Below are 64,945 nucleotides of genomic sequence, written 5' to 3' on the forward strand. Positions count from 1 at the left end.
TTAATTTATAAGTTACTACTATACTGTCTATTCGACTTCACCTGAAGGTTTGGGAGATAAGGACATAAAAGGGAAACAACGACCAGTTCACGTATTGGCGTGTAATCGACTAAAAAAGACAGCGGCGGGCGCAGCCGCCGCAACGCACACATACAACTAAGTTCGGGCACGGTGTAGGCATACATACACGCCGGTATTCCTCTAATTACACTAGCTAGGCAAACGATGTACCGAGGTGTAATGTGTCCCTACACCATTCCCCTCCTTAAAATAAACATAAACCAAAATTCGCACTGTAACACACATAATACGTACAACTCAACACACATTAGAATTACATTATACGCAACACACAAATAAGCGCACTAAATCACGCAGTGTATACAGTGGGGGCGGGCGCGGCTTGCTGGTGAGGTACTGCCTACACCCTCACTACGGCTGCGTTGGCGCTCGCCGCCTTCTGCACCCGTGACTTGGCACCTCGCTTAATTTGGCGCCATACGAAGTGAACTAGCGCCAAGGCTAACGCTACCACCAAGGCGGGAAGCAGAAAGCCGATCCACTCCAGCCTGTGGCTGAAGTTATTGGTCACAGACTGAGCGATGATGTTGTTCCTCTTGTCTTCCTGTGTGCTCTGATTCGATCCCATGATAGATAAGCGGCGGAGCGCGGCGCAGTGTGTTAACCGCCTTATTCATGTAAGCTACAATATCAATACAAACTACTAATCCTAATGAACCGTGAGTCTCTAATGCCTCTGCAACACTTTCTGCATAATATGTCTTAAGAAGAGACAATGATCCTTCAAATACATATTTAAATCTGACCATTATGGGTTGATTTGTTGATTCGACATTTATTAGACAAATATCTGATTCTTCATCCAGTGTCATTATACATATAAGGCTCTGGATTACAACTCAGAACCTTTTGTGTCCAACTACAGTTTGTCTCAAATTCAAGTAAGCCTTCTTGTTTAATGTCATATGCTTTAAATACAACTTGTGGTCTCTGATTACATCCAATGCATGCCATGGTATGCTCAACTGATATTTTACAATAGCTTGGTATCAGTAAAAGGGAATCAAGTTCCACAGATCCAATTATCAAGTTTGCTGATGCCATTACTGGAATTTGCCTTTTCAATATGTTGTCACCATTTCTCAAAATCTGTCCTACAGGTACTTTATTATAAGAGTTTGTCTGTAGTCGATTTATTACTGGTTCATCATAAGAGCAATTCCCAGTGCATGATGTCATTTCACAATCCAATCTGCTAGTATATGCTGAGAATGTTTTCTTATCTAGTGACATCTGAAATTCTCCTATTGTGTTCTTAACTGGGTAATTAGGCATGCTAGCATCAACCTCATATGGTATCTTCCCAGCGAGCACAATAGCATTCCTTAGATGTACCTGTTCATGTGTGAATGATGTAAGTACAATTGGCATGTTCTTGAGTCCTTGCAGGTCATATCCATCAAGATTGTATTGTGGGTTGTTTGAGTTCAACTTAATATGTTTAGTTATCCCTTTATACTTAATAAAGATGCTTGTTTGCCATATTTCACTTACTTTGTTGTATACCTTGTAACATTGCTCATACATTGGTGTCATAACCCATTTAAACCAAACACATGATGTCTGATGCCAGCACCAAGTATCACACCCTACTGAGTCTGATTTACATCCAAAACCATGTGGTAACATCTTCTCTTCTGTGAATGATGCATGTTTATATCCTTCATGCCAGGTGCCACGATTCCAGCAATTCCCACTAACACTCTTGCACTCTGAAGTTGTTTGTGTTGTTACTTTGTAGTTGCATGCATAATATGCTGCATGGTACCTAGTCACAGTCTTAGAATCTTTAATCCTAAGTTCTAACTTCTCACCATCGACTGTGTTAAAACATATGTTTGAACCTGTCTGGATTGGTATGGAATACATGTTAACTTTTGTACAGTCAGTTGAATCACATATCTTTCCACTGGATGACAAAAAGACCACATAAGGTAAGATGTTAACCATCGCAAGAGGTCACCATGAACACCAATGGCGTTAAGCTTTAAAATTAACAACGAATGGGAAATTTTGTCAAACGCCTTGGAAAAATCGGTGTAAACAGCGTCCACCTGCGACCCGTTTTCCATCGATTCAAGAACAGTATCCAGGAATTCACATAAATTCGTCTCAGTCGAGCGCTTAGAAATAAAGCCATGCTGGTGCACTGTTAACAAAGGACTAATAGCAGGGTAAAGAGTGTCATAAACAATTTTTTCAAAGGTTTTTGGGAGAACAGAGAGTTTCGAGATACCACGATAGTTACGGATATTATGTTTGTCGCCGCTTTTGTGAATAGGGACTACAAAAGAACGCTTCCAAATAAGAGGCATAATACCACATGATAATGATAACTTAAATAAATGTGCGACAGGGTATGACAGGTTATGGGTCTCATCATTGACCTTGAACTCTGAGATTGTTGGTACCGATGATTGCGGTCTGTTGAATTGATTTTGTTACCTCGATTATATTGTTTTTGTGGAGCCCTATGAAATTGCTTTTGTAGAGACCTATTAAATTATTGTTTTGAGCCCTGTTCTGTCCGTATTTTTTTACGGGCTACTAAATCTTAAAATTCTAAGTTTGGCCCTGTGACAGCCTGGACATCAATAAAAAATACCCTTTTCTCTTTCTGTATACTTCTGAAGTCATACCTCCGGGGCTTATTATTTTAATATGGGTACAGTCTATACATGCAATCACTCCAGGAAAATTTGCTATTTCGTAGAAAGATTTTCTGCAACAAAAACAGTTATTATAAGTCTTATGTAATTCAGTAATAGGTAGTATAGTCTTACTTCACCGAGTTCATTCTTCAACAGTCTATGGTCATTTAACAAAATCTTTCATTTTGCTAGCTATCATGTAGACTTGAGCAATAATTCGTGAAACTGACTGTTGGCAAATATTCATAACATCTCCATCTAATTTCTGTAAAAAATAAACATCCATATAAAAATAACACATCACAAACATAGAACAATTTGTACCTACATTATACTTCAATGCTCACAAACTCCAATAATTATATTCAATTCGATACGAGTAGTTCATACGAGAATCAAAATAACTGAAGCTACTGAAGACTTTAAAAATGATTTAACAATAATAATCATAACTATTACAGATCTTAACTTAACCAAGGATAGTGAAGAAATGAACACTGTTTCTGAGTTGATCTGGTTTTTACAGTCTTCGTGAGCACTATATCTGGGAAACAGGCTATCAGCCTTGATAAGGTAACTGCATCATAGTCTCCAGCGACAGCCTTCCTTACCTTCAAGATATTACAAGCCGCATTAAATTTCTTAATCATTTCCTTACTTTTCATTGTGGTCTTGATTCTATCAATATTATTTCCTCTTACAAGGCCAATTAAGCACAGGAGAGGGATATTATCCACTGAAATCTTTTTCAAGACTGTGGCTCTCATTACTTCAGCATTAAAGCCTGCAAAGGCTATCGTATGATTTATCCAATCATTTAGAGACTCTTTGTGGGTGGACAAGAATTCTACTATCCTTTCGTGGATATTGGCAGAAGACGCCTTTTCCAAATCCTCTAGACCCCTTTCTAAATTAATTAACCTCTCCTTTGAATCAGCTATTTTTGAATCAACGGGTGATTGAATTGAAGAGAAGAAGTCGCTAGCCTTAGTTTCACTGGCTAGGGAAGTTGTGAGGAAGAATCTGATATTGCTAGATCTTCTAATTGCCTTCGCTGCTCTTGCCTTCTGCTTTTCCTACTGCTGACTGCACTCTGAGAAGTATTCAATAGAGAAGTATTCAATTTATGAAATAGTAAGCCGTCTTTGTGTGTGAAGAAATGTATGTTAAGCTTGTCTCATCTGAGTGCCCACTGCCCAGTGTTCAAATCATCAACATAGAAGTCATGCAATTGATTCAATATTACTTGCTTTATAGCTGGGTCTTGACATTCGTATGCTAACTGAACTAGACATCTAGTATTAAGAATGGAACCGCTGACGTACTATAGGTCACGGTATTCAACTGCAAGTACCTCAGAGGCTCATACATGTTTTCTCGCCACAAAATTACTTGCAAATGTCTTTGACATGGATGTATGAGAATTTGACGATACATCCATTCGTATGCTAACTGAACTAGACATCTAGTATTAAGAATGGAACCGCTGACGTACCATAGGTCACGGTATTCAACTGCAAGTACCTCAGAGGCTCATACATGTTTTCTCGCCACAAAATTACTTGCAAATGTCTTTGACATGGATGTATGAGAATTTGACGATACATCTTTTCTATATCTCCAGTAAATTTGTAATTATGTTCTCTGAATCTGGCGAGTATAGAAAAAATGTCGCCCTGTACCCTGGGACCCACCATCATACCAGCCAGAAGTTGTCTTAGCAGATGCATCAAACACTACTCTACACTTAGTCGACTCATTCTGTTCCTTAAGAACAGGATGAGGCAATATCACAGCTCTGTCTGGTCTCTCAATCTCTGACGCATGACCCAGGTCCTGATATTCCTGTATAAAACTTAACATATTGCTCTTTTACTTCAGGTTGCCTTTGAAAACGCCTATCTAAAGACTCAAATCTCTTGCGAGCTAATGATCTCAGCCACCCGATTCCAACCACTTATTCATCAAATTTTTAATGGTTCTTGTGTAAACACTTCGATTCCTCAATGACCCATTGTTGACGGAGATACAATGGGCAATTCTAGTAAAGGGTAATTGCTCTTATTCGGTGCTTTATATTCAAAGGACTGCCTTTCATCTTTGTGGTCCAAGGGGTTATCAGGGTCGGTGTCCAAGGGTGCATACCAATAGGCGTCTCTATAGGGGCTTATTATTATATTTTTAGAATTCTCTTCTGTATGGGTTGGTTGACTCATGTTTCGAATGATCTCACGTAGTTGACGTCTTGTGACCTTATTGCGTGGTTTTTCTTGAGGCAATGGGTTAGTGGTTTTTGCATCAATCCTAAAAATGAGTAATAATACTTTTGAGTATTGGATAATTTAAAATGGCTTTTATTTTATCTTCGTTTGGTTTAAGACCTTCTTTTGTTATTGTATGACCTAAATATAATACTTTTTTCTTTAAAAACTCTGATTTATCCAATTGAACTTCTAGATTACCATTTTTTTGTTTCGAAAATAATTCTTTGTTTTTTAATGTGGTCGTTAAAGTTTTCCAAAAATATAATTATGTCATCTAAACAAAGATTGGATTATCATGTTTAGTACGAATTCAGTGTTTAATTTCGTGTGTAAATGACAATGGTAATAGTGCCATGGTAGGGCGTATTAATGAGACAAGAGTTGGTATTATACTGTGTTATTAGTCTGTTTAGTCTCACATCACGTTATTTCGTACCTACGTGTTTAACTTCGTCGTCGTTCGTCTTTTGAGGTGCCATCTTCGTCGGGGTCACCAATTTGTGCCATGATAGGGGACCGTATGAATGAGACAAGAGTTGGTATTAGTCTATGTTATTAGTATGTTTATTAACGTGAATTTATACGATATAGATTAAAGGTAAGTGACGTCACAGCATCAACACTATACGTGATAAATGTGCTGACACTGTGAACGTGATCAAGATAAGATATTCAGAGATTAAGTATTGTGCATACCGGCACAGTAATCCTTGGCAGTAAAATGTCTCGAAATTCATGGCACAAATTATTTAATACATTCTTTTCGTTTATATGATTAAAAGTTGATCTTCAGCTTGATAATAATTATCGTTATATAAAAAGAATTTATTATTGTTTCGTCCGTGATTTCAAATGGATAAAATATGCTCAAAATTAATTTTCTCTAAATCATTATTAATGTACGTTTTCGCGAAACCCTCTTCACAGGTTACTAAGGCACGGGGCATTGTAACATTTTCTCTGAACTCTACGGAAGGTAGAAATCCTTTTACGTTATACAAATCGGTGGGAATTTTTACAAGTTGCAAACAATGCAGTTGTAAAACTCAACGCATGGGTTTGAACTGAGGATTAAATCTTATGGATAAGACTAAGTTTCCGATTCTAAATTTATAAGTTTTAAAATCTAATTCGACTCCAAATCGTGACATAAAATCAATTCCTATTAATCCATCATATTCTGGTGAAAAATCAAATGTATAAAATGTATGTATTTCATGAATGTCAAATATGTTTTTAAATGATATTGGTACACACCCGTTATGCTTACTATGAGCATGTGTGCTAACGATTTCATTTTTTATTTAATTGGGAAAATATTTTTCAACTAATTTTGAACTGATGAATGACCTAGCTTTTCCTGTATCAATCATGGAATTTGCATTAAATTGTTCAAGTCTAATATAGGGTAATATAGATTTTATTACTCCTATTTCTGGACTGAAGTTGAGGCTTTTAAGTGAAAATTCACTTTCGGCTTTGTATAAATAAGAACTGGACGGCATGTCCAAATTATCAACTTTATCTACACATTGCGTATTTAAGATATTCAAAGGTTGCTGGTTTAGTGAGATGTTACCGTTGGTTTCCGGTATGGGCGTCATCATTGACCTTGTACTGAGAGCGGTTTTCAAAGTTTCTTGAACTCTGAGATTGTTGGTACCGATGATTGCGGTCTGTTGAATTGATTTTGTTGACCTTGATTATATTGGTTTTGTGGAGCCCTATGAAATTGATTTTGTAGAGCCCTATTAAATTATTGATTTGAGCCCTGTTCTGCCCCATTATTTGGATGACGGGGGTGCCATGAGCTTTAAGGTATTTTTTTTAATGAAAATCACTACTACAGACTCTTGGTCCGTACTTTTTTGAGATTGATATTTATTTGTTTGATTATTATTATACATTTGCTTGCTCCGCGTTTAAAAACATATGATATTAAAGATTAAAAATAGGCTTAAGCTAAGGGAGGGGTACAATGGAGGGAGGGGGGAGGTTTGGGACATCATTGCTTTGAGGTAGTTGTGTTATATTAGGTTTATTATAGTTTGGTTTGCCAATGCTTTTGTCTTTTTGCCGTAAGTTATATTACACTCGGCGCTGGCTAGCCTGTTCTTTTGCTTGAACACGCTGCCGCGTGTCTAGCTAGTTGATAAAAGTTTTCCTCTTCTAACACGATCTCTAATGCTACCTCCAGTGTGGATGGAGCCTTCAACCTCACGATGCGCACTAAATCTTCCGTCAAATCATAAAAAAATACGTTAAATGCCGTATCATGATAAATACGCGTTTTACTTTCACTTGAAGCCTTATCAGGAATCAAGTTACCTTAGAAATTAAATTGGTACGTACACTTTGGATACGATGACATAAATCTAAATATCTCTCTTTGGGTCTGATTTGCATGGATTCTAATTTTATAGCAATGCAACACTCAGGTCTAGGATCTCCGAAGCGCTGAGTTAATAACGCCTTTAATTCTTCATAAGTTGTTATATTCTGCCTCTCACTTATTAAAGTGGCTGCCCTGCCTGCCAGGCGACTTGTGAAAACTGGAGATTAAAAAGTTCCTGTTCACCGCCTTAATTAAAATGAGACAGAATAAATTCGCATTTTTGCAAATATAAGATCAATTGCTTATAATATCCGTCAAAATTGGAATTAATTTAACCATTTCCTGTGGTATAGCAGATATAGAAGCCATTTTTAAAAATTAATGCACTTCTCTTCAATCTTGTGGAATTCAATTAGGTAGTTAGTTAACCGTCGAGCCTCATCGTTCGGTTTATCGAAGAGGCGGAGTAGGCTTTTGCGAATCGAAACAGCGTATACGGTGAAAAGTTAATTTTAATTACTTGGTTAAAAAATACAAGATGAAAACTTAGGGCTAGAGTACTGTACTAGTCCGAGACCATTGGTAGAATGTCTCGCTTGATTCTGATCAGTGCTTATTATACTAAATCGATAAGGTTGCTCTACGTGATTTTCTAAGTTTCCAGATTTGGGTTTTTAAACTTTTCACCACAAAGCCTGCAATGTAAATAATCGCAGTACGTGAAAATTCTGTAAGACGTGTTGGGTCTGCAATATAATCGTGGTCTTTGTCCACCACTACTTCTTTATCTAAATCTTGAAATAGATTGAATTGGGTGATAAAAATGGAGTTAGCAGCAGATTACTAACTGCATACCCACTGCCCCTAAAATTATCCCTTGTAATTGCCCAGTAACAATTTTGCTTAACAGCACTGCCATTGTAAATAAAACTTTCATGAGTACTGCCAGGCCAACGGGCTACTAAATCTTAAAATTCTAAGTTTGGTCCTGTGACAGCCTGGACATTAATAGAAAAATACCCTTTTCTCTTTCTGTATACTTCTGAAGTCATACCTCTGGGGCAATTATTATAAATCTTATGGAATTCAGCAATAGGTCGTCAACCGTCGAGTCTGATCGTTCGGTTTATCGAAGAGGCGGAGTAGGCTTTTGCGAATCGAAACAGCGTATACGGTGAAAAGTTAATTTTCATTACTTGGTTAAAAAAATACAAGATGAAAACTTAGGGCTAGAATACTGTACTAGTCCGAGACCGGTGGCAGAATGTCTTGCTTGATTCTGATCAGTGCTTAATACTAAATCGATAAGTTGGCTCTACGTGATTTTCTAAGAGTTTCCAGATTTTCTACGGTCGTAAAATCTTGGTACCTTATAAAGGACTCATAAATCATAGAAACGAGATAAGGCACGGCATTCGCATATCGCGACTAGGTAATAAAAAGTTTACGACCGGTGACATTTGAAAGTTAAACTGGTATTAAAATAATATTAATTATGATTTATGGAGGCCACATTATGGTGTCACCATAACTCCTTCCTCCTTAAGACCAAAATTATCTAAATGAATAATTGAAATTTGGTGTAATTTTGTCCAGATTACATTATACCGGTAGAGAACTTTATCGGTGCTTATGCATAATTTTAACATAATACTATTCATAATATTACTGAATACATGTTTCGTTATTAAATGTGTTAATTCCAATAAAAATGTATGAACAATAAAGTGGTTTTTACTCATCATAATGGGGCGCTCAATTATAAGCTTACCCTACACCATATTAAAATATTAAAAGTATTGAACAATACAATTCATATACTGTAAAATAATAATAGTGTTACAATTCATATGTTGTTTTACACCATATTTTAAGTATTGAAGAATACAATTCAAATCCCTACACCATAATTAATCGATTACATTTCATATAACATCTATAAAATTATACATTTTAATACATTTTAGCTTAAGAGCTAGTATAATGTAGTATAATATAATATCCTTCTGAACTTTAAAGTTCTTCTTATCGTTTGTCACAACGATAGGGACGACTAGTTACTCTCGATAAAACTTTTACAATAATTGATAATAATTCACAATATTTCATTTTGTACCTTAGTTCTTCCGTCATTTAGACGATTAGTCAAATACAGACACTTACATTTNCAGCATTTGAATTTTGCTTTCCACTTCTGTATATTATTTCAAAATCGTATTCTTGTAATCTCCATCTCGTTAGTTTACTGTTAGGTTTTTGAAGATAATACAACTATACTAATGGCCTATGGTCAGTGTGAATTAAAAATTTTCTTCCATATAAATATGGTCTTAAATATTTCGTTGCCCATAATCCAGCTAAAAGCTCTTTTTCAATTGCGCTATATTTAGTTTTAGCGTCGCTAAGTGTTCGACTCGCGTAAGCAATTGGCTTATCTTGACCTATATTTCCTTGCGATAAAACCGCGCCTAATGCAATGTTCGAAGCGTCAGTTGTTAAAACGAACGATTTTGCAAAGTCCGGGAACTGTAACAATGGGGCATTAACTAACAGTTCTTTAAAGGTTTCGTAGTCAACTTCCTGTGACCTTACTGCGTGGTTTTTCTTCAGGCAATGGGTTAACGGTTTAGTGATTTTTCCAAAATCTTTGATGAATCTTCTGTAGTATCCTATCAATCCTAAAAATGATTTTATTTCCCTAGTACTTTTGGGGATTGCATAATTTAAAATTGCTTTTATTTTATCTTCGTTTGGTTTAAGACCTTTTGTAATTGGCTTGCTTTTGTACAGCCAAAAGGAGCTTTTAAGTATGCATCTGCAATTTTATTATTGCATGTGCGGCGGCACATCAATTTTGGTGGACGTGTAAGTTGTTGAGCTCCTTCAATTAAAGCTCTAAATGATTCATTTTCTACTATAGACATAGGGGACGTTGTGCGTCTCCAATGAAGGTTTGTGCAATGATGACGTCTCTTTAAGTTTGAGCGCTGCTCATATTTCAATATTCTTAAGTTCTTTAAAATTGTGACGTATAATAGTATAGATGCGGAGATAACAATTACTGCAAATAGGGCCAATAAGGTTGCTTGATATGTTTTCATGCGTCTGTCTGTAGAATCTTCTTTATTTTCGTATTTTCTTTCTTCACAATTTCACTGGCTCGAGTGGCAGGGTCGCCATGAAGTATGTCTGCTAAAGGAATTTACGACATAATTAGGTATTAATCAAAAAGTATAAAGGTTTTTCAACAAAGCTGGATAGATAGGAAGAACTAAATGAGTAGGTACACTAGGCACTAACTATTCGCAACTTGTAGTTACAATATCTTAAAACTAAAGCGAAAGAAGAGATATTTGTTCATCACTTACCCTATCGGGGATGTATTCACAACATAGTTTTATTAGGTATTCGTACTTATTTATGAAACGAAGGCGTAACAACTAATTGTACTTTACAGTCTGTAGTAGATTTTTTAGTGCATTTGCACTACATGAATGATTTAAAATTTAATCGATGGCGATAAGCAAGTACGCGACCGTATTTATCGAGTTGGTTTGTCGAATGAGCCAGGAAGATGAGCCCAGGCCGACGATTTTTAAAGGTATTTACTATACTTACCTAAAAACCTTAAATATCAACATATTTTACACGTATTGCAGTATTTTTTCAAAATGTCCTCCTCTCTCCGAGATACAAACACGTGCTCTATTCCGCAAGTTATACTTCAAAGAAATAAGCACGTTTCTTCTAGCTTGAACCTATTGAAAAGCCGCAATGATTCAGTTTCGCAAATCACCAACACTAGTAGGTTCACTCACAACCACTCGGCGTTTGATCTCGCTCCACAAATAAAAGTCCACAGGCGTAAGGTCCGGGGACCGCGGAGGCTAGGGCACGGGCCCGCCGCGGCCGATCCACCGCGCTCCGAACTCGCCGTTTAGGTACGCGCGCACTGCATTGTGGTTTGTGGTAATGGGGCGGAGCACCGTCATGTTGGAAGTACAGCGACTGGAGATACGCGAGGGGCACGTCGTCCATTATGGTCGGCAACATCTCCTGGAAAATAGCTAAATAGCTTGCACTCGTTAACCGCCCTTCGATGAAAAGATACATTTAACTAAACCTATTTCTTTCTCATTATTTACAAAAATATGGTAAAACTTAAAAACCAATAAATAAATAGCATGTTCCCAGAATAGTAGTATAGGAAAAATAAAGAATATTTTACTTACTGCATAACATTTATTTTGTACACCTATGTTTTTTTATTTCTATAAGCTTGTGCTGCTACCTTAGTCTCACCATCATCGTGATATGTGGTTTTGCCTGACAAAATCCGGTTAATTGAACGGCATTAGCTATGTATAAGAACATTTATTACCGTATTCTCAAAATAAGTTTTTAATATATTTTTACGAGTTTCACAATATTGAAAGGGGAATAACATATTATGTCTGTGAACATTTTGATTTTTTCCTTTAGTATATTTTTTGGTATATCTTTTTTTAATATTTCTGATACGAAATGTTGTATTTGTACAAAAAAGATTTTTTTTATGGGTATGACAAAGAAGTTTTATGTTTTTTATATTCTTTGGCTTTAACATATTCATTTGTTTTGTCTTTATGTCACCATGCAAATCTTTTTTTAAATTTTTACATCCTTTTGAAATATGTTTAAGGCATTTCCCCAGGAACCCACCCACACGCATTTGTCATTTTCTGAGTTAGTTTTCGTAACAAAACTTCTGTAGACATTTTCTCAGCATCAACTAAAGCCTGGAATATTATAATGAGCTATTTACAAAGCAGTCTTAATTGGCTAGTTACAAAGTATGAATATTAATGAGCTATTTACAAAGCAGTCTTATAAATGCAACTTAATTGGCTAGTTACAAAATATTGTCTTTTTTTTTTTTTTTTTTTCAAAAAGCTATTTACAATGCACTAGACTATACTAACTAATAGGTGGGTAACTTATAATGACTAGTTAAATTATAATGACTAGTTAAAAATTATACATGGGATAGATCTTCGTCTTCACCTAGCGCGTTTTTCTTCCAATATTCGTCCCACGCTACTGCTGTTATGAAGCAATATTCTTCTGGGTACATTCTTTTATTGAACCTGAATGTATAAGTTCTGTGTTCTATTGCCTCTTTTGCTTCTGGTACATTGACATATATGTAGTTCAATGTTATAATTTCTAGCAGTGTAAAGTCGGCAATTAGTAACTGAATGTCTGTTTTTGAATTTAACGTCGGTAGCCATCGGTTGTCCTGCTGCTAATAGTTTCCATTGTTCGAATTGGTTCTCTGTTAATTTGCACTCGTCCATGAAACATGCGTTTGTATGGATTAATGAACTAAAATTGAATGATGATCCCGGACTTAGTCCCGTCAGTCGTTCATAATTGTAGTGCATTTGTACTAGAGACTCCATAATCATAGATTTTCCTGTGCTCGGTGGTCCCATGAAGAATAAATTGTTTCTCTTTTTTGTCTGTCCGAGAAAATGTCTTTTTGTATTTGCAAATCGTACATTTGATATGTTGTTGTTTGCCAATATATATTCCAGTGCTGTTACTTGCTTACCGCTTCAACTGTTGTAATGTCTGGCAATAGTTTTATTTGTAGTAGTTTGGCGCGTTCCATTCGCTGCTCTGGTTGTTCTTGAAATACCGAAATTCTGGATATTGATATTGCTGTTCTGAGTCTTTCTGGATTTTTTTTAATAAACTGGGCGGTAATCCCTTCAGGCGTTGAACACAATAGTCTAGTGGCTTCCCCTTCATCGAAGGCTCTGTGTTCACATAGGAATAGAACCAGTTGATTATTAGCGTCACTATATTCTTTAAATCGTCCAGATTTGGGAATTCCGAGGTTACAAGGTTTTCCTTGTTGTACATCAGATTGTGTTTGTACTTGTTCAAGCTCCATTCTTCGGTCTCGCTTAATTTCACCGTATATTTCATCGGCCTCAAAATAGCTTTCCACCAGTCTTTTGTTAGTTTCACGCAATGTTGGGCTTTGTACTGAAAGAAGACTATTTCTCCTTTCGGGACTTCCAATTGTAGTGTTTTTTTTTGTTTTCCCTTGTTTGATTACAAATTCCCAACGAATGTTTTGTGCACCGGTAAGCTCTTTTATCCTCCTCGGTGAGAATGTTTATAAGTGTTTCACGACCAGAGCCGGTAGTAAGATACTCAAGTAGACAAGTGATACATGTAATTTTGGTAATCTTATATTGGTGGCATCTAATTGTTTTACCAAATTCACTACTGTATCCCCATGCTTTGTTGGTTGATATATAGATAATATGGAAATGTGTCCTGAATGTTCCACTATGCTTACAGATGACTTTCCAAGGGCTTCTGCGAACATTGAATAATCTATGCCTTCCTTGTCCATATAGTACACACACTCACTGCGGCCGCCCGTCGCACAGTGGCGACAGCAATATAATTACGCGCGAGCGATAAGGATGGGTAGCTTGAGTTCATTGGACAAAATTCTACGTGCTCACGGACCAGGCTTTAGTCTAGCTTTGAAATCTTTGTTTCTCTTTTGAGACCGTAATAATGTAGACTGCAGGACCTTGATTTTTCTCCTTCTTGTTTTAAGTTGGTTCAACAGGAGCGACGGCGCCAACTGCTGCCGACGATTATCTGTAAAAAATACACATTTTTAGTCCCATATTTCCGAATTTACAAATGAGAAATAAATTCATACAACAAAAACATAAATAAATCTCAAAGCTTGGTGTAGCACTTGGCCTAATAAATATTATGATAATTGATATGTGTAAAACCAGGCCTGTTCATCTCCGCGAGTTTACATCGAAAATTTATCGAAAATGTGAAGTTTAATTGGTAACTCTATATGTGTTATAGAATGCTGTTTGTTTTCCTAACAATAAAAAATAAATAAAAAAAGACTGTGCAGTGTTTAACTGCCTAAATAATAATAAAAACACAGAATGTACTTTTTTAAGTTGCCTGAAGACACTGAGAGGTAAATAAGTAGTTAATATTATTCATTATAATTCATGCTAAATCATGTATTTCCTCCGCCATTTTCTGCAGTTTGGCACCTCACGTCACATTATTTTATCGAAGTCAGATCACTGACGTTTGTCACATCCCGAAGATATTCCCTGACGATGCCGGCCGCATGGGCTCTTGCATTATCATGCATAAAAAGGAAATTTGGGCCCAATTGAGAAGTGGACCAATCGCGAATTGGACTAATCGCGAATTTGTGAATTTTTCACGATAGGCCCAATTGCGAATTGGACCAATCGCGCCTAAACGGGTCTTGTGTATTTAGCATATCCTGAAATCAATTGACAAACAATGATAATAACCATAGCAATACGTACAATCTAGTATCAAAGTAAGCGAGCGATCTGCTTGTCTCTAGTTTGGAATAGAGGAACTAAAAGAGCGAACAAGTTCGCTAAGGACCCGCGAACTAAATTGAGCGATCTCGGTCATGAAATGCGCAAGTCTAATCAGTAAATAACTTTTATCATAGTAAATTTCATTTTTATAATTGTCTTTTGTCATCTGTATTTCAGATGACAAAAGACAATTATAAAAATGATCAGGCATGATAAGTTTCCTTTCTCGTTAATCTATTTTCGCTCCTATCTGTTCTATCATGTCGGTTCTCATTAGAATGTTGTATTTATCACTAAAGTTAAAAATATAAACATTTCATTTTTGACGCACCATTACCGAAATATTTCTTCCAATATGGAGTCTCGATTACACCGTTGTGTGACGTAACACCGTGTAATGTTTTTACCGTAAACTGTTCGGGTTTAAAACGCTTTTTAAAATATTTTTGAAATGTATTATTAGTTACAAAAGATCTTTGACTACCGGTGTCTATTAAAATTTTCATTTTAGGATCATCTGTTTCGAAGTATATATTATGTTAAATAAGATTCCACGTAGTTAAAATCTATCTGTTCGGATTTAGGGCTTACATAAAAATTTTCAACTGTTTGGTCATTTTCAACACCTTCACTATAGTCATAATGATTATACGAGGGCGGCACTGAAAATTTCGGGAATCAAAAAAGTGAAACAACATTACTATTGAAAAATGTATTTATTGCTTTTTAAAGTATTCTCCGCGAAATTTGACACATTTTTCCATACACGAAACCAATTTTTGAAGCAACCATTGCATTCGGAAGTTTGGGTCTCCAAAATGGCCGTTTTGTAGGCTTCCACAGCTTCTTCAGGTGATGAAAATCTCTGACCACGCAATTTATTCTTTATTTTAGGGAAAGTATAGAAATCATTAGGGCTTAGGTCGGGGCTGTATGGCGGATGGACTAATAATTCTATGTTTTCTTGCTCTAAAAACTCTTTTGTTCAGTGCGCGGTGTGAGAACTCGCATTGTCGTGATGGAGGATGATGCGGCGGTTGCAGTTCTCTTTACGGAGTTCAGAAACGACCTGTGGCAAACAAATGCTTGCATACTAATCTGCATTAACCGTTCTTTGTCCCCCAAGAGAAATAGTCGCAACATGGCCGGTTTTGGAGACAAACGTGGCCACCATTTTTTTTGTAACACTCCGTGAACGAACAATTTTTGTTGGCTTTAATTCATTTTCGAACACCCAAACTCGTGACTGGTTTTTTGTTTCGGGTTCGTACGCGTATATCCATGATTCGTCACCTGATACGATGTTGTATACAGCATTTGAGGATCCTGCATGTAATCTCCCGAGAGTTCTGACGCACCAAGTAACGCGAGCCGCTTTTTGCTCTTCACAGAGCGAATGCGGTATCCATCGGGAAAACAACTTTTTTACACCTAATTGTTCATGCAAGATTATTTGTATTTGACTCATGCCAATGTCTAAAGTTGCCTGAATTTCGCGGTATATCACATGTCGATCTTCTTCAATCAGCTTACGCACAGCATCAACGTTTTCTTAGGTGACTGCAGTTTTTGGACGACCTTGACGGGGATCATCACTGAGCTTGACACGTCCACGTTGAAATTCAGGAAACCAGCGATAAATTGTGGTTTTGGATGGGGCTTCATTACCAAATGCAGAAATCATCCGGTCAACACACTGTTTTTGTGTTAAACCACTTCAAAAGTCATAATAAATCATCGCTCTTGAATTTTCTCGAGTCAATTCCATTTTCTCAACGACTAAACAAGTTTGACAAGACCTTGTGATACGACCGTGAATCTTTTTTTAAATAAATAAATGGTATACGATTTTTAAAACCCTGGAGTTTGCAATTAAATAGATTTTAATATGACTGGAACAGTGGAAATATTCCATTCCCGATACTTTTAGTGCAGCCCTCGTATTCACTACTATTAAAACAATTTGGATAGTTTTTATTATTTCAATTTGCCACACTAGGTTCTAATAATATGTTTTCAGGTTGCACTGAACTACGAGTATAATTATTTTCATTAAAATGGAACACTTCCTCGGCTTACCGGATTTGTCCCGGTTTCAGCTGAGGAGCGGTCCTCATGCTCACGTCTTGCTGTTGAGACTGAGGTACCTGTGCGCGTTGTTGGTAGTTATTTTTATTATTTTCGAAGAACTTGTGCTGGGCTGTGGTCGATTGAACAGATTGTTTGGGTTAGGTGTCCACTGGTGTCTTCGATGGAACAACCCATTGTTATACGGTACTGTGTTATTTACCTACCCTTTGTTGTGGATTACGCATTGTGAATGCACAATGGTTTTGTGGAAAAGATTGGTTAATGAATGTGGGTGCTGGTATTACGTTAGAAAATTTTTGTTTGATATTATCAAATCGCCCTTCCGCTTCTAACTGCAAAATTTTGGAAACAGTGTTGAATGTGCAATTTGAAACATAAATTTTGGTCATGATGTGGTAAACTATTATGTAATGCATTTTGTGCAGTGTTAATATAAGGTTCCATAACCTCATCTATTATTGTCAGTTTGCATTTTAATGTTATTGTATTCAAATGCATTTCCTATTTTAACCGTGTTATTCACATGAGCTTTAAATTCCCTATATTTATCTACATTATGATCTAAGTCCCTTTGAATGTTGGTCAGATTTAAGGATTTTATCACCGTCCAGTTTTCTTCACTTATTAACGCTTGGCCTTCCTTCACTGGTAGCAATCCTGGGTTCTTTTCAATTTTGTCGAGTTGAAGGTCCCGGGCGCGGATTGTCAGGATCGTCATCAGGACGCGGTACCTGCGGAGGACGCCTTATGTCTTTAATTGGAACTTTAGTGGGTCTATTTTTCGATATTACGGGGACTATATTTCTTACTATTTCACCTGAAACTTGTGCTTTCTGATAACGGAGTTTATCCTTACTTCGTCTTTCATTCACGCCTTTTATAAATACTGTATCACCCATTTGGATATCGAATTTAGTTTCACCGCCGCGTTTGTTCCTAATACCTTCTTTAGTCTCGATGATTTTGTCTGTTAAATATTTGTATAAATGCTTAGTCTTTTTTACATGTTCCTTTACTAGCTGTTGAGTGTACTGTTGATTAAAATCTTCGTTAAACGGGCTTGAAGAGTCCGTGTGTTCAAAAGTTACTTCAAAAGGTGTTAAACCTGTCGTTGAGTGAATAGTTTGATTGTATGCCAATATTGCATACGTCATTACGGCTGCTGCGTCTGTGAATCTTTGTTCGAATTTAGCTAATCTGTAAATCTCGATTAATGTTGAGTGAAACGTTTCAACGATTCCCATTGAGTTTGGGTTATTTGGAGTACCTATGTGTAATTCCACTTTATTGAATGTTAACATTTCTTTTAGAAGGGCGTTATTAAATTCTGAACATGGATCGCAATTAATTTTCGTTGGAACTCCATAAAACGAGAAATACCATAGTAATGCTCTAACTACTTCCGGTGTAGATCTATTAGGTATTTCCATAGCCTGTCCTAACTTACTATACGCGTCTACGATTGTAAGATAGTATTTACCTTCCATACTAAACAGATCCATAAAAACTTCCTGAAATGGTTTTGTTTGTGTTAACTGTAATTCTGGTTTAAAAGGTTTTCTGATATATTTCATTCGTTTACATGCTTCACATGCATTTATGATGCTTGAAACAGTTTCTTCCATTTGACTCCAAAAGTAAGTGCGTTTAAGACGCATGATTGTTTCTCGTATTCCACGATGACATGTTGTTCCGGTGTGATAAGTTAATACTATAGCAGTACTTGCACAGTATCTTTTCTAAACAATGCTATTATTGTTTCAACTAATAGTTTACGATGATTAAGGTCAGTGAAGTGTATAAAATGTTTTACTTTAGGTCGTGTATATCGTTTTAAACAGTCTATAACTAAATTAGGGCGATTTAATGGAAAATTGATTTCTAATATGCGTTGTTTGGAATTAGAAACGTTGACTACTTCTAGTTTATCTAATCCCCAAGAATCTACCATGATTTGGTTAGGTTTCGTGTCTATTGCTTCATTTAATATGGGTATACCTATGGTATCTATATCTTAAGCGGAATGTGCTGTTGCGGAATGGGCACTACTGTCTGGTGCTGATGTTGTGCTACTATTTGATGGTCATCTAATAGCTCCGTAATTATCTTTTTCTACGCGTTCCTGAGAATTAATTTAATCACTGGAATCTGATGAAATAGTTACTATACTTGATGGTTTATCATTGCCTATATTTACCTGCATTGACATATTCTCATCGTCTGTGAGTACATTCACTTTAATTTGAGATAACGCGTCAGCGTTGCTGTTTTGTTTGCCATTTTTATATAATTATGATGTCATAATCGAATTCTGCCAAACATAACTTCCATCTAGTGAGTTTACTGTTAGGTTCTTTTATCGAGTTGAACCATGCTAGTGGTCTATGATCAGTGTAAATTGTAAACTTCCTACCATACAAATACGGTCTGAAATGCTTTGCCGCCCAAATTATGACTAACAATTCCTTTTCAATGGTACTGTATCGCGTCTCGGCTTCGTTCAGCGTACGATTTGCGTAGGCGACCGGTTTATCCCTGCCTAAAGTTCCCTGTGATGATACGGCTCCGATAGCAAAGTTAGAGGCGTCTGTTGTTAGAACAAACGGTTTCTCAAAATCGGGATATTGTAATAATGGTGCGTTTGTTAAGAGTTCTTTACATGTCTCGAAAGCGGACTTGTATTTGTCATAAATTATTATTTTATTACACTTTTTTAGACAATTGGTAATTGGCTGCGTTATCTTAGCGAAGTCTTTTATAAACTTCCTATAGTAACCTATAAGACCTAGAAAACTCTTGATTTCTGTTGTAGTTGTGGGAATAGGAAAATCTAGGATTGCTTTGTTTTTGTCATTGTTTGGTTTGAGACCTTCCTTAGTGATTATATGTCCTAAGTACAGGACTTCCTTGCGTAGGAATTTGGACTTGTCTAATTGGATTTTAAGGTTGGATTCTCTTAGGCGATCAAATATTTTTCTTAGGCTCTGAATGTGGTCTTGTAAACTATTACTGTACACTATTATGTCATCAAGGTAGACTCAACATTCCGGCATTCCACGGGGAATGTGATTCCTGAATTACGTTATCTAATAAGAGTTTTTCCACCTGTTTGTTAATTTCGTCTGTCTGGACTGGAGGTAACCTATATGGTCTTACGTAAATAGGATCCTCATTTTTAGTAGGTACGGATTTGATGTTTTACATTATTTGATAAACTTAAAGGTATCTTTTCACAATAAAAGATAAAGATATTACGAGATCGTACTTGTTTATTTATGCATTATAAATTGGAAAGTGAAAAATGGACGATTGAACACTAAGTACTAATGCCTTCTCTTCCTCCGCCTTGGCTCCGTTTCCTCTTCGTCCGAGCTGTCTTCATCTCTGCGCCGACGCCTTCTTGTACCTAGCCCGAGCATGCGCATTTTCTCAATAACTGCTTCAGATGGTTCAGATATGGAGAGTTTCGCATCCTCCTCCAAGTATCTATTTATGAGTGATAATTGATTACTCTTTATGGCTTCGGATGTTCTAAAATTCTCACCTACGCTTTTCATTTTCTTTGCATAAGCAATAGCTGCAACGTACAGATGGTTGTAATTTTTATGGGTGAACTCTGGGTGGGCATTAGGGTTCATCACCCGAGAGAAGGGGAAGTTGGGTTGTGTTTTCGCGAGATCCATAGCGTGCTTGAGGGCCAGCGCCTGGTCCAGGACCGCCTCTATCTCAAGAACTGCGCTACGTGCCTCAATAAAGGCCATCATGAATAGCACGGCTTTATAACCGGAGTGCTCCCAAACCATCTTTATCTGGTTGATGGCTGCGAGTTCAGATCCTGTGTATTCTGTGCTGAGTACTTTTCCAACTAAGGATTCCCTCAGACCAAGCCTGGCTTTCATTTCGACCTGGAAGAGAGTCACGCTATCGAATACATTGTTTTCCTGCGCGTTTTCTAGTCTGGAAGGGACGCCTATACCTGCAAGCATCGCCTCCCATCGCTTTTGGAGGGCGGGCCGATTGGTGGCGTTTATCTCTTTCCCCAATGATATTAGTAAGCACATTCCTAAATACAGCTTGTGCTGGCCATAATCCCTATCAGGTTTGGCGACCCAACCGGGTTTCTCTATGCCTGTGATTTGTCTAAGCGTGGTGTTCAGGAGGCCTTTTGCAAACCACACGGCAGCGGATACGACGTACCGTGGGGTGGGATAGTTGTTACCCTGTGTTGCGTCAAAAGATATCACGGTATTCATAACAAAGATTCCTAATAACCTTTCTTTCCTAGTCATTCATGTTCGCAAATGGTTTATATATAGTTAACGTTATATAGTTATCCAAACTATTTTAGCAGCCGCAGCCGCAGCTCACCAGCCGGGCGGGGTGGTGGCGGGTTCCACCGCCTACACCCGTATCGGTGCAGAGCAGTGGGCGATGTCGTCATGTCGATGTCGATTCAGATGTCGACATGACGTGGAGCTCGGCAAGCTCCATTTATTTTTAAGTGTTTTTTATTTTATAAGTAGATTTATTAAAAGTTTATTATGAACTTAATGTTATTATTTAACGACAAAACAGACTTACCGGTTAAAAACAGCTGAAATGCTAAGGTGCGCAAACAGTGCACTCATCCGGCGTGTAGTGGTTATACACGCACGTCCTGCACGTTGCACACCAGAAGTCAAAGTCAAAGTCAAAATTTCTTTATTTGTTTAGACTAATAAATAGTTCTTACAAATCGTCATTTTGCTCTTAAAGGAGCCTCTACATGTCTCATAATCTTTTTACCAGAAACTGTCTTCGTTCGTACACCATATTTATAATATTGTCATAGTTCATGACTGACACAAAATGGTTTAAATTGTTAATCGGTGCTATTTCAAACACTTCACAATTATTGATGCATTTTTCTACCTTAACAAAGTGTGTAATTGGCCACGGCCGCACTAATTTATTAATTAACGCGTCCATAAAGTCGTCTCTTGTCAAAGAGTAATTTACATCCATCAAAAAGTCATTTACATCCTATTCCATTATAAATATGAATAATGTTTTCTTAAAAAGTACTAAAACTACACTACATTAAAAAAACTAAAACTACACTACACTACACCAAAAAAGTTTGTACTTATAAAATACTCTTAACACCTACACACACTAAGTACAATTATATTTAAAAAATAAAAGCTTGTAAAAAGCCAAAGTTCTCTCACGACCAACACCATGGAGTCTTTAACAAGTCGCTACCTATCAAGCCATCGAAACGATTGTCTACGTTATACACGTAAAACTTATGACTTCCCGTTGTAGCAAATGATTGTAATAGCAGAATATGAATTACTTCATTATGGCTACTACGTGCTTGTGTGCTAATAACTTTAAACGGCACTTCGTATTTATAGGCGTTGAATTACTCATTTCCTTTTTCGGACTTATCAACGATCGTGTACTTCCCGTGTCTATCATAAAGTTGGCTCTAATTTCAGGTATTAACACATGTGGCAATCTCACAGTGTTTTGTATTGCATAAAAGTCACCAAAGTTTGAGGAAGGCACGGGTAGCGGGACGCTCGACGGAGGTGTTATGATTGGTTATTTCAAGGTCAAATTTCATTTGCCCCGCCCCACAAATGCAAATAGTGGCAGGACACTATTTATCGATAGTTTTATTTTATGCAAAACGAAATAATGACAATGTCACAATAATAATTATTTCTAATTTAAATTTATTTTTTCTCCTGTATAGTATCTAAATAATAAATAAATAATCATGTAATACTTGCTCAATAATACTCTGAAAATTGAGAAAAAGTAATATTTTGCAATGCTTCAATAAAACCATCTTCAAAAATTTCATCAGTTTCGCAAGTGTCACCTTTTTCTGTCGTTAAATTTATTCTTTGTATAGCCGATGAACAGTTTAATATCGAAATATTTTCTAGGGGAATGCAATTACCTGACTTACCCGTCAATGCTACAATTTTACCAGATTTCATTACAAACATGAAACCAGTCTCATCTAAATTCCATATGCGTTGTGGCTGATTCTGGAGACCCTTCTAGGATTGGAACATAATGGAGAAGAGTACAATGGGCTCAATGAAATAGGACCCACAGAGAGTCAAATAGGAGGTTCAACATCTGACCTAATCAGGGGAAGGGGAAGGGCTCTAAGGGAACAATATGAGTTAAAAGCCATAAGTAAATTGTGTATTAAAATATATTATTAACAAAACTATTTTTTCTAAAAGATTAAGAGCTCTGTGGCCTATAGCTTGCCACTCCATTTGAGTCTGCATCTCCATCTGCTTGATTCTATTCGCCTCTTCTTAATGCCATCATGTCTTCATGCTATTGCCTTTACAAACTTCTCCAATGTGCATCAAGCGTACAAGCGGTGGAGATGAAATTGCTCTTAGCAGTGATTCTGAAGTTGGCTCGTCGCTCAATTAGCGAGCTGAGCTAAAGTAAAAAAAACATATTTCGTGACAACAACTTAATCATAATAATAATATTCTGCTATGAGCAACTTACACTCCACAATTTGACGTGATGTTTGCGTGTCTTGCACAGAGTCATTGGTGGGAATGGGCTGATTATGAATCTCCTGTAAGAAAACACAATTTATGAAACACTGGGTAATAAAGTTTTAAGTTATATACTAGCAGTTGATGTTAGTGTATAGTATAGTTTTTTTAGTTAAGTGATTGTATAGTAATATGTAAATAAGTATAAACCTGTGGCAACCCAGCTTCTTCTATTGCCAAGCCCGTAGCCACTTGAACACTGATGAGATTAAGAACTCTTAGTTCTAAATCTGTCAGTTTTACAAATACTGCTGGCCCACCACCAGTAGCTGCTCTGTGCAGACGTGCAGCCTTTCTTTTGGTATTATTTTTATGGTCGCACCAAACCTTAAATGATAAATAAATATAAATGTTGGTATAATAAATAAAATAGTAAGATAATATAAGTGTAATAGGTAATAATATAATATTGTATTGACGTGGATTGCTGTACCCAACCGGGTGTGCATAGTACTTATACATATAAGCAACTTTGTAGGGCAGCGGAGTTGTAGTTGATGTTGATTGAAAGGCCGTGTTTCACTAATTAAGTTTATTGCCAGGTCTGCACAGTTTAAGATATTACAACACAATCACAAGTGTAATGGCCGGAGTACGAAACGCTACTGGGCGCGATGGCGCTCAAATACATACGTCACAAGACCGTACGAATGAAAGAATAAATGAATTTTAGTGTTGGAACCCAACATGCTCCACCTCTACAAAAGGAGAGAACTCTTATTTATAAGCAAGTTACAATACAATTACCAATAACATTAAAAAAGGAATTGTGACGCTATGTATGGACTTACATAAGATATTAATTTTCATATGAAAGGTGAACACATTTTTACTTATACAGAGCTTAGTTACTACTCAATGAACAACGATGTCCAAAAGGGAAAACACAAAAAAAAGGGAATACAGCGCTACAAGTCAACCTATTTGTCATAATGTTACCTAGTTAATATTTAACATTAACTTATAATTAACTAGCTTTCCGCCCGCGGCTTCGCCCGCGTCGAATTTTGTCTGTCACAGAAAAACTTCATCGCGCGCGTCCCTGTTTCAAAAACCGGGATAAAAACTATCCTATGTTCTTTCCCGGGACTCAAACTATCTCTATGCCAAATTTCATCAAAATCGGTTGCGAGGTTTAAGCGGGAAAGCGTAACAGACAGACAGACAGACAGAGTTACTTTCGCATTTATAATATTAGTTGGGATTATTATCATCTATAGGTAGGATACAGATTTTACGAATAGAGCGCACATGGCTCTTTCTATTAGACCTTATTACTTCTACCGCTCTTACACGGCCATCATAACCAGGAAAAACCTAACTCTAGCCATGGGCCAAGACATTACAGGTACATTATCCGCTTTCAAAATTACAATTGTGCCTACCTTTACATTGGGTAAAACATCTAGCCATTTAGGCCTATTTTGCAAACTATTAAGATATTGCTTGTACCACATTTTCCAAAATGATTGTTTAATTTGATTACATAGCTGCCAAAATTTAAGTCTGTTAGAAGGAATATTTGTTACATCATTTTCAGGGTACATTGTTACTAGTTTTAATATTCTTAATGTATTTAATTGCAATGTATGAATTAATAAATAAATAAATCATGCAAAGAAGCCAACATTTTATTAGAACCGCGTCCTTGTAATAGTTAAAACAGTTCAGCATTTTAACTAACCTTCTTCCACTTCTCAGTAGTTTTGCTATCCCCCACACCATCACTATTTAGTAGCAGTATCAGGTTCTCCCAATGTTTAAGATTATTTAGTCTACCTCTTGCATTACTGGTAGACGTGCGCGCCGGTCGAAAAAAATCGTGCGGCGGCGCGCCATGAAAAAATCCACGGCGGCGGCGTGGGATTTTTCAACTTTGCATATTAAGACGTATAATGAAAAACCACCCTTAAATGAAATAACTTTATTAAGTAAACTAATAAGATGACTTCATCGCTTTTCTTGACAGAAATATTTTGTTTGAAACTTTTATAGTTGTCGCGCACAAAAATTATTATATTCACCCTAAATGGACTCAGCCGGGACCTTTTGGCTGTTAAAAGCAATCCAGCAACCGAAAACACTCTTTCGCTCGGAGTGCTGGTTGCTGGAATACATAACAGAGCCTGTGCTAATGACGATAAACGCGGGTAGGCAGATTGTCTGGTTTGCCAGTAGGACAACATGTCCCCGTTTTCAAGTTTCGCAGGATCAGCAGTAGCTAGGTATTTCCAAGCTTCCTGGTCAACAGCATCATCGAAGCCGGAACCATGAGAACTGTGTTGCATGCTGTATTTGCGCGAGAGTTGGGAAAGTATTGAAACTTTACTTGTACTCTGGCTCGGCTGGGCAGCGTTCGGGAAGCTTCGCAATATTCTGACGTCCGAAATACAGCAGTGTCTCAAGTCAAAAGTCTGACCAGTGTGTGTTGCCAGTGATGGTATACGGATCTGAGACGTGGTCGCTTACTATGGGCCTCATAAGAAGGCTCAAGGTCACCCAAAGAGCGATGGAGCGTGCTATGCTCGGAGTTTCCCTGCGTGATCGAATCAGAAATGAGGAGATCCGTAGGAGAACCAGAGTGACTGACATAGCCTGCAGAATCGCTAAAATCAAGTGGCAGTGGGCAGGGCACATAACTCGAAGAGCTGTGATAGCCGCTGGGGCAGGAAAGTTCTTGAGTGGCGACCGCGAGCCGGAAGACGTAGCGTGGGCAGGCCTCCCACTAGGTGGACCGACGATCTGGTGAAGGTCGCGGAAGTGCCTGGATGCGAGCGGCGCAGGACCGGTCTTTGTGGAAATCCTTGGGATGGCCTTTGTCCAGCTGTGGACGTCTTTCGGCTGAAACTAACGAACGAACGATCTTGTACTAGCTTCTTCCTGGTGACCCTCCTGGTGTAATAATGGTTGATTATGTTCGTAGTAAGGGATTAATTCTTTGGTATATTCTGCCAAGAAACCAGCTGCAGTTAATTCGTTAGCAGTCAGATAGAGGTCAACTTCTCCAAGCTTCATAAACCTACAGTCATTAATGCATCCATGATCGTTTTCATCATCCTCTATCACTTGAGAAACAGTCTCCAAAGAGCTTAGAAACTTTTGTTCATTTTCTGCCTCTTTCTCCAATTCTGGCAAACGATACCTGACTCTTTTTACTATTTTCTTGCATTTCGTCACAAGACTTAAAACTTCAGGTGTTTTCTTTATTCCATCAACCGTAACTAAATTATGGAGACCGTGCCCTAGGCAAAGATGGTTGTCAATATCTGCCAGCTCCGTTGCCCGCTTCACATTAGATTGATTTTAAACTTGTACTCTCTTGCGGGTTTTGTCTCTGCGCGAATTTTAAACTACCGGCGGCGGCCGCGGCGCGCTGACTCCTTATGGCGGCGTAGGCTTGGTGAGGTCTCCATGCCTATAAAGACCAAACGAAGTAAGTTTTATTTCTGCGATGTTAAACATCTGTAAGCTAGCTAAACACCAAATAAAATAAATTCCACTTACTGCTCCATAAATGTAACCATCATTATAAATTGCGACGAACTTGTCTTCATTTTTATTATTATTATTTGATTAAAATAATAACAAAAAATATGCAATGCGCTCCAAAAACTTCTGCAAGCTCGCACAATAATTTTCAACATGGCGCGTTTGATAGATTATAACCAGCACAAAGTTGATAGACAGCCGCTTTCATTAAGAACACTGAATGTGATTGTCATTCTATTTGGTCGGTTTATCGCAGGATACCAACATTAAGAAAAATAATGGACGCAATTCTTGGTGAACAAACGCGTATCCAATGGTATGCTTTGATGGCAACTCGCACTCGCGTATACAGAGTGGAATTTTGTAATGCCACCTACAAAATTCCACCCTGTATACTCTCTACGATGTGTTTAAAGTCAACTCGGTATTCGATATCGTAGTCATTCTGACAGAGTTAACAAACTCACACTAAGCACTCTGGCCTTCACTTTGTACGTGTCGCCAAATACTTTGAGTAAGATGGAACTAGGGTTTCTGATTTCTCGAGCTCTTTAGTGAATCACACATTGTGTTCCATCTGACTTCTTTTACTAAACTATCGCCTTGGTGAGTGAATATTTAGCATTCGCAAAATGATTCTCATTAATATTAAAGATACTTTGGGAAGCTCCGCATTCGTTTTCAAAGTCTTCCTTTATAATGTTAAATATATTTGTTGTCTCTGCTGACATTGAACGTACAGGTGATGACAGTCGATCGGGGAAGGTGCTTTGATTGGGTCTTGGACTTATGGGACGAGACACAGGTGATTATTTTCTCATTAATTGTTTCATGAAGCGTAACATCAGGTTCAGAAGGTTTTATGTGCTGGACAAGGCTAAGAGAGGAGTTAGTGAATATTTGTTTGTCATGCATTTTATTGTGATTGCTAAGTGGTCTAGGAATTAACGGAGAATAGGGTGGAGGCTCTATACTCTTTTCATCAACATCTTCATGAAATCTTGTGTTAAAATACCCCGAGCACCCCATGCCAGAAAAAAGCAGTTCGACACTCTCCTCGCAACTGATTTCATGAGTCGAAACGTCATGCTCACTTTTGCGATTGGTGTCGGCACAAGGCAAAGCTGCAGAAGAAAGAAAAGCATTACGCGAAACAAATAAACTCACATTCGCATCCGGGAACAAGTAAATATGTACAGTCACGGAATGAAAAGGTTCGTCAGTTTTCAAATTGATTCCTTCAACGAATCGCGAGCACATATTACCTTTTGAAACTATGTTACAGAATAATCTCGAGTTAGAGAAAATAATCTTTAACTGTTCATCAGTAAAGTTCAAAATTATTCAGATCAAAGTTGTTTGACGATTTATCTTGTCAAGAAGATTATGATTCATAAACTAAAACCTTCTTGTTGGTTCAACCTGCCATTATTATTTCTTTTAAATAAAAAAAAAATATTGTCAATTGGTCAATGTCATCATTGCATTGCACTGATGGGATAGAAAAATAAACAAGCAAAACCTTATTCGTTAGCAAACGTCATATTTATTTAAATGTTAGCAGCACTGTTTCTTGCACTGTTATGTTGGCAGGTTTGACTCTCACAGTACCTAGTGCAAGCGAAAACCGACACTAAGGTGACGAAACTTTTCATTCCGCGACTGTACATAACTACATACATATACAAATAAGGATTTGAGGAATAATATAAAACTGAAAATGACATGCTGAAATATGCTAGCATTTAGAAAAACTTAAATTTAAAATTTAAAAAACCCCCGACACTAAAAACCTCTAAAAATAATAATAATAACAACTTAATTTTAGGTAGGTACCTACTAACACAAGAACAAGACGGGGTCACCAATGTTGAGTCCTACTCGATTAGCACCTATCAGGTCTTATGTAGGGGTGGAAATGATACGCACTAATTCTGGCAATACCGATTTATATTAAATTTTGTCTGCGTGCTTACATAGTGCTCTCGAATTAAGGACTAAATATTTTAAGTCGGGAGCGCCGATCGCTCGGCGTCCGTTATCAGGTTACATTGTACATATCTATTAATTACTCATACATTTGCATGGAGTGGCTGTATGTGTGTGCTGTGTCGGCACCCACAACCTAAAATCATGGAGATATAGGGTCTAGTACCAAATTAATATTTTTGAGTGTATTTTAATAGGTTTGTCCTAATAAGTATTGAAGCAAACTAATTTAAAGTGATCACCAATAAATAATATTTTATTTTCTACCCCTTTTTATTTTCTGGCCGATAAGCACATTTTTGGCTTCTAGTGGGGGATTAGCTAGCTTCAAGCGTATTGCTAATCCGACAATATGTATGTTTCATTTCCCATGCATCCAATCCTTATTGTGAGGTAGATCCACTCTCGCAACTTGGCCCACTGATAGGCTTCTGACCAGAGCCCCGATTACGGTAACTTTTAACGTCTACAATCCAGACACGCTTCTCGATTCTGCGATACGATTGGTCAAAACAGCTAACGTACGCTGTTGAACGACCAATCGTATCGCAGAATCGAGAAGCGTGTCTGGATTGTAGACGTTAAAAGTTACCGTAATCGGGGCTCAGACTTTCAGAGTTATACTTGGTAACGTCGCTGGTGTGGCCAAAAACAATATGGAGCCACCGTTAGTATGAAGAGTTATTTATTTCCTTCACACCGCGGTTAGAAGTCGAAACTTCTGGAGGGGACTGTAGGTGTTTTCGTTTTGCGGTATATATTATTTTTGCCTTGATTATTTATTAATCGATCTTTATAAGTAATTAGAGATAAAAGTGAACGTGGGCCAGCAGACATATGGAGAGGATGGAAATGTGAAAGGTAAAATACTCACGGGAGATGTTCTGTAGGCAAGAACCTCAGTACGATCTGGGTTTTCTCGGGCGCTGGAGTCCAGGTGGTATCGTCTGCCTGGACGTCTTCTTCGATGATGATCGAGTTAGGAGGTATTTCACACACCCAATGCACTGCACCATATGTGGTCCACGAAATACACTCGCGGGAGATCTCCAAATGCGATTAACACAATATAAAACGATAAATAAATTCAGTCCAGAGCTGTGGGACCGAACGCGGCGCGGGAGGTGCTTTCAACGTCACATTGCAAGCCAAACTAATGATCCTCTTATCGATGCAGAGGGCGTAGATGTTACGAATCTCTCGATGTTTTCTTCTCACTCGCTCAAGGGCACCTTGTCCGCCCAAATTCCGACCTCACCGCCTGAGTCACAGCACTCACAGCGCGCGTTACAGCGGCCGAGAGGGTCTCCTCACAGCAGTGGGTGTTGACAGGTGTCTCAGATGCAGCAGCGGCAGGGTTGACATCAGCGCCGTACACCAGTACGTACATGATTACCAAATCATGCTGTGGAGCTTCTTGAGTATGGGAGTCAGGAGTGTATCCCCAAAGTCTGGTATGGGCAGCGGGGCCACCTGCGTCTTTCGTTTTTGTGCGGACTTCGGAGCCTTGGCCGCCCTCTGGGATGGTGGGGCCGTGGGGACAGCGAGTCAATGGTCAGGATTGAGGGGCAGCGTGGCCCTGGCGTGGTATTGGCTACAGGACGCAGCATGTCTGAGGTGATAGAGTCTATGGAACCCACACGGCCGTGCCCCGCCAGGCCCGGCCGTCGTCGAAGATGTCAAATCTTAAATGGACCCGAGACTGATGCGTGAGTAAAGATAAAAGTAATTCTAGCTTAAACTGACGTAGGCCAAAGTTGGCATGTGCAAAGTCAACACATTTTTCACGCAACAGCGGAGTCAACTTACACATTATGCAGCAGCTCTGGAGAGGCTAGGAACTGCACCGAATCCATCATTCGAATAGTTTGTACGCAGTTGCGCACAACACATGCCATCTGATGAAGTTCCCTGCCACCATCCAGTCATTCTACTGGCCTTTTAATAATTCCGTGTACTTTAAAAGCGTTTATTAAAAGGTCCATATTTTCGTGCTTTTCACTAAGACACGTGTTTCGCGTATTCAAATTGGGCTGTTGCACCCAAAAAGGTTTCATTCGTGTGAAGGTTACGTAACTAATCGGTGGAAACACTGAATTCAAGTATTTCTGGTGCAAATTTTTTATGGTATCTGTCATTAGGCGTTTCTGTTTTTTTACACCATGTCGTGTGACGGTATCATTCTTACCAGGGCAGCAATCCAGTGGTGGGGCATATGGGGAGCGCTTCGGATTGGGCCTGTGGCTTGGCCTCTGCGGTCTCCCGACCTGACTCCTTTAGACTTCTTTTTGTGGGGACGTGCAAAAACAATAGTGTATGACAGTGGCGATGCCCCAAGTAATGTACCGAAACTTGAAGCTTAATTTAATGTGGCTGAAGCTAAGGCACGAGTCTTAATATTAAATGTCGGTTCCGGGTAAAAGTCATATTTCGGTCGGACACTAATATTTGTAAAATTGAATCGTACTATTGTAACAACCACTAACTTTCATTTATGTTTAAATGTAAATCATGAAAATCAAAATTGTGTCAACCCTAGACTACTTGCTTAGCTGTTTCTTTTGGCGACATTTCTTTCCCAATTTTGTGGATTCCTTTTGCGTTTCCATAAGAAACGATTTCTTACTACGTTGGGGCGATCATCATGATAACAATTTTAGCACGTTTATTCATGTTGAGCCTCAAAAACTTTTATAATGCAATTAAAACTGGAGATACAAAATGTAAGAAACACTCGTTTTCCACCATCTTGCACATCGCCCGAATTCGCTACTGTGAATGTTTGAACGCGCACTAGCGCAGCAGTTTTGATTCAAACCGCACAGAAATGGGCCGTCTTTGAAACTAAACGTCGTTTTAATTAAAATTATTGAAATATATTATGAATTATGATATTCGAGTGAAATCTTAGAGAAAAAAATCAAGAAACAAAATTGTTCCATATATTTGTAAGGTATACAATATTGGCGGACTAACAAGTGCATCGGTCACTTCTTGTGCGTACTTGCTGACTGTAGTTTGACCTAAATGTTTTGCCATTCCAACTAGTCTTTGGTACGATCCAGTAGCGTAAAAAGACAATGCACAAAGGACGTGTGTAAACAAAATCAGAAATAGTAAATTCATCAGTAACTCATTAATATATTTTTTCAGAATGTTTACTTATCTCACCTTAAGTTCTCTAAGCTAATTCGTTTGGTTGACTTCAAAGAAATCTTTCGACGTAATTTATCACATAAGAAAATAAAAGCTTCTTTACTAAGACGAAACCTATTCTTAAACTCGGTTTCGTTTAGATCTATTTGTTTTTCTCTGCTTACATCTACGACTTATTTCTCTGTATAAGGCATTGTTGTGTATGTGAGTCAAAATAACGAAAACTGTATCTTTATAAAAAATACTTTCGTACTTCACAATAATAATGGTACAATTGTTATAAACTAAGTACTGTATTATGGCTAAGGCTGCTAGTTGGATGAATAATGAACGAAGAATGACCACGGATCGTGGTTGTAGCTCCTATTTATAGGAGGTTTGCGGCAGCGCCCTGTTTGTGGAATCTTCCAGTAAAGTCCACGGTGTTATGAATTTGACATTTCATAACGACGTCTTTGTTCTTATTTTTAATGTCTGCATTGTTGTGGCTGGGTTGACTTGTGTGCGGGGAAACAGGACTTCCAATAAACACCTTGTAGATGTCAATACTGGTTTTATTCGTCTTTGTAATAACAATACAATTAATAATGCACGATCAAGATAGAGAGCAACCGAGAGTAAGTAAGTGGGCGGAACCGGACGCCGCTGAGCTGTCAAGTCCGAGATTTTATAGGGGTAGGGCTGTATCCAGTGGCTGTAGTATTTAAGAATGATTGGGATTAATGCTAATGAAACGACCATGACAATGCAACTGACATTTATTGTCTATGAACACAACGAGACGCTTTGCACAGACAATCAATCACTAAACTCTATGACATCTCTCTTCTTTTTATAAGTTTTTGAGAAGTCAACTTATTTAATACTTAAAACTATAATACACATCTTAAGTAGAGAAGTAATACTTAACAATAAACATTTTTAATAATACTGTTTGCTTACATTTGAGAATCTTTTATTTGTTTAAATATTTCTATTCAAACCCGTATCTTTGAGGTGGATGAACAATTCTACCAGTCCTAGTTCTATGATAAGGCGGCTGAGCAGCTTCCACCAATCCACTCTCTCCCGTTGTGGAAGTATGCGCAATCCCCTCGATCCTCAGACTCAATTAACTGATTCAACTCACTTTCTTGCCTCGATCTACACATTTTAGCGAAATGACCGAATCGCTCACATCGATAGCACTTCACATTACGAGCCCAACACTTGTTACTGACACTATTACTAGTGTTGCCACGTTGTATTGGTGGATGTCCCTAGACTGCCATTCGAAAGTCCCTAGATATAGGTAAATTTAGTAACATAAAAAGTCTCCAGATGTCGCTAAATATTTTTTTAATAAAGAAACAGTAAAACGAAGAATCAAATTTATTTATTGAGTAAAAATATTAAAAACAAAACTTAAAAGTCTAACTCAACATCAAATAATGTAGGAAACTCTTCATCTTCACTATCTTCATCAGTTCGGATGGTTTGCGACGTAGACGGCTGTTGCAATTCCGTGTTTGTTTGGCCTCTGAATGAATATTTCCCATCTTTACGGATTTGGTTTACTACTTCATCCGGTAGTTGATAGCTAAAACAATTAGTCTTACGGATTTTTAGCTGGTTTCGCAAAAACATAATGCTATTCAACGTTGACACCGTCATTCTATTCCTCAGTTTCGATTTGACAATATTCATCATGCTGAAAATTTTTCTACTTCAGCGTTCGAATGGGACAACGTTAGGTATCCTTCCGTTTGGCCAAATTACTTTTCGCCAAATTTCACTTCGCAAACAACTTATCGCCAAAGTTTCGTTTCCCAAATGAACTTTTAGCAACTGTACTTTTCGCAACTAATTCATTTGGTCAAATTATCATTTGGCCAAATTTTACTTGGCAAATGTTTATATAGCAAATGTTTTATGTTGCCAAATATTATATCCCAAATAATTTGTTTGGTCAAATTGACACTTCGCATACTTACCCACCGTTACCCACAAATCAAATCATAAGGCACATGATCATGGTTTTCACAATAATTTTATGTAAAACATTGCAGAAAATAGTATGGTTGCAAAAAGTAAGTTGCAGAAAATAGTAGGTTAGGTTAGAACAGTGACCCTTAATGCGCGAAGGCGAGCGAAGCGTGCCGCGGCAGCGGCCGCCGAGCGCTAGAATCACCTCTATTGTTAATGAATCATTTGGAAATTTCGATACAAAGAATGAAATAAGGAAATTAATGTAGAACAAATTTTATATTAACTCCCCACTAAACAAAATCATAACCACAAGCTAATTTGTGTACCATTCTATGCACCAATCAAATTATTTTGTAAATAGTTTATCGTGAAATATTTTTGCCTAATGAAACATTTGGCAAACCATACTTTGCCAAACAATAATTTGCTAAACAATAATATGCCAAAAAAAACATTTGCGAATTAAAAGTTTGCAATAAGTTGCTTTGCCAAATGAGAATTTGCCAAATGAAAATTTGCGAAACGTTGTTTGCGATGTGATAATTTGGGAAACGTTTTTTGGCCAAACATTAGTAATCCGACAACGTTAACACTGAAAATGCTAAATTAGACAGTTCTTCAAATCGAATAGCTCCAGAGTAATAGTCTATTACCCGTATTCACAAACGATGCTTGCGTAAGTGAAGCAGCAAATCAAACGTACAGCGTTGAATAGAGCTCTGTGATTGGTTCGTGTGTCACCCTGTGGGGGCACGCGCACTGTGAGACCTCATAGTAATGTTTGTGAATACGAGCGTATGATTGCGACCGCACCGATCACATTTAACCGCTGCCTCCTTTCTGCGCTCCTGCTTTACTGGGGGACGCGGTTCTCGCCCGCGCTGCTGCTGCTGGGTCTGGTTCCCGAGAAGGAGCGTGGGTTCGTACTCCACACCTGACACCACGTAGTATTTAAGAATGATTAGGATTAATGCTAATGAAACGACCATGACAATACAACTGACATTTATTGTCCATGAACACAACGAGACGCTTTGCACAGACAATCTCAATGAAACTCTATGACAGTGGCCAACATTCTCTCTCTTGTTATTTATAGGTTCAGTCGTTGCGGCTGCCTAATAGTTCGGCCGGCGTAACGTCATTTCTCTTGCTGGCTGAGGAGGAGTTAACACGGTTTTCTGCAATACCGGGCATTTAGCATGCAATCCTCCACCACTCATTTCACTTGTCATCAGTGGAGGTGAAGATGGTGTGGCACTTGCCCTCGATGAAGACGGTGTGGTGGAGCTCATTTAACAATGCACAGTGCACACGCTATATTAAAATCAGCCATAAAGCACGGTTAAAATATTCTTGCCGAAATAACTTGCCGTTTTATTTTACCGTTTATCACTTCAACTACCTATCGACACATTGTTCACACATCCTGACGTCACCGTGTCTAAAATAAATTCTATAAACACTATTTTCATTGCGGAATTCTTTAGACATAATATCAGAGTCACTTTCGGTTGCTGGGAACGGACCAAGTGATTGTAATAATTATTGTACCATCACAACAAACAAAAAGAAATGGCTTGATTACAATATTTGTGCAGACTGTATGAGTCTTTTTTGGTATGAAAAATTACTGCTGCTTTAAACATACACAACACATATACCTAAGTGCCGTCAAAAATGACAATCGCAGGCTTAATATTCTCTGCTAAATCTGGATTACCAAATAAACCATCTGGAATAAATTTTTTTCTGAGCTACAGCTTGGATTCACAAACATCCTAATCCCAAATATAATGGCACAAACGAATTTGTTAAACAATTTCTAGCTTTAGACATGTATCTTTCTAAAGTACTTCTTGGAAGTTTAAACAATGTTGACAATCGTTTCGCTTTTGTTCAGCATCTGTAACGTTCAGTAACTGTACAATGTACATAGGGGCGTTTTCGACCAATCATTTTGATTAAACCCGAGTTCCAACTTTCGCTACAGTTATAAGTCCGATGTCTTTCGCTGAAAACCGACCACATTTTTCTAACATCGACATTTTTGAGCCAGTATTTCATATAACTTTGTAACTTTAACATATTTGGGTAATCTTCACTCATACTTAATATGTTTTTTATAATATACACTCAACATCAAATAAACCGCACCTTCCGCGACGCGAACTTTAAAGATTTTCTTCTGACTCAATCATGGTACCCCAACAATATTGGTGTTATTTGAAAGCCCAATAAATAAAGAAAATCGCATTTCATTTCTAAATAAATGATTTACATATACCATAAATGTGACTTGAAAAGAGACCTCACTTTGGGCTCACCTCTGGGATCAGTTAGACCAATTTTTATGGTTATAAAACCAAATAATGATGTCACGTGTCCTCTTTAACAGATGGATAGCGATTAATCCCAACTTAACAGTTTTATAGCCATAAAAGTTGGCTGAAGCGTAACTAGGACAGTATTAGCCCATTCAGATTTTAATGGTTTAAAAACACTTACGTCAGCTGGTTGCATCAGATGTGTTGTATTTGTCTTCTATCCATTTGTTTGTTCGTAGATCGCAACTACGCTCTGCTACCATATCACTGCATGCATGTCTGACCTCCGGATCCACAATTGTGATTGATCCTTTGAACCATGACAAATTGTTTGATCTAGTTTCCCTATCCTGGATTTGGCAAACGATATCTTTTAGAGATCTTAATTGTTCCTTATGTTCTTGGTCCAAACCCTTTTTGTACAATAAATCTGTCAAGATGCCTGATATAGCCAAGGACTAAACTATATCCGGATCACTTGTCTCTGAGAATACTATCAAGGCAGGATAAGCTGTATAAGCCTCTTCTGACTTGAGGAAATGCTTCAAATACATGTATTTCATGTAATTTCGGCCCAAGGACCCAAGGTCCATATTGTTCAAGGGATAAGAGGACGGAGTTTTGTGGGGAACCGTCAAAAACTCCATCTGAAAGTTATTTCCTCTCCACATATTGACGACTCTAGGATGTAATGACAATTTCTCTATTAAATGAAAGACCGTACCCAATATAGTAGGTCTAGGTTTCTTCGATTCTGTAACAGAGCGTCTACTCAGACAAGATATGGCACCTGCTCGACTTAAACCATCTAACAACCCGATTAGATAGCTAGCTGGAAGATTTCTGTCCTTCATGCCGACCGGGAACAATGATGAGTCATTTGCTGTTTGACTGCGCTGGTACACTAACATGCCGTATAGGAATCCCTGTGCACGACCAATATGGAAACTCTTGTCAAAAATGGAAAGGAGATCCCAATTGCATGGGTGTAACCGGATCAATTTCAATTCTTTGAACCATGGGGCATTTTACTATAGTTTCGCACTCACATCTATATGTTGGAATACTTGTGAGGCTTCCAAAGTTATATCATCAACTTCTCTTATACAGCATAAACAAGATGCATGGAAGTGGTAAAATCCTTGATCAGCCCTATTGTCATGAAGCTCTCCTGCAGTGATCTGTGAGTAAATTAACAAGCTTTGATACATAAAATCATGATTTTTGCTGTTCAAATCAGATAGAGTATCTGTTGTGGCACACATCCTAGCTAGTTTGACCGGTGAATGACCAGAGAATCCTCCTGAACTCTGTCGTGAGCATGAGAATCTATGAGGAGCTGAACCGGTTCTCCTGAATGTGGTGTCTGTTGCTCCTGAATCTTCTCCTGTCAAGGAATCTAAATTCATTTTTATACTTTGAGCTAAGTTGGACTGAGCAGCAATGAACCAGTTTATGGAATTCCTGAGTCGACTGGCTCTCTCTATCAGAGGAACTACTGCCTCTCTTTCCCAAGGGGTCAGAAGACTGGTGGTCTCGGATGTCCTTGAGCCTAAATAGGCTTGATACGGTCCCCTGGTTTCCCAGTAGTTGTGTAGTCCATTTGGGATTAAAACGGAGATATATGTTCCTAAAGCCCCTGGGAGTATGCATAAACTACACCTACCTTGATACATGCTATACTTGTGTATCAATTCCAGTGGGTGAGGGACTGTTGCACCAATAACAGGTGACCCCCAAGATCTGAGTCTCAATTCATCGGCATATCGACTAGAACAAGTCCATATCTTCAAATGGGATTCCCCCAGCTTGGATTTCTCGATGAGGCCAACGATGCTTATGATCTCACTTCTTACTGCAATCTTATCCACATCTGCACTCATTTTCTTTGAGCAAACATTTCTAATGGTCTTGGAGTTTTCAAACAGTCCAATCAATGAGTCTGTTATCCCTAGATAAGTAGATGACTTATACTCACTTAAGAATCTCGGGAATAGTGGCTTTATTGATTTTAAGTAATTCAAAAATCTCGGCTCTTCTGTCCGAGAATATAATAATGCGTCTCGTACATGGAAGTTCTTTATTTTCGGAATATTGGCTAATAGCGATCTTTTGACCTCTTGTTTTATCATAGTCAAAGCTTTTATCCCAGTGGGTAGGTTCAAAGACAAAGGATCTTCAAGCAGTTTCATGAAGGAAGCTGTTGATATCCTTCCTAATTTTAGTGTGATGATGTGAAGTATACTTTTCCTTAATTCAGGATCTATATGATCATGGATTATCTTGAATGATGCAAGAGACTCAGTAACTGGGTCCGGAAACATCCTCATTAGGAATCTTCCTGGGGACATCCCGGTGATCCCTCCCAGAGATGGGTCTAAATACAATAATCCTGCCTTATAAGTAAATGTTTTCAGGAGGTTCGCATTTTGTATAGCATTTCGGGTAGACTGTTTTAAAGCAGGATTATGTCTCTCCAAAAGATCATTCACTAAATTACCCAAAAAATTGTAATGGACCATCGCATTCAAGGGACTTTCTGAATAATGGGCTACAGTTAATGCATTGGATGAAACTGTTGAGAGAATATTCCCTAGACAAGGGAGCTGATCATTGGATACACATGTCACTCTTGACCATCTTTTTGTCTCAAGCCCTCTTATGTTTCCTCTAAAAAACAGGTACTTTCCCATAGCTGAGAAAATCAGCTGATCTCATCGTCTCATCTCTGTTTATAATAAGTCCTAATCTTCTAGCCCCTTCTTCAATCTCAGACATTATTGCATCGTTGTTGCGGGAGATATCATTTAGGCATTTCATCAGTTCGGCTTCATCCGGGGTCTTATGTAAGGAGTATTGTGTGCAGATAACTTGATTGTCTCCTTGGGCCAATATCTGAACCCGGGTGTTTCGTCGAATACTGGCTCTTCTAATTATGAGCAAGTTAGTGATGCTCCATCCCTTCTGTCTGAGCCCTTCTAACCCTCCAGCCTGTCCCTGCCAACAAACCAAATGCCCAGGTTTGTTAACTACCCTTCCTCCTACGACATCCATCAGATCTGGTCTTTGATTGTAGTAGATCAAGCTTTTCTCAAAGAATTTATGAGTTCTCTCAATTAAATTTGGATAACCTAGAAATTGACCCATGACTCTAAATGTCGGATTGTTAGTTTCTCCTCTCTGGTGGTTATTCCACTTTTCATAATCCACGTGATTTGAAAAGCAGACATGTTCATAATCGTCTAATCCTTGTCCATATGTGTTATCCATTAATTTTTTGGTAAGAACTGTGGAGTTATCCGCCATGGTCAATCCTTTGAATAGAGGGACGAAATGCTTCTTGATTAAATATTCTGTGATTACAAAGTACTCTCTTAACTCCCATGACATTAAAGCAAAAAACCTACCTTTTATCTTCAGTTCTCTTTCTTTTCCTTTTAAGCCAATGAGTAATTTCTCAGCAGAGAGACCCCTTCTATCAATATCTTCTAAAAAGGCAGGCCAGTTGGTTGGTTTTCTGTTTAAATAAGGCTCCATGACTTTTTTGCTGGGAACAGGTTTCTCGGACCTGGATAGCACATGTTGTTTTAGCTCTTCTAAGTCACAAGAGTGACTCTTGTCCGAATAAATTAGAGAGGGGTCTATCATATCGGGGATATCGAAACATTTGGTCAGCGGCAGCTCATGCCAATGGGGCCCAAAATCCAGAATCTGTTTCGGTGTTGGCCATGTCTTATCTTCTATATGAGCCTTGAATATGTGATCTTCTGGTACAAGGTTTGAATCAACATAACAAGTCCTGTCTTTGTCAAAAGACAATGCCGGAAATTGGCGTCTTTTTTTTTTCGCGCGGCCATCGACCAAACCTTGTTTTTTGATTACAAAATAGTGTAATAAACCAAACTTACTATGACATGTATACCCCTAAACTCAGTCTGAACTGAGTTACAAGCATTAGAAGTTTGATGATTTTGCATACTAGATTCGCTTTTTGCACATAAGTTTTGTATGAAATTACAGTCTAAAAATGGATGTCCAACACGTTAATTACAATGTTCACCAAAAGAAAGTTCACGGTTTCACTTTTTTTTAACGATGTTACAGCGTCAGATCGTTGGTGGTCACAATTTGTAGGTGGGTGCGGGGTGTTTGTCCAATAACTACATATTTATGTAAACCGTATTTATTTTCGCGTGTTCTTCAATAAACGTACATACTGTAACACCGGAGTGGGATGACTGGCGAGCTGGCCGAACGGCCGGGCTGCGACGCCTGAATATGCTGACACTAAATATTGTTTCATAGAATTGCGTCATCGCGACCCCACAGTTCATATCATTTTCGCCCATTACGAAATCAATATGTTTATTTATACAAGTCTCACACTCACTGTAAGCACATTTCTTTGATTTCACATCACATACGACCATAGCCACAAGATCATCAAGGTCTTTAGTTGCTAACACTCCAATCGATTTGAGAACAGTAGCTTTCATTTGTAAATTTTCATGTCTCTTACATACGAAAGTATCACGCTTTTCAACTTTTGGTGGCAGAATGTAAAATTACCTATATTGATGAAACGTAGATAGGTTTCCTCCTTTTTGAACATATTTCTAATGGAGTTTATCTGAGTGCTCATCTTCAGTAAATATATTTCTTGTTATTTTACCCGTCTCAGAAGGTCTTGATTTCTTGAAAGTTTTGACTTTAAATGGGGATGTGAAACTTGATACTAATGATGGTTTCAATGGTGACAATGCCTTATCTTTATACTCTGCGCCATCTTGCACAGCTTTACTTCTGAATTTGTGCGCCGGTCTTCGGTTTTCCGCGAAGGCTTTGATGAAATGATACTACAGAATGACTTGCTGATGATGATGGTTTACTCGTAGTTTAAAATTTACAATATTATGGAAAATTGATGTTTGTCACTCGGTAGTTGAAAGCGCACTGACTTTACTACGATGACTGCGGCGTTCGCGCCGCCGCTGTTTGACGTGAGACGATGTTGCCATGCTTCAAGCATCAGGCGTTTGGCCTGAACAATACTTGAACTGACTTATTCCACATCGTAAGTTAAAGCTTTCATAGCGTTTCTGGCGGCATTATGAAGAACATGACAGTTACAATTTGCTTTAAGGACTTTGGTATCGGAATATTTATCATTGATTTTTTGGTACACGGAATTGTGAGCACCATAATTAACCGATGCAGAGAACGCAGACAGCAAAGTTGTGTCTTAGTCATGTTGAAGCAAAAAACTGTCAATATTTTCAAAATGTTTTTGAGATGTTTCGTTCGAATCCTCATAAAAATCCAATAATTATCCTGAACACCCTTTTCTTGGTCAAAGTATCTGATGACAATTGGATACATTTTCTGGGATCCTTTATTTGAGGCGTTGATAGCAATCGAAAAGTGAACCCCGCCTCCAGATTGAGTCCTTTTTAGGTCTTGTATTGTTGACTCGATTGAATTCGGTGCTAGGACATTCAAAACAATGGCTTCTGCTTTTGTTCTGCCGCAGTGAACTTTATGTGATAATGGTGCATCGTAATAAAGAGATTTATTTAATTTAATACCACAATAGGTGCTCAAAGCTAAGCATGTTGTTCAAGCAAGTCCACATATCAGATGTAATCGAAACAGCCTTGGCTTTTGATATTTCATCATTTTCATTCTGCATTGAATGCAGTGTAATGGTAAACCGAATAAATGGTAGGCCGAATATCCGGTTCGGTAAAGATTAAACCGAATAGTATTCGGTTATTCGGTGAAACCACTATTCGCCGCATCTCTAACCAACATTGAAAAAGCGAATTTCTGGTGCAAGAATGTGAATTGCCTTTTGGTAATTTTCACAAACAGCAACTTTTTTCCTTGCGACGGCGTCTACGGCAGCCATTCTTGCGCTCGCTTGGGCGTTTTTGATGGTCACTGCTCTGCGCAAGCCGCCTGTGGACGTTTTCTTGCCTAGGTCTTGTAAGAAGGCTACGCTTTTGCCGAATTTGGAGTCTCCTTTTCTTGGCGCCGCGTACCTCTTTTTTTGTATCTTTCCAGGGTGTTTTATGTGTGTAGTTCTACTTGTGGTCTCCGAGTCCGACATGGGAGAGACCTATTGTTTTTGTGGTTAGCAAAGGTGGCCTCAGACCTCTTTCTGACCGGAAGGGGGGAATGTGGGGGTTATTATTAACTAAAATATTTTTTTATTATTTAATATTAACTTTACTGCTATAAAATACAGGCTCTCGATCTTCAAATAATTTCTTCAGACTCTTCATAAACTTCTGAAGATCATGCCACTCCGATGTGCTGCTGTTCAGCTGGACCTTCGCGGTGAGCAGCGCCTTCTCGCGCGGGCAACACCCTGAGCGCGTCGCTGGTGGTGTAGGCGCTCACCTCTACGTAGTAGGTGCCGTCGAGCGGAGCGGTGCGCCGCACGGAGCCGTTGGCGACCTTGGTCGTCAGGCTGCTGTCCGTCCAGCTGCGAGTGAGCCGCGGAACCCCGACGTTGGGAGTTCTCGACCGCTAGCCGTACCGACCCGACCTCCCGTAGGAGGATATCAGTCCACTTCCCCTACCGTTCCAGCACCTACTTGCAACCCCACACTCCTACCACCTGCCCCCCACCCCTAGCCCCCCTTCCTGAAACTTCTGGTATAAAGTCTCCTACACTTCCCCAATTTAAAAATACCCCTAAATTTGCAACCCCACCTTCCTACCACCTGCCCCCCCTCCTGAAACTTCTGGTATGAAATCTCCTACACCTCCCCAACTTAAAAAAAAAACCCTAAAATGGATGCAATATGGTTAAGTTCAACATAGCGAGTGTTATTTAATGCCAAAATCGCGAAATCTTATGCGTAGTACGTATACATCGATGATATTTTGTATGTTAAAAATTCAAAGCAAAAATCTTTTTTTCTCTTAACTCCAGGGACAGATTTCAGTGCGCTTCGGTTTAAACATTAGTATAGGCCTGAGGAATAAAATGCACTATTGGTTGATTCTGGGAAACACTTGGTCCAGACCCTGGCACTATCCTTTGTAGAAAAATTATTGACGTGCTGATACCCAAACTTACAGTTATAACACTACACTAATAATAATGAAAAACACACAAATCGGAATCGGGTTAAGTTTAGTATGATAATAATAACCCTCTGGAAAACCTATCTCCGGTATGTTACCCATTCCGGTCGCTGCTTCAACTCCCATTAGAGCAATCACCCTCTGTTCTAAATCTGATAAACAGATTTTAAGGGCTGGCCCACCTCCGGTGCTTCTCATGGATTTGTTGATTTTGGCAGATTTCTTTTTCGTATTATTCTTGAGATCTGCCCAAACCTTAAGCCATGCAAAAACAAAAGTGAGGAAAAGCAGGATGCATAAAACAGAATCATAGCATAATATGTGTGTGTGTATAAATTAATGATAATTTCTTATTTTACTACTCGACCACGCTTACTGAAAAACAACAGCGATCATGAACAGGACGGCTTTATAGCCCGAGTGCTCCCATACCATCTTAATTTGATTGATTGCAGCTAGCTCGGAGCCTGTGTACTCAGTGTTTAGAACCTTGCCCACAAGAGCCTCTCGTAGACCCAATCGGGCCTTCATTTCCGCTTGGAAAATTGTGACACTGTCAAACACGTTGTTCTCTTGAGCATTCTCTAGCCGGGACGGAACACCGAGACCAGCTAACATGGCCTCCCACCTCTTCTTCAGAGCCGGTCGATTAGTGGCATTTATCTCTTTTCCGAGAGATGAGGAGACACATTCCTAGATACAGTTTGTGTTGACCATAGTCCCTGTCTGGTTTTGCTATCCATCCAGGCTTCTCAGCCCCTGTGATTTGTCGGAGGGTGGTGTTGAGAAGTCCTTACAGCTGCAGATACAACATATCTAGAGGTGGGGAAATTGGTCCCCTGAGCAGCATCATATTCTCCTCCTTGGGACATAAGGGTTTCAATATTGGTGAGGTAATCCACATCCTCGGCAGGAGTGAGATTTATCGGTTCTCTGTTTACATTCATGATGGGAAAAGATGACGCTCAGCAAGACTAAGGTCGTCCACGAGCAACGGCCTCAGACAAAGTGTTGGTTGCTCCGACTCCCTTTGACCCATAGCCTTTGCGCTTTTGGTTCGATCCAAAAGTGAGCGAAAAAATTATTGACGTGCTGATACCTAAACTTACAGTTATAACACTACACTAATAATAATGAAAAACATACAAATCGGAATCGGGTTAAGTTTAGTATGATAATAACAACCCTCTGGAAAACCTATCTCCGGTATGTTAGGTACCCATTCCGGTCGCTGCTTCAACTCCCATTACAGCAATCACCCTCTGTTCTAAATCTGATAAACAGATTTTAAGGGCTGGCCCACCTCCGGTGCTTCTCATGGATTTGTTGATTTTGGCAGATTTCTTTTTCGTATTATTCTTGAGATCTGCCCAAACCTTAAGCCATGCAAAAACAAAAGTGAGGAAAAGCAGGATGCATAAAACAGAATCATAGCATAATATGTGTGTGTGTGTATAAATTAATGATAATTTCTTATTTTACTACTCGACCACGCTTACTGAATAATTTGCAGTGGACAGAAATTTAATTTTACAATAAAAGAATATCACAATATGTTGGCGACATCAAACCTTTTTACTTTTTTAACCTTTATTTTTGTCTAAAACGGCACTGCGGGCCTCTATGAAAGCGATCATGAACAGGACGGCTTTATAGCCCGAGTGCTCCCATACCATCTTAATTTGATTGATTGCAGCTAGCTCGGAGCCTGTGTACTCAGTGTTTAGAACCTTGCCCACAAGAGCCTCTCGTAGACCCAATCGGGCCTTCATTTCCGCTTGGAAAATTGTGACACTGTCAAACACGTTGTTCTCTTGAGCATTTTCTAGCCGGGACGGAACACCGAGACCAGCTACCCAGCCAGCCTCCCACCTCTTCTTCAGAGCCGGTCGATTAGTGGCATTTATCTCTTTTCCGAGAGAAATGAGGAGACACATTCCTAGATACAGTTTGTGTTGACCATAGTCCCTGTCTGGTTTTGCTATCCATCCAGGCTTCTCAGCCCCTGTGATTTGTCGGAGGGTGGTGTTGAGAAGTCCTCTTGCGAACCATACAGCTGCAGATACAACATATCTAGAGGTGGGGAAATTGGTCCCCTGAGCAGCATCATATTCTCCTCCTTGGGACATTAGGGTTTCAATATTGGTGAGGTAATCCACATCCTCGGCAGGAGTGAGATTTATCGGTTCTCTGTTTACATTCATGATGGGGAAAGATGACGCTCAGCAAGACTAAGGTCGTCCACGAGCAACGGCCTCAGACAAAGTGTTGGTTGCTCCGACTCCCTTTGACCCATAGCCTTTGCGCTTTTGGTTCGATCCAAAAGTGAGCGAAAAGCTCTGGCACAACAAACAACGCGAGCAGTGGCGCGCAATGGCCTGAGCCATTAACTAAAGCGCGTGAAATTTGCAACTACCGGAAGAAATGAATCGCGCACGTTGGTTACTGCTACGGTTTCCGAAATAGGCGTCGAGCGTTTCACAATATGATATACCTACCTAAATATGCTATAAAAAAATAGGGAGGCCTTTGTCCAGCAGTGGACGTCTTTCGGCTGAAATGAACGTATAAAATGTTTTAGATCTATTAATTATGATATTCTCCGACTCATAGCAAAATTACATTTCTTTCCACTTGACATTCATCTAGTTTTCGTGGTCGAGCGTAATATAATGTACATTGTACATCAAAGTATGTATGTGATGGATGATAAAGCATGAAGAAAGAAATTAGTAAGGTCATATGGGGTAAGACTAACATAGTTTACTGGGTTTCGTCATATATTGGTTTTTCTGGCAAATGTCTTTATCTTACTTTTGAATTGGTAATTAAATTGGGTTAGCATTTGTGATAACTTCTATAAAATAATGGCGATTCTTTTATAAGTTTATTCAAAACCGATTATTTAAACTGCTAGTCTTACCCCACTAAAGGGGCAAGACTAACAATGACTTTCTTTATCATGAAAAAAACATATTTTAAGGATCCTACGAAAAACCAAAAGGTTTTAAGTAAAAACTTTCATTTTTATCTTTATGCCTATACAATAAGGTTCTTTTTTGAAATTATGCGAACATTGACTTGGGGGAAGACTGACATACAATCGCAACCAGGGGTACAAAACCACATTTATAAATAAAAAAGTTAAAGCATAGAATAGGAGTTTTTATTTAAAATAGTAGGAGAGTTTTTATTTAAAACAACGTAACTAGTCTGTAGAACCTGCTAGTAAGGAATTATAATTATATAGGGTTTTTTTCAGCCGTTTTTCATCATAGCAAATGTTGTGATAGGGATAGAGACATGCGATTTTTAGGTTTACAAAGATAATACGATAGAGAATAATACAAAGTAATAAAAACCACCTGTTATACGGGCATTTTTTGGAGAAATTTATCAAATAACCAAAAAAACACGAATTTAAAAGCAGAATTTTTTCAAAAAGTATCGTTTTTTATTATTTGTTGGCATTTTTTGTGTTATTTAGCATTATTACTGTTTTTATTTTATCAGGATATACCGCTTAGTTTAAAAGTTATTGCGTTTTCTTTACAATAAGTAATTGGAAGAAAAAAAATTCTATAAAAAATCTCAAAAAAAAAATTGACCACTTTTTTGTCGATAAAAATAGGTCTAGTTTCATCTATTTTCATATACAAATTGTGGTTTTTTCACAGACAAATTGTGACGTTTTTTGAACGCCAAAAACCAGTCTCCTCCAGGAATGTCGTTTGTAAAAGGGTTTTGGATATTGTTTTTGACGACGTAGTGCCCAACAAGTTCAATTATTTCTTTTCTTGACAATCCGAATCCATATTTTTCCATTAGGGTTCCAGATAGTACGTGGGACAAAGTTTAGAAAAATATTTAAAAACTACATTTTGTACTGACTGATTTTAAAACATATTTTATTGAATATTTAATTTTATAATACTCTACGATGATAATGTTTTTTAAGAATGTTACTATAGTAGAAAATGCATTATTGGATGTTTATTGTAACGGAATGCTACATGGGACAGGTACAATATGTTAGGAAAACCTTTCTGTTACCACAAATGACCACTCTGTAACTTAAAAAAAAAAACAAAAATATTGAAACTTGAGTCGTTATTCCAATAATGGATGTTCGCTAATGCGATGTATTTTGTATTTAATATCTAATTCGTTAATGATTTTGACATTATTGATAACAAAAAAAATAAAAAATGTTGAGGGACTCGTTTACCTGCGCAAAATTTGACAATGACCCATAGGCGTTTTGATTGCATGTCCGGTAAAAATAAACGGTGTCCAGCTTTTGTTGGGATTTGTAAATTTCACAAACAAATAAGCGCCAAGCATGGCAAATGCAACATACATTTTGGCTAGTAATATTAAAAAAAGCTTGACATTACAAACATTTTTTTGTTGCACCTATTAATAATAATAATACGTTTATTTAAGACCATTATGATCCATACAGAGTTGCGTTAGTAACAATATTATACTTAAAATCTAGGTTAGTAGTAACATAAGAGACAGAATCCTCATTAACCTGTTCAGCCTATTAAGGCAAAAGTCTGGCCAAACTAGCTGGTCTGTCCGGTCCGGCTATTAGGTTTTGCGATCTGGCAACCCTAACCTCACATACAGCTCAAGAGTCCCTAGAAATTCTAAAATTAAATAAGCCTAACTTACCTTCCCCACTTTTCTTCTGGTTTTCAGTCTCCCGTCCCATCACTATTCAATATGGCAGTTAATTCTCGCCCCTTTTTGAGACACCACTGGCGTCCCTGAGGCCACCAGTCGGCTTCGATAGGTCTCCATGACTAAAAAAAGAATTCTATTATTATTAATTTTTTGCTGTTAGATTCAATGCAATTACCTTTCCATGAAATCAACCATGGTCCCAAACTGAGAATAGCTGGTTTTGCAAAAATGAGCACGCACGGCGGCAAAAACGTAGACGTAGCCTGGGTCAAACAGCGAAGCAATAAATTCAGTGTCCAGTAATTTAGCAAAGGTCGTCAGTAAGGCAAGCAGATCCAGTCCAGAAACGTAAACAAGTCGTCGAAAATATCCAAAATCTCTTGAAAAACTCGCGGAGAAGCACATTCACGAAAACTCAAAAGCAACGGAATGACCAAAGAGTAAAATAATTATACCAATGGAAAAGAGAGCCCTCTCGCAGACTTTTTTGATATCCTATTTGATTCGCTAACGCCATCTATTATCATGTACTTGAACTACCACGGACTGCAGGCGCTACATATAGGTAGGTATCTATAGGACTAAAATAGAAAGACACAGGTCTTGACGCGACATTTATGAATGAGTTACATTGAGTACTGACGGCTTGATGTTTCGGCTGCTATGCTGCAGCCGATAATGTACATAATGTAACTCAATCATAAATGTCACGTTAAGACCCGTGTCTTTCTATTTTAGTTTAAATGGAACGTGAAAGTTTAAAATCTATAGGACTGTCAGTTAAATATCTATAGGTGACTTTTAATTGAGTGCATTTTTAGTTTAGTGTTCTACTATGAATATAAATTTTACAATGAAACCAACACTGAAATTACTAAAAATAATTAGCTGTTCCATACATTTTGCTATAACAGCACTTGGAACTTTTTATGAAATAGCTGATATTTTTGTCGGTGCCTTGTATTGTTGGTAGGGATGTTCCGATACCACCTAAGTATCGATACCTACTCATTTCGATAATACTCAAATCTTTTTTCGATACTACTTAAATAAGTACTCCTAAAGTATCGATACTTACTGATATCGATACTTTTTGGAACTTTTATTTTGTTTTATTATTTTGAGGGTGCTATCAATGAACGTTGAAGGACAATAATTTAAACAAAATTGAGAAGAAAACAACTATTTATTTATCGGTTTATGCCATGATAACATTGGAATAAACCGATGAATTTGATGATTAAAATTAATAAAATTACTTGTAAATAGTCACTTAACACTTTCACAATGGCGGAATGGCGAGATGATTTGCGGGCGGGTGCGGGTGTCTCCTTCTCTCGTTTTCGGCTCGGGCTCTAGTAACTCGGTAACCGATTAAAGCTGATTAGCTGACTGTTTTTACTCTCTCAGTTCTGTATGATGCGTTCTCGGTTTTTTTTATTGTTTTCGGTTGTTTTGCTGATTCGATTCGATACCAAGTATTTTTGTTTCGATACCGATTATGTATCGCAAAATTGATTCGATACAATAAATACTTGGTATCGAATCAAAAGTATCGAGTACCTACTCGTATTTATTAGTATCGGATTATCCCTAATTGTTGGTGCCTTAGTAAAATTTATTCTCATTCAAGCGTGGAACACAAAATATGCGCACTCTAAAAAGTCAACCCGTATAATGGTTTAATGATATTAGTATGGGAGTAGAACAATAAATGATAAAACAAAATAATTTTATGACTATTTATTTTTTAAGCAGTACTTGTGTTTTTCATAATATGATTTTGCAGCAACTTTTGTTTCATCATCCCCTTCATACGACACTTTCCCTGATAAAATTCGATTAATTTCTCTACACCAACTATTAATTAATATGTTTAAGGAAGTCTTTATAAAATAATCTGTTAATACATCTTTATGTATAGGGCAATTACAGGGAAAAATATTTAGGGTTTTTGTCATCCATAATATTTTTGATTTTAAATTTTTCTTAGGAACATTTTTACTTAATATTGAGATTGTATTTTCTTGTATTTCATAGAAATAACTTACTACCTCGTTGGAGGGATATGTCAACCACTTCTTCATTTTATTATATTCTTTGTTTTTTATGAATTCATTTATCTTTATTTTCTTCTTTGCATAATAGTTTTGATTTGCATATGACACAGCCTTTTACAATATTTTTCAAACATTTTGTTATGACCCAACCGCAGACATAATTTCTCTGGCCCCTATCAGGCTGTATTTCTTTTTCTGTTAACATTTCTTCATTAATTTCAATTTCTTCAGGAATATCTTTTACACTACTTTCTGAATTTTCTTTTAAAAGAAATCAAATGTTTGCAGACATTTGTTTTCATCCTTCTCACAATTTGCATTAATAGCATGGGGCGAGTTATAATTATTTAAAAGAAGGGCTTTAAATGCACCTTCAAATGCTACAACATTAGGGGAATTATTTACGGATATTCCCGAAAAAAATTTCTATAGGGTCTTGGTTAAAGTGCCGCGTCAACATACAGTCAAAACTATATTTTTTTAATAAAATATTCCATACGACTTCAAAGCCCTCAATAGTTTTGACAAAGTTATTGGTACTTGGTACTGTGGTTTCTACTAATCAAACTTTATCACCAGTTTTTTTCTTTGCTATGAATTTAACTGATTTAAGAAGCTGTTTAGCTTTTATCCAGAGCCGATGATGGGGTGATGATTTTCTTACGCAGGATGCGTTATACATTTTACCATTGGGTATATGAAATGTGTTACTATTTAATTAATCAAATAGTTTATCTATAGTTAAAACAAAATTAATCAAATTGCGACACTCTTCGTTTATTATACCTCTAGCTGTCAAATGTTCCGCCACAACCGCAACACTATGGCTGAATATTTGAGCTGCTGTCTTAACACGCATTTTTTTAATTTTGTCAATATTTATATGTTCCTCGGATATTTTATTCAATAAACGAAGTTCCCCAAATGTTTTGTCGGCTTCGTAAATTTCTTGAAAATATTTCCATTTAACAATTTTTTCTTTATTCCCATCGTCCATATCAAAATAAATCATGTCTTTAGTTAATAAATTATTTCTAAGCCCTTTCAACAAGTGGGGAACATCATATAAAGGTACGATCTTTTTACAATTTATTTCATAGAAGTCGTGTCGCCATTATTTTCCTTTCTTTAACATCTTATTTTTTGTTTCTTGTATAAGTAGTGAAATAGCTCCTAAATTAATAGTACTTTGATAGCATACTGAGCATAAAATAATTAAACCAGTGGCTTGTACTTTTTTTATTACGTTTTCTATTACATTTTTTAAATCAAATTTAGTGAGGCTGTTAGTGAAGTAATAAGCCACTGGTTACTTAAAATTGGATTTGATTCCCTTAACCATAAACACTAAGACATGGTTGGCAATCAGGTTTTCCTTACCGATGTTTACAAACCCTTTCAATCTGTCATTGGCCATATCGTAATTTATTTGTGGAGTCAAAGACATTTCGTCAAAAATTAATGTGCAAAGACGGTCTTCAATACACATTTCTTGAACTGTTATTTGCAGTTTTTCAAAGACCTTTTCATTCAGACCGGGTTCTAACTTCATTTTTGCTAAAATTCCTTGAAGCGTTTTCTTTGATGGTAATATAAACTCGTGCTCCAGTGTAGAATAGCACTTTGGGCTTCTTTTAAACAGCGAGAGTGACAAAATTTTTTCCTCCAAAGTGAATCGCCGTCCACTAGGTCGTTTGTGGCTTTGGCTGGATTGCATATGTGTAAATAATTTGGCAGAAGGTGTCATATTTTTGGTGACCTTCTGGAACGCCAAGTTCATGCTCATTTTAGTAGCACACACTAGTCTACTTTTAAAAGTTGTGCTGTTACATACTTACTGTAGTAAGTTACATCCAAGATGCTGAAACATACTGAAATTAACGACTGGTCCGTCACATGTGACACTGACGATTTTGACGCCAGCGTCTTTACATTTTTGCAAGCATGTTTGTACAAGAGAAGCTTTTTGTTCCCCGCTTAAACTAGTTATCAAGAAATAGGCTACTGGCAATTTCCATTTTCCGTTTATACAATTAACTAAAAAAACAAGAGACTGGTTTGCTACTTCCAAGGAATCGCTTTCATTTTCAATGCCAATATTTACACGGCCATGGTATTTCTGGGATTTAGAATCCCAACATAGTGATTTCCTTATGGACATTTCGTCTAATATCAAAGCACACACCAATGGGATTTCACTACACTCTACTTTGGCTTTCAGGGCATCGAATGCTTCTTTGCAAAATCCAGGTTCTGCATCCACATTCTGGTACCATTTACACAATGTTCGTGGATGCGGTAAACACGAATCATATTGAGAGCGCACAAAATCGTAAGCTCTTGGTGATAAAAAATGTAACGTTAAAGCGAATTTTCTAATTTCCTCACTGTAACATCTCTCTGTAGGCAAGCCTTTGCAATTAGATATTTGTCTCAAAAGGAAATCTTTGGGTCCCGCAAGTGATGAATTTCTTTGAGTGCTTTATTCTGTAACAATAATAATAATGTAAATGTTATGATAATATTTAAGTTTTTGATGAACTTCCTGAGTGCTTCATTCTGTAACAATAATGTAAATGTTATGATATTTAAAGGAGTTGTCCCAAAATGTATGGAGCCTAGGCCAACAACCTGTACACCTACCAAAAAGAAGGGCTTTTAAATCTACAACAGTTTCTTATCATTCAATTTCTTTTAAATGGCTTTGTTTATTCGTTCAAAACAAAAGATTGTTAAAGAAAATAGCAATACTCAACAACAAAAACCATCATGGTGGATGAATGTCATTTTTAAGAACATCTGTCACTTTTGACATTAAGTCGTATCTTGGTGTGAAGAAAAATAAAAATAGTCATAGTCTTATATGTAAAGAATACGCACCATTGAAGCCAATTAACAGAATAATCCACAAAGTACCTTTTTTAAATGGAAATAATCAATCGGCAAAAGAACAAAGAAATAAAACTAAAAGTCGATTGCCCTGATAACCTATTCATCATGATCATCATCAACAGCCCTTTGGACTAAGAGCCTCCTCCACTGTAGTGGAGGGTTTTGCCATAATCCCCACGCTTGGCAGGCGGGTTGGAGATCGCATTTTAAAAGATTGATGTGGTTAAGAGAGCGGTGCCGCCCGTGCTCTGTTTGATGTGTAGTCCCTAACTTATTACAGTGCTATTAATTGTCTAATAACAGATTTTGTGTTAATCTAACTTTTTTAAATATGATTAGAAGTAATCTGTTTTATATAATAATAATTTATTTATTTATTTCTCTCACAACATATTAGGAAAAACATTTCATATATCTGTTAAATTGTATGTTTTCTTTGTGTTGAAAAACCTAATACAAATTATTCAGAATGAAAGCTTTTGATAAGATTACTGGCTTACTGCTACTTTACCCACAATGATCAAACTAACCTGTTTTTCACATAGGATGTATAGGGGTGTGTTAGTAAATAAAACAGCTTTATATTTTCATTGGTTTTTATTCATCATCATCTTCCCTTATTAATATATTATCTAAGAATGAGGCCGGTGCAGCAATAGTATCCTGATGCCGAGCCCAACCCAAGTACCACACAATGGTCATCGTATGAGCACAGCAACCAACTGTTCGCTGTCCTGAGATGCAGCTGCAATAATAGCTTATTATTTTATCATCCCAGCTAGTTCCTTGTCTCGCAATCAATATACAACGTGTCCCAAAATTCAACGATAAGCCGACGCCACAGGATGGACATAGTCATGACTACTTTAGGAAAAATAAGGAAAAAAATCTATCTGAATTATTTTTTAACTTACACAATAAATTATAAAATTTGACGAAAATTGACACCCCTTATGATATTTTACATTACCACGACCACAATTATTTAAATATTCCTGTTTTTCTGTTTATATCGGTAACTTAAGCAGTGCTGCTGTTCGTCCCAACTCTTAAAACCCCCAGAATCCTTGCAGTTTTTACACAATAGTTAATCAAAATATGTAATTTCTTTAAAATTTTCAACGATTTTTACTTTCATTCCACTTTGACTCATCGTTTTGTAAAAAAAAAGTATGAACGCTACTGCGGCAAGTTTTTTATAAAGTTGACGCAACTATCCAAGATTCCAAAATGGTATAATACTCTAAGAAACCTAGTCGCAAAAAAGATATGCGTACCATTTTTACAAGCACTTCGCTTGTTAGTAGTAGGTATAGGATAAATCTTGCAACTGAATTTAAAACCAGTTCTCCTTAACAAATTGAGCTGAAATTTGGTATACTTGTGTAAGTACGATGACAATGCAATATTATGGTACCATTGAGCTGGATGGAGTCTGGAGGTGGCCATAGGAACTCTTAACGAAACGGCGGAATTGCATCTAGTTTGGGTTCGTTGGACTTGTCTTTTCGAGCACTTTAGTGCTAGATGATGTCCAGGGTCCTGAAGATGAAGTCAAGAGGTGGCAGGAGCTGGCCATAGGAACTCCTAAACGAAACGGCGGAAGCTTATCAAGTTTGGGTTCGTTGGATTTGTCTTCCCGAGCACTTGGGCCATGAGATTGAGAAACAACTAAAAAGTTTAAAATAAAGTTGTTGTAATAAAAAAACTTTTTTAAAAACAAGTTTGACTTCGTTTGAATATTATAATTGACTTCATCATCAGGACCCTGGACATCATCTAGCACTAAAGTGCTCGAAAAGACAAATCCAACGAACCCAAACTAGATGCAATTCCGCCGTTTCGTTTAGAAGTTCCTATGGCCACCTCCAGTCTCCATTCAGCTCAATGGTACCATAATATTGCATTGTCATCGTACTTACACAAGTATACCAAATTTCAGCTCAATTTGTTAAGGAGAACTGGTTTTAAATTCAGTTGCAAGATTTATCCTATACCTACTACTAACAAGCGAAGTGCTTGTAAAAATGGTACGCATATCTTTTTTGCGACTAGGTTTCTTAGAGTATTATACCATTTTGGAATCTTGGATAGTTGCGTCAACTTTATAAAAAACTTGCCGCAGTAGCGTTCATACTTTTTTTTNTTCTGGGGATTTTATGAGTTGGAGTGGACAGCAGCACTACTTAAGTTGCCGATACAAACAAAAAAACAGAAATATTTGAAAAATGGTGGTCGTGGTAATGTAAAATATCATAAGGGGTGTAAATTTTCGAAGAATTTCGTAATTTATTGTGTAACTTAAAAAATAATTGAGATAGATTTTTTTCCTTATTTTTCCTAAAGTAGTCATGACTATGTCTATCCTGCGGCGCCGGCTTATCGTTGAATTTTGGGACACGTTGTATATGAATAATATGTTCTCCCAGAATGATGGCGAGACTTTATTCGACCCCTTACTAACACAGGGTCCGGTTGCTGGGATGAGGTTGCATGGGACACAACTTCCAGATGGTCAGATACTTCCACCTGAAATGACCCACGTTGCCGTATGTGTTCACCATAGTAGCTTCGGGCTTGTTTTATTTGGTAAGTGCCAAGTGCAAATATTGTTAGATCTGATAGGGTCATTTCAGGGAAAATATCTAATTCTGGAAGTTGTGCATTAATGCTTGTGAATTGGGCTCGGAATCGGTTTATTCTATTATCTATTATAAGTTGAGCTAATCTGTTAGGCATTTCTTTTCTTTCTATTGCTCTATTTAATATAATTTCTGCATCCGGCCTATTCACAATTACTGGATGAAAGGCATTAATAAGACTAGCACAAATTCGAAAGTCGTCCATTAGATGGGTTGCAGCTATATTAAAATAATCATTGCGAAATAATTTGAAATCTCTTTTAAAGCGTCCATTTACCACTTCTACCACCCATCTGCATAATGTAACACATCTTGATTTATTGGCCTTAATCGTAGACAACTGAGTCTCTCCTGGTTCAAGTGATTCAGGCTGATACACTTTATATCCTAATGAATCCAAGAACGGGATTGCATCACGGAAGCCCCTGTCCAAAATGAATACATCATTTGCCTCAAAATATCTCCTCAATTCTCTATTTTCATTTTGGAAAAGGGCTTTCATAATATTAGCATCAGACTCAGTTGCCGGATAAGGCCCAAATGTATCAATGATATGACCATCACTGGCCACAAGTAGAAATGGTTTGACTAAATTACGGTATTTGTGCAAACTATAAGTTTTTTTCTGAAACAGATAATTTGAAGATTTTTGCAAGTATATATATGTACCATCAAAAATTACAATTGGTACTCTCTCTTCTCTATCGCCAAATAAACCCTCAGGTATTATAAGATTTCGATTAATCAATTCTTCTCTTGAAAGATGATTAACACCTAAATGAATAGGCACAAATATAGTAATCAGAGCCTCTCTAGCCGCATTTAATAAACGCGTTATTGCCGATTTGCTTACACATAACAAAGAAGAGATTCTTCTGTGGGAGTCTCCAGTACGAGCTTTAATTAAGTATGCCCCTAAGGCAGTTCGTGGTTTTTTGCAAGTCATAGCTGGACTGATTTGGTTAAAAATTATATTATAGTTTTGTTTTGATAAGCCTGTCCAGTATTTAAAAATAACATCATCAATTTGTTCAATGCTTTCAAAATCTAAATGACTTTCTACTTCTCGAATACTAAGTCTTAGCATAGACTGCATCTCAGTTTTTGTAAACACTTTTGAGAATTCATGCTGTTCTAGAAACTCCCAATTATATAATGATATGTGTTCATTACACACTCTAGCATTATCTGTTACAAATACTTTTTGGGACGTTAAAATTCGCTTTCTAAGACTAATTGGAACATTGTACCTCTCAGGATTTGTGCAGTAGGGCACAAAACAATGGCTACTAGAATTTGAAGTGTGTGTAAAATCATCAAGCTCCATCACTGGTGTTGTTACTGGAACATTTTCCATCGTCGTTCCAGATGGTGAAGCTTCTTCACGAATTTGGGATGCATTTCGTCTAACATATATAGTCCAGCAACTTGTACACAAAAGGTGCCCCGATAACTAAAAGAGAAAGGTACAGATAATCAAAACATAATATTTTAAACAAGTGTGATGTAATAAATTAAATTGTTAATTTGCTATTGTTAGAAGTCCTTGTTTCAATCTACGTTGCAATTGAAATAATATCATAACAAGTAAAACATTAATATTAAGTGTATAATAGTAAATTATTCACACTAAAAGGTAATCACATACCTCGCGTGGATAAATGCTTGCTGCTAATTCATATCTCGCAGGCCCAGTAGGTATGGCATGTGTTTGCCTCCGGAACAAAGACATGCGGCATAATGCACAAGAATCATCTTGGTGGCGTGCAGAAACTGGATTTTGACGCACCTCATCAATGTTCTGGGCTCTTTGCACATTTCTACGTGCTGTGACCCAGCATGCATAACATACACGGCCTCCAGATGGAATCTAAAAAGAGTAAAATATATAATTAAGGATACAAACTTAATACTTATTTTATTATTTATTTATAAAAATATTAATATGTAGCTACTTATAAAAATCATCATCATCATCATCAACAGCCCTTTACAGTCCACTGCTGGACTATGAGCCTCCTCCACTTTAGTGGAGGGTTTTGCCAACTTTTGCTTATAAAAAAAATAAAACTTAAAAGTAACATTACCTCTCTAGGAAAAATTCTTGCAACTATTTCATCCCGTTCCGGACCCTCTGGCAATGAATGCCTTCTGGTCTCAGCAAGAGAGCGTAAGCACCATACACATGACATATTTATTGCCGAGGGTTCTCTGCTTACAGGAGCTACTTCAACTTCTTGTTGTGGAAGAGATCGTCTAACTCTTATCCAACACGCGTAGCACACTAAGCCATCTTCGGGTACCTAAAAAGTAATGACAGAATTAACATTACAATAAATAGATGTTTTACATAATACCCAATTAATACAACCATTAAAAAATATGCATAATAATTATTTAGAAATAATAATACTTACAATTCGTGGTGAAATATTTTCAGCAATAAACTGTCTGGCGTAGTCTGTTAGACTATGAATACGCCTCTGAAATAATGAGCTTCGGCACCATACACACACGTTTACATCATGCGTATGCTGTAGTTCAAACTGTTCTTGTACAGATGACGTGTCACAAGAAGCAGCACACATTATTTGCATAATATTAGCAAAACAATCTTCACATATGATGCCATTTTCATCCACCTTATAAAAGAATAAATATATTATGTAGTTATTATAAGATGATAAAAGATATAAATAAATGAAACTATAACACAACAAATATAGTTTTAACTCACCTCTTGGCCTATGGCATTTTGAATAATGGAAATGATTTCAGGGCCCATTTCACTACACTGATAGATTTGGGAATCTTCATTTATATCAGAAGAACATGAAGTACAGAGCGCCATGATTGTGGCTTCTAAAACAAATATAATGAGTTTAATACAGTAAGGAAGTAATAATTAACGATTAGATATTCTATGAACAATTAAGAAAATGTTATAAATCGTTTACATACCAATCGGATCCTCTGGAATGTCTAACAAAAGAACAAAGTCCAAATCGCACGATATGTCTCAAGTCCATATAACACAAGCCGGGTCATCAGATGAGGCAGATAACAATCCAAAAACGAAAGCCAGGTCAGAACTTGAAGAACTTGGGAAACAGCAGATCAGACACGTAAACGCAATTATCAGAACAAGACGAGTGGAGTGACAGATGAAATCTGACAGCGACTGACGTTTAGTCTATGGTTCATCTTTTTTTTTTTATCTGACGCCATACGCCATCTTGTGTATGCATTTGAGAATGATAAATTCATGATTAATTTTTGATTTTGTACGGCTAAATTATATGCTAAATATAGTTATATATATTTTTCCCTTAATCAGTAGATTTTTCTTGATTTTTGATATGGCGTACAACCTCCTGGCCGAAATTGGGATAACTCCTTTTCTGGCCTAGCATGTGACAGACATGTATTAGTTATGTAAGGTAAACCACATCATTATCATCTATGGGCTTATTTTTTTTTACAAACAAAGCAATTTTAAACTTCTTAATATTAAAACGCAAATACATATAACTTACTAAACCAGTATTTTGTTGGCTGCACACAGGATAATCAGCATTATTTGACGTTGAAGGTTGCGGATCGTCTGAAGAATGATGCTGAAATTATAAATTATACAGAAACATTAATAAATGATACACGAGTTACTAAAATAACATTTTTATTGTACATACATACTTATATCTAGACATAACATATGTATGTATAAGTGATGAATTTTCATGGGTGTACTGGGCTCATAATATCATACTATAGTATGTTTATAAGATGTTTTTACTTTAATTTTGACGGTTATCAAAAATAATTTAATTTACAAAATATATATCAGTTATCTAGCACCCATAATACAACATTCATAAGCTTACTTTAGGATTAGATGGCACTGTGAATCATCCAAGAAAATTTATTATGTACAAAAGCAAAAAGTAATAGCGTTGGTTCAAAAACAAACTTACTTTCAAAATAAGAGATGGCACTGCATCATCCTTCAGTCTTCAAATATCGAGTGTTCTATTAAATGAACTTTCATCAAAATGTAAAGAACAAAAAATGTTAACATCTTTAGTATTCGTTTTTATGTTTTCTTTTCCAATAGCTTCCAGCCAAACTAGTTTTCTGTTTTCGGTTCTAGGTAGCCTGAATACAAAAAAATGTATTTTAATTAAGTTCGTGGCAATAAATGTTAGGGCATGAATAATAAAGATGGTTTTGATCGTCTATTATTTTTTGTTTCAACATTTCACGAGTGTTTGGTTCACTCACATAAACACGTCTCTTTACTTCACTCCACATGAAAAAGTCCATCGGAGTTAGGTCGGGTGGCGCGGGGGCCAGGCGACGGGGCCGCCGCGGCCGATCCACTGGCTCCCCAACTCCTGCGTCAGGTACTCGCGCACCGGCCTGTGGTAGTGAGGCGGAGCACCGTCCTGCTGGAACCACAACTCCCGCAGGTTAGCCAGCGGAATGTCGTCCAGTATGCTGGTCACCATAGTGCGCACTAAATCTAAATAGGTTTGCCCTGTTAGGCGCCCCTAGGGTTGCTAGGCGTCCGGCTTTAGCCGGACATGTTTGGCTTTTTAGGGACTTGTCCGGCCAAATATTGCCTTGTCCGGCCTGTCCGGCTTTTGTTAGGCTTTTTATTTTGTTGCCGCGCCAGGCGAAAGTCGATCCACAGAATCATAAATGAAGCACGCACGCATCAGGATGTTGGTGACCGATGATAGTACTCACTGATGAGCTGACACTAATTGCACCCCCCCCCCCCCATCGACACCTTCAGGTTCAATTGTCGTATAAACCATTTTGGCCAAATCGAGTTATATATACCATTTTAATCAGAATTTTTTTCTCTATCGAGCTGTATATTCGAAATATTGAAATTCGCTAAAAAAATGTTTATACGCCCCAAAAAACTATAGCGTAAAAGATAAATAAATACCTTATAAACAGTGTAAAAACCGAAAGCTTGTTTTTGGTATTTTTGCTAAGATGTATCAACCATACATTTTTTTAAGCCAGGACGTAAAACTCTCTCGTAATTGAAAATGGTTTTTACGCCTAAAGACATGGCGTTTTATGTCCAGATTCAACGTCGTAAGTCCACGTATTCAATATGGTAATTATCTGTTTCATATTCATATTATTCATTTATTTATTGCATCACATTTGTATGTATGTACAGTAAGTAAGTTTTTCTTATTTATAAAGTTAAAGAAAGTTTATTGTTTCTACTTTTAAAGATAATAACTAGATATAAAAGGTTGCTTTCCAGGTCCAGTACATCCGTGAATAGTAATGATGACCGGGTCATGAAATCGAAACTCTATTTAGTCCGTCAGACAGAGAATTAGAAAATTTAGACTCATAATAATAATAATAATATAATTTATTTATTCAAGTAACATGACTCATTATTTGTTAGTTATAAAGGACTTAACCTATGTTAGTAATAATTATAGTTGAAACATCTAAACTATTCATTAATGTTATTATTTTTTTTGCACAACTCCTGCGGATGTAGTGCAGCAGTAATTAATATAACGGCAGTCCAGTCTACTCGCTATCATAGACAGGATGCTGTTGGGGCCGCCCCGAACCCTGCGCACCAGGGAGGCGCACCTCTTCCGCATGGTCGCGTAAAAACAGTCTACTCGCGCCTCTGCAAACATGCCCGATGCGCTGCAGTATCTGGGCAACCCCATCAGCACCCTGAACGCGTTGTTGTATTGGACGCGCAGAGCCCCATACGACACACGCGAACAATCAGCCCACAGGCTGCACGTGTAGAAGCTAGTGCAGTATGCTCTGAAAAGAGTTACCTTTACTGCCCTTGAACAGCGTGAGAACCTACGAGCCAGCATGTTCGCCCTTACCGACAGCGCCCTGCGAATAGAATAGAATAGAATAAAATATGGTATACAGTTGTTACAGCTATAAAAATAGGTCCACATGTTTTGCTACATCAAGAAGCTTGAATTTTATTTATATTTGCATCATACTTTCATTTTTCCCATAATCGAAGAATTACTGTATTATATTGAGTTGAAATGTCACGTAACGTCACTTTTGAGTAAAAATTCTACTCAAGAGTGACGTATCGCGCCATTTCAAGTTTTCAACTCGATGTAGCACTGATATTATTAAATTATGAAAGAAAATAAAAAATATGAGTTTCATATTTTCTAATTATCTGTTTGACGGACAAATAATTGAAATTTTGTCATCTAGCCTATTGATCTCGACTAAATGTGATGAATTCAAGACTTTTAAACAAATAAAATAAGCCATAGTGTGCACCGTGATGCCTCCTGGCATTCACGTCTCATAAAGATATTAAAATCATTACATTCGGCCTGGTATTCCCGTCTTAATAAAGATATATTCTAAAATCATTACTATTAATTTTCGAAACAATATGAATCATATTATTATTTATACAACTTGTAAATATGTGTTATTATCATGTGCAAATTTTGTTAAGAAAAGGAAGAAGATCCTGAATTTTATTTAATATTGTACATTAGGAAACTTAAAAACTAATCCACGTAACTTAGGTACTATGCACACACTGTTGGGTACAGCAGTCTTTACACAATAACTTTCCTTAGATAATACCTATTACTTATAATATTTACTTTAATTGCCCACAGAGAGCATAATAATATATGCCTACCTAAAAAGCATACTGTTCATTATTTATTTATCACTTTACTACATCAGAATTATGTTTGCACACACTGTTGGGTACAGCAGTCTATACACAATAACTTTCCTTAGATAATACCTATTGCTTATAATATTAACTTTAATTGTTTTTATCACCGAAAAAAAAAATTCTGGGTAATGAGTTATTGATACTGATCCTATTTATGCAAAAAAAAAGTTAAATAAAGCTACTCAAAATTTCATCCCAAAATTGGTAATATTTGGACACACGCGTCGCTAGCACTATTTAGTATTTACGCTCAACGCAAGGCCGCCCGTTAGTGCCTTTTCACACGTTCCGGTTGCCGGCTATCCGGCGCCGGGTACCCGGTCGTGAATGTATGGGCATGCCGGATTAATTACGCCGGAACATGTGAAAGCTACGTACCATGCCCATACACTTCACCACCGGGTACCCGGCGCCGGATAGCCGGCAACCGGAACGTGTGAAAAGGCACTAACGGGCGGCCTTGCGTTGAGCGTAAATACTAAATAGTGCTAGCGACGCGTGTGTCCAAATATTACCAATTTTGGGATGAAATTTTGAGTAGCTTTATTTAACTTTTTTTTTGCATAAATAGGATCAGTATCAATAACTCATTACCCAGAATTTTTTTTTTCGGTGATAAAAAAGTAGTGGTGTATAGGCATTTTGTATTAGTTTTTGTATAACTCCTGAAGAAAAACAAAGGGTAATATTTTGGTGTTATACATAGATTTCGAATATAAAAAATTGTATAATTTAACTAATTAAGACATGACAAAAAGCTGAGGTATGTTTCGTTTCTGTCGGGTCTGGGTTTTTTATGTATGGGGCGTGACCGTTCTTCTTTATAGATCTTAATAAACTTATTTACCTAAACTAATAACTATAAAATTATTGTTATAGTATTCTACTCATCAACATTTATTAATCATTACAGGTACCCTACCCAAACCTTACAAAGATCCAGCTCCGGCACAGAATAAGTAATAGGACCAGGTTCTGGGTACACTTAAGAAATAGACAATAATGGGATTAAAACAAAATATATGTGTGACAATTTATTTAATAAATACTTATAAAACATTAAACAATATTTTGAATTTCAATTAAAACATAGTAGGTACCTAATACACACACCGGCAGATTTAGCGGAACGCAAAAAAAAGTATGAAAATAAGGAAAATTACTACTGATCTATGAAATATTTATTATACAAAATAAAGAGATAATTAAAATAAAATAAAATAACATATATTTTTTAAATATTTAGTCGTTTTATTTAATAAAAAATCATCGAAACGAAATTTCAATTTTACAGTTTTGAACAAAAAGTAGAAATTGTGGCCAGATTANTCATTTTAAATACAATTCATCACTTAGTACCAAAGCGCGTGGAGCAAATTACTTTATCAAATAGAACACATAAATTGTTAAGAAGCATAATTACGTAATTTAAAAAGAACTATTACAAAATCAGATGTAAGCATTTTATTTAAAAAGTAATATTTAATCATTTTTACCATTCAGAATTATTACGAAGTTTAAAAAATGAAAGTTCTGGTTTTGAAGATGCCGAGTTCAAGCATCCGTATACTACGCAATACACTCGTGGCATGTTTTTAAAAATACAGCGGACAGTGTATGCAATAAAATTATTATTAAAAACACACCGCGCGCGACACTCGCGACGGATGGACTGCGAGGTTCGCTTAGACCTCGTGTAAAGCGTGCGTCTGTGTGCGTGAGTCTGATTTCGAGCGTTTGTATGAAGCTTCCGTACTGTTTTGATTTATCTACTGTGCTAATTCGCTAAGTAGGAGGTAAGTGAGTATACCCACTTACTTTCGTAAGTGACTTTATGTTGTTTACAAACACTTCTGTTTATAAGATTTTAAACGTTCGCGTTCCATTTCAACTAAAATAGTAAGGCTGCGTTGCACCACGTAATATTGACGATAACCTGTGGTTTTTGTATGGAATTTGACACTTTTTTGACATTTGTCAAAGTTAAAGTAAGATGGTGCAACCCATCCCAAGACACAGGTCTTATCGCGATTAAAACGCAGACTGCTTGTGACCACGGCTGCAGCATCGCAGCTAAAACGTCAAGCCGTGAGTACCTACATAATGTAACTCAGTGTTTTTCAATCTTTTTCATGACGCGACCCCCCTAGTATGAAAAAATATTTCGCAACCCCCCGACCGCTCGCTTTTTTTTCATGCATTTTATAATGTTACAAATATGTTGTAGGGACCAAATATTTCAATCCATACAACATTTATGCAATTGGATAATTAGATTTCGGATAAATCTATTATTATATATAACTTTACTGATTCTTTTACTGAGGTAGTTTTTACGACCTCTCGCGACCCCCCTACAGGGGCTTGGCGACCCCCCAGGAGGTCGCGACCCACAGGTTGAAAAACACTGATGTAACTCATTAATAAACGTCGCGTTAAGGCCCGTGTCTTACTATTTTACTTCTGTTTTAGTTTCAACTAGGTAATTAGGTATAG

At 37.4% G+C, this 64,945-nt stretch overlaps 2 protein-coding genes, 1 long non-coding RNA gene and 1 pseudogene across 4 annotated transcripts; all 4 read right to left on the reverse strand.

The window, feature by feature from the left end:
* Positions 1–22,891: 22,891 nt before the first annotated feature.
* LOC114350984 (uncharacterized) lies at positions 22,892–30,274 on the reverse strand (annotated as a pseudogene).
* A 1,441-nt stretch (positions 30,275–31,715) lies between these two features.
* On the reverse strand, positions 31,716–39,983 carry LOC114351061 (uncharacterized). The gene is made up of 3 exons (XM_028302143.1): positions 39,743–39,983; positions 32,061–32,206; positions 31,716–31,980 (listed from the first exon to the last, which is right to left on the reverse strand). The coding sequence occupies exons 1-3, from the start codon at positions 39,981–39,983 to the stop codon at positions 31,792–31,794; spliced, it is 576 nt and encodes a 191-aa protein (XP_028157944.1). The 3' UTR covers positions 31,716–31,791.
* Positions 39,984–49,519: 9,536 nt separating this feature from the next.
* On the reverse strand, positions 49,520–59,697 carry LOC114350945 (uncharacterized). Its single transcript, XR_003655748.1, has 2 exons — positions 59,253–59,697; positions 49,520–52,669 (listed from the first exon to the last, which is right to left on the reverse strand). It is a non-coding gene; the product is annotated as an uncharacterized LOC114350945 (long non-coding RNA).
* LOC114350796 (uncharacterized) lies at positions 52,359–59,873 on the reverse strand. Of its 2 annotated transcripts, none has more exons than XM_028301836.1 (7): positions 59,691–59,873; positions 58,454–59,333; positions 58,134–58,358; positions 57,804–58,019; positions 57,365–57,586; positions 55,482–57,169; positions 52,359–53,879 (listed from the first exon to the last, which is right to left on the reverse strand). In XM_028301836.1, the coding sequence occupies exons 2-7, from the start codon at positions 58,565–58,567 to the stop codon at positions 53,672–53,674; spliced, it is 2,673 nt and encodes an 890-aa protein (XP_028157637.1). In that variant the 5' UTR covers positions 58,568–59,333; positions 59,691–59,873; the 3' UTR covers positions 52,359–53,671. The 2 variants fall into 2 exon arrangements, with proteins under 2 accessions (XP_028157637.1, XP_028157568.1); XM_028301767.1 differs by lacking the exon at positions 59,691–59,873 and having other exon boundaries at positions 58,454–58,578; positions 58,678–59,260.
* Between the last annotated feature and the right edge of the window lie 5,072 nt (positions 59,874–64,945).

The sequence above is a fragment of the Ostrinia furnacalis genome, unplaced genomic scaffold, assembly GCF_004193835.3.
Source record: "Ostrinia furnacalis isolate ACB-3 unplaced genomic scaffold, ASM419383v2 OfSCF0041, whole genome shotgun sequence".
In the NCBI taxonomy this organism is placed as follows: domain Eukaryota; kingdom Metazoa; phylum Arthropoda; class Insecta; order Lepidoptera; family Crambidae; genus Ostrinia; species Ostrinia furnacalis.

Coding starts and splice junctions, on each gene's coding strand:
- LOC114351061 (XM_028302143.1), bottom strand. CDS start 39,983: ATGATAGACCCCTCTCTAATTTATTCGGACAAGAGTCACTCTTGTGAC. Junction 32,207..39,742: donor AAGAGAACTGAAGATAAAAG/GTAGGTTTTTTG, acceptor AATAAGTCGTAG/ATGTAAGCAGAGAAAAACAA. Junction 31,981..32,060: donor AACGAATTAGCTTAGAGAAC/TTAAGGTGAGAT, acceptor ATTTTGTTTACA/CACGTCCTTTGTGCATTGTC.
- LOC114350796 (XM_028301836.1), bottom strand. CDS start 58,567: ATGGCGCTCTGTACTTCATGTTCTTCTGATATAAATGAAGATTCCCAA. Junction 58,359..58,453: donor AAAATGCCATAGGCCAAGAG/GTGAGTTAAAAC, acceptor TTCTTTTATAAG/GTGGATGAAAATGGCATCAT. Junction 53,880..55,481: donor GGGAGAACATATTATTCATA/TACAACGTGTCC, acceptor TGGGACACGTTG/TATATTGATTGCGAGACAAG.